This window comes from Callorhinchus milii, unplaced genomic scaffold (assembly GCF_018977255.1).
Source record: "Callorhinchus milii isolate IMCB2004 unplaced genomic scaffold, IMCB_Cmil_1.0 Scaffold9, whole genome shotgun sequence".
NCBI classification, from domain to species: Eukaryota; Metazoa; Chordata; class Chondrichthyes; order Chimaeriformes; family Callorhinchidae; genus Callorhinchus; species Callorhinchus milii.
Genome location: NW_024704750.1, coordinates 946,727 through 1,018,815, shown reverse-complemented (window position 1 = coordinate 1,018,815; position 72,089 = coordinate 946,727). Strand labels below are relative to the sequence as shown.

General features: G+C 46.5%; 1 protein-coding gene across 1 annotated transcript; it reads right to left on the bottom strand.

Annotated features, from left to right (window-relative positions):
• Nucleotides 1-23,740: 23,740 nt before the first annotated feature.
• bcl11ba (BAF chromatin remodeling complex subunit BCL11B a) lies at nucleotides 23,741-59,528 on the bottom strand. Its single transcript, XM_042338269.1, is given in 4 exon segments — nucleotides 23,741-24,606; nucleotides 24,608-24,663; nucleotides 24,750-25,966; nucleotides 59,457-59,528. Coding segments are annotated over 4 exon segments (2,064 nt in total). The 5' UTR covers nucleotides 59,491-59,528; the 3' UTR covers nucleotides 23,741-23,849.
• Between the last annotated feature and the right edge of the window lie 12,561 nt (nucleotides 59,529-72,089).

Here is a 72,089-nt window from a genome sequence, read left to right as displayed (position 1 = left end):
GAGGCAACACTCCAGTGCAGTGCTGGGAGAATCGCTGCATTGTCGGAGGTGCCTTCCTTCTACCTGTGGACGTTAGCGCAGGACATTAAAGATCCCGTTTGCGCTACTCGAAAAGAGAAGGAAGTTTCCCCCCATCAGTATCTTGGTCAACAATCCCCTCGTCACTTCAATTTTTTGTTTGCAGGGATGTTGAGGCTAAAAATTGTGGGCCATATTCACCTACAAGGCACACAGTCACTCGAGGTTACGAGACATGGTTCTGATGTGAAAGGCGCTGTATCAAATGCGAGGATTTAGTATTATTATTTACCAAAAAGTTGCAGAGAGCGTGAGATGTTCTTGCTTGCTTGGGTAGCAAAGGTGTGTTCCTGCGGTGATTCCTATTTAAAAAAATGTGCCTTTGGCAATAAAGGTTCCAGCAAAGTTATTTACAACCCTTGGCTGGTGTCTTGGGCAGTCAGATACTCTCTAAGTTTCCACAGCTCAAAATGTTTGTTTAACTCCCACTCTGAGGAAACGGTGACTCATGTGAAAGGGAGTTGGCGAGAATTCCCTGTCATTCGTGTAATTCCATCCTTAACAAAAACACTTGCTGTCTTCACCTGTAATGGACTGACAGGTCTGGGGGCTAGTGCATGTGTGTGGGAGTGACACTCTGGGTTAAGAACATAAGAATGGAAGAATTCGCTGGGAAAAGGTCAAAGTCCATCATCCTTGACATGTCGGGTCCCAAACTATACGTTGTATTCCTTCCTGACCCCGCCACAGGAAAAAGTCTGTTTGTCCAAATCTCCCCACTTGGTTTGTTCACCCCCACATCCTTGGGTAACAATGATAATTTGAGAGCCAGCACCAGCGAGAGAGCTTCATGTTCCCAGCAGAAACCCTTTACCACAGGGAAGACTGTCCGAAACAGGCTCACAAACATCCCACACAAGAACAACAATAGCAACAACAAAACTTGCATTCAGATTGCAGCATCTCGGAGTGCTTAACAGTGGCAGAGCCTGGCACCGAGCCGGGTGGGGGGGGTGGGGGGCGAGCGGGAGGAGGTGACCATAAGCGCGGTCCAAGAGGAAGGTCTTCAGTCGTGATCTAAATGGGAAGGAGGGAGAGCAGGTCAGAGAGGTAGAGGGCCTCAGGCACGAGGGCGTGAAAGGATTTGTGGCAGGAGAGAGACTGATTGTTTTCAACTTGTTCCTTAGGTTCCAAGCACCGTGCCTTAACCTATGTGCATACAAGACACATGCAAAAAGCACACATGCCACTCAGCACCATGACAACGGCAAGTTATACATGTCTAAGTTTTAATTGTGGGATGTCTCGTTGTAAATTGTCGGAGCAATTAACAGGTGTAAAAGGTTTATTATCCACCGAAAGGCAGCAGAACCACGTTCAAATTTAACAACTTCCAATTTTCCCAATCACCGTGGATGACTAGCCTCACGAATTAGGCGACATTACAGTCTTCAAAGTTATTATAAAGTATAATAATAAGAGAAAAAGCTTTCACAATCCACAACGAACTGTGTTTTCTCTCTCTCTCTCTCTCACTCTCTCTCTACCACCGTTTATTATTTGTGGAGTCCTGTAGCTCAGTGGTTAGAGCACTCGCTTTGCAAGTGAGAGACCTGAGTTCAATCCCCAGGGGGTCAGGGCCAAACCTTGGGCAAGTTTCCTCACTCCACACAGAGCCTAATAATAATCCCTCCTAAAACCAAAAACAATAATAAATTGGTCATTTTCAATCTACGACTGTTTGTGGGACATTGCTGTGCCCAATTGGCTGCCGCGTTCGCCCACAAATATGCAGTCAATTCACTTTACAGTGTGTTCTGTGAAGTGCTTTGGGACGTCCTCCCGACGTGAAAAGCGCTATATCAAATGCAAGGATTATTATTATTATTATTCCTTGCGACTTGAAGAAAAACAAGCGTTGAGGAAAAGGAGAGAAAAAAAAGTCAAACATAGGGTTTCACCGAGAAAATCTTTTTATTTCAAAAGGGTTAGGGCAGACAATTCCATTGTGATGGTTAAATTTTACACTCAAAATAATAATAATAATAATCCAGGCATTTGATACAGCTCCTTATCACGTCGTCGAGACCTCTCAAAGCACGTCACAGGATACACTGTAAAGTGCAGTGACTGTGTGTTTTGTGGGTGAAATATACAAATGGAAAGATGAAATCTAGTGAGCAATTCGCTTTGTTGATGCTTTAGTCAGGGAAGCTTTGGGTAAATGAGCTCACCTACAAGTGCAGAGTGTGAAACACTTGACAATAATTACCTGCGGAGCAGTGTCAGACACTTTGAACGCTGTGTCAAACGTACCATTTTTCTTATTACTAAATAATCATTGCCAAACCCTTCTCCTCCTCCATCTCTGCCTGAGGAAACCTCTACCCTGTGCACAGTCCGTGTTCTGTATCCTGATACTCATTCACTTTAAGGCGTTTAGCTCCCCTTGAACTGGCTGATTAAGTCTTTATAGAGGCTAGTCATTCGCTACCGTGTTATCCACTCACCCGCTCATCTTTGATACTCTGAGGCTATGATGTACACGTACATTTGAGTTAACAGGTAAAATTGGGTGCTCACTCCATGGCTGTTTGTGAGCTATTTGCTGTGCGCAATCTGGCTGCCACGTTTCACCCACCAAATAATACAGTGACTCCACTTTACAGAACATCCTATCAAGCGCTTTGAGACATCTCAATGATGTGATAAGGCGCTGTATCAAACTCAAGGCTTAGTTAATTGATTCCTAGAACAAAATAGTAACTCACTCTTAAATCACCACAATCTTTCAATCCTCTTTGGAACACTGGAGTGCTGCCAGAGGACTTTAAGGTTGCAAATGTTACTCCCCTGTACAAAAAGGGGCAGAAGGATAAACCTGAGAACGACAGGCTGATCAGCCTAACATCAGTGGTAGGGAAACTTCTGGAGGCAGTAATCCGGAACAATATAAATTCTCACTAAGAAAAATATGGTTTAATAAAGGACAGTCAACACGGATTTGTTAAAGGCAGATCGTGTCTGACAAACCTACTAGAATTTTTTGATGAAGTGACTGAGAGGGTGGATGAAGGTAGTGCAGTAGATGTAATTTATCTAGATTTTCAAAAGGCATTTGACAGAGTGCCACATAAGAGACTTATAAACAAAATAGAAGCCCCCGGTATTAAAGGGACTGTGGCAACATGGATCCTGAACTGGCTCGGAGACAGAAAGCAGAGAGTGGTAGTAAACGGTTGCTTTTCTGACTGAAAGGTGTGTAGTGGTGTCCCTCAGGGATCAGTATTGGGACCACTGCTCTTTCTGATCTATATTAATGATCTGGACCTGGATATAGGGAGCACAGTTTCCAAATTTGAAGACGATACTAAGCCAGGAAAAGCAGTTAATGATGAGGAGGATAGCACCAGACTCCAAGAGGACTTAGACAGATTGGTGAAATGGGAGAAACGTGGCAGATGAGGTTTAATGTGGAGAAATGCGAAGTGTTGCATTTTGGTGGGAAGAATGAGGAGAGGCAATATAAGCTGATGGTACAATCTTGCAGACACGATGGGCCAAATGGCCTCTTTCTGTGCTGTATGATTCTATGATTCACCCACCCCCCCCTCCCAAGACCTCAGGGATCCCTCCGCACAACATTTTCAGCGCCTTGGGACGCCCTCCCGACTGAAAGATGCTATACAAATGTAATCTTGTTGTTGTTGAAGTACTTTTTTAAAACAATGAATGAGTCCAGATGGATGCCAGTATATCACCAACTCTTGCTGAGGCTGAGAGAGACCCTCTTGGCAGTGGGTTGCCCTGTTGGGCCGTGCTGCTTCAGACTGTTTGAATGTGGTTCAATATGATTGTGGTTCAATGCTCAAGCTCAGAGGCTTTGAGACGTGTCAAAAAGTTTCACATGATACATTGTAAAGTGGATTGACTGTATATTTTGTGGGTGGAATGGATAAACTGCAGGGGCGCGAAAAAGGGATTTTTTTTACATACGGTGTGTATTAAAAAAAACTTGACGTGCGAGGAATTTTAAACGAAACGAGACTGACCTTTGGATAATGATTAGTCTGCTGGCTCACTCTTAGCCTAATAATTGGCAAAGTGGTGGTCCCTCTCTCCCTCTCTCTCTCTTTTAACAAAAAGTTACTCTCTGATTGTCTCTGCCAACCCTGTTACAGGCCAGCTGCCCACTCCAACACTCAAACCTTTCAAAGGTTTAATTAGAGGGACAGACTGCTAAACCCGAGGGCTCAGTCACTGCTACACAATTAGAGTTTCTCAGACAGCCATCGTCCATCTGTCAGTGCATGGAGGTGAAAGTCAGATGAACCTTACTACCCTCTCCCCCCCCACACACACACCCACACACATGACTCCCCCTCAACTCCCAACCCGCCACCTCCCACCACTCGTGAAACTCTTTGAAACGAGAAGGTGCTGTATCAAACGCAAGGATAATGATAATAATAATCCTTGCATTTGATACAGCGCCTGATCACGTCTTCAAGCCGTTTCAAAGGGCTTCATAGGAAACACTGTAAAGTGAATTGACTGTGTATTTTGTGGGGGAAACATGGCAGCCAATTGCTACCCACCCACCGCTACAACGTCCCCCCCACCCCCACCGCACTCCCCAGAGCAGATTTGGCCCCCGATAGCGGCCGAATAAACTTGTTCCCAAAATGCTCTGTTGACAATGCGGGCAAAGGCATTGGAGGAGCATCGCTGGCCTGGGCTCCTAACAACTAAAGGTCACCTTATCTGACTGACTGCCGCATTTGACTCAGAGACAATGGCATTATCTTAAGTGGCTCAAAGAATGTGGATTCCATCTCAAACAAGGCCACGTGTGGACAGTGAGCATTGCCTAAGGAGGGAGTGAGAGAGAGAGAGAGAGAGAGAGGGCAGGACACATATCACCTGGCAATTGTGAAGATTTGCCACGTTCTTTGTCATTTTCATTCCTCTCTCTCGCTCTTTCTCTCTCTCACTGTCTCTCTCTCTTGTCCCCTGCGCTCGCTCACACACACACAACCAACCAACCTCTATGCCATGTATGAAGGTCTTTTTTTATCATCTAATTTCGCATCGAAAAGGAGAAGTGAATAGTTGGATACCATTAGCCTGATTCAAATTCAAGTGTAGTCAGCTGTTCATCTGCATTGTGAAGGGAGGTGGGTGGGGGGGAAGAGAAAAACACAGCTTCAGCTAAGGTCACATTAAAATGTGTAAGAGCTTTATTCCCCGCGCTGTATTATCTACAGTGGCAGAGAGCGATGTCACTGGCCGCAGGAACAAAAGTGAGAGCAAAGCTGTCTTTGTTTGCAGGTTCCTCTGATTGCTTCCATGGCAAGTCCTCAGGGCAAGTGGGCAACGACTCAGACACTGCACTGGAGCTTGTGAATGTAAAAGATTATGTGTATATAATATATATATATATGTCAACAAAACCCCAACTTCAAGCGCTAACTAAACGTGGTTTTACAACAGTGAGCGAGAGGACCCGGGTTTGATTCCCGGTCAGGGCGAAGCCTTCGGCAAGTTTCCTTACTCCACACACACGCCTCTGTTTACCTGCAGTGAGTAGGAACCCAGTTGTTGGTCGATTGGTGGATCGCTTTTCCGGGGGTAATAATCCCTCAAGAAAAAATGTCATTCAATCCATGACTGCTTGTGGAACCCGCTGGGCGCAATTGGCTGCTGGGTTTCGTCCACAAAATACAGTCAATTCACTTTACACTATATTCTGTGAAGGGCTTTGAGATGTCTCGATGACGTGATCAGGTGCTATATCAAATGCTGGGAATATTATCATTATGAATATCCTGCTGATATCGTGGGAGATGGCTGGGAGATAGTGAGAGATCAGCAACTGAAGGATTCGGTGGATTATAATTCTTAATCCTTACATTTGATACGGTGTCTTTCACTTCAAGGGGATACCTGGAAGCGCTTCACAGGATTTTACAGTGAAGTGGAGCGACTGTGTGTTTTTGTTGGCAAACGCAGCAGCCAACTTGCGCAGAGTAATAACCCCCATAAGAAGGCCATGAAGTGAATGGGTATTTTTATTAATCTGGGAGATTGTCGTCCAGGACACCAAGAGAGAGAGAGCGCCGCGGGATCTTTAACATCCACCTGAATGGGCAGACGGAGACGTGACCTCAGCTCGAACGTCTCAACGGAAGGACAGTACCTCTGACAATGCAGTACACGCGCACACACATGCAAACGCACACGCACTGGAGCGTCAGCCTGAACTATGTAAGTGCTTGCCCCTCGTCTCTTCCATTCCAACATCAGCGGCCGCACTTTCAGCTGCTTCGCCCCCAAACTCTGGAACTCCTCTCTCCCTCCCTCCGCCTTGCCCCTTCCTTCTACGGTCACCTACCCCCCCCCCCACCACCCTCGGTTCGGAGTCATGCTCCACCACTGTCAAAGCACTCTGTTCTGGGACTCTGCCCTGCGTGAGGAACGTTGTGTAAATGCAAGTTGTTGTTCAAAGTGCCACAATCTTCTGCCTCAGAGGAGAGAGTGCTACCCACTGAGCTGGGCTGACTGCTGTCAACGAGTCTTTGCGTAATTGTCCTTAACTCAGTTACTGAGTTTATTTTACAAAGTCTGTTGGGTGCGGAGATGAATGGAGCTCAGCAGTGACCAGAGGCTTAAGCTGCCGAGGTTAAGGGGTGACCTGTTTGAGGTGTTTGAAATAATGAACGGAATGAACAAGCTGGATCGAGACTGACTGCTGGCCAGTGAGTTGGCCTTGTCTGGCAGAAGCAAATAAAAGCTTTAGCTGGTTAGATATCACTCAAGAAGGGAAGGGAATTTCTATCGTGTAGGTGTCCGTGGATGGAAATCCCCAGAGAGAAACGCAATGGCCATTTCACGTCATGGCTGTTTATGTCAGGTCTAAAAGTAGGATTTTCCAGAACGGGCAAAACCTTAGGCAAGTTCACTGACTCCACACCCGTCTCCGAATTAAGACTGAATTGAAGGCATGTTCCACAAAGCTGAGCAAGCGATCTTAAATTTTAAGATGAAACAGACCTGCTAAAGGCTAAGACCCAGTAGAATTTGAGGTGTGTGTGTGGGGGGGGTGGGGCTCAGAGGCCTGAGCTGAAACTCAAAATCTCCTTTAAGCATCACCCTCAGGATCAATATCACCATTTAAGTTGCTCAGGAGTTTAAGTCTGATCTCAGTTCTGCCCATTATTATTGTAAACCTCTGAGATACAGCACAAACCTCTGGTACAAGACAAGGTGCATTATTTATGGCTGCTCAATAGCAGAGCATCAGGTACAGCCCTTACAGCTTCTAACACATCCCACATAGGTAGCACGTCTCGAGAGCTAAGAAAAGGAGACATTTCGGGACCCAAACTCAAGTTGGGAAAAGGAACCAAGAAAAATAGTCAATAAACCTGTGAAATAATAATATATAATGATAATAATCCTTGCATTTGATACTGCGCCTTATCAAAACTTCAAGGCATCTCAAAGCGCTTCACAGGATACCCTGTAAAGTGAATTGACTGTATGTTCGGTGGGGAAACGTCTTGAAGCATTGGAAAGAATGTGGCATTAAACTTCACATTCCCTCCTGTGTTCTCAATTAAAGTCAAGGCTGTTCAGTTCTCCAGAGGGGTATTATGTGGTAGCGGTGGGTGATGCTGCACAAAGGCAGTTTAAGACCTTCTAACGTGATATAGCCCCTCGAGACATCAAGCACATGAGGCTGAATGGAGCTGAATTGGGGAATTAGCCATCTGAAGAGGTAGAGTTTGGGACGTCCTCCCGATGTGGAAGGTGCTATAATAAACGGAATCTGTTGTTGTTGCTGACTCAGCTGCAAACTGAATAGCGATGATCAGCTGTTCTGTAATGTGCTCTTCACCTGAAGCTACACAGAGGTTATTGGAACACAGGAACAGGAGTAGGCCATTCAGCCCCTCGAGCCGGTTCCACCATTGGAGTCCTGTAGCTCAGTGGTTAGAGCACTCGCCTCGCAAGCAAGAGGACCTGGGTTCGATTCCCGGGCGGGACAGGGCGAAACCTTAGGCAAGTTTCCTTACTCCACACACACACACTCTGTTTACCGAGCAGTAAGTAGGATGTCGGTTTATCTACCATCTTATCTACCTGTTTCTCTGATATTTTTTCTTCGGCTTTACTTCTTAAGAGCAATGGCTGAGAGAATTTATTTTGTGTGTGTGTGCGTGTGTCTCACATTAGAGTTGTTTCGAATCGCTTTCCCCTGACGCCGTGGCTGTTAATTGTTGAACTTGTTTGAAAATGTTGAGTGACAGTGGACAGGACAAGTCACCGAAGATCAGGTCATGTCAATGCACTGAGCGCTACAGTGGGGTTGTGCACACGGCTCCAGCATACAGCTGTGTAGTGGAGAGATTGTCCACTGTAGCTGATATAAGTAAGATAGACACCGTAACCATTGTCAGCCTGGTTCAGGTAGCAGCACTCCTGCCTCTGAGCCAAAAGATTGTGGGTTCAAGCCCCGGTGGAACCTATAACTGACCCTCTGAAGCAGAGAAGTGAGGAAACGGCATTGTCGAGGTGCCATCCTTCAGAATGAGATGTTAAGCCGAGGTTGTGTCCGTGTGAACGAGTTCCTGAACAGGCACGGACAGAACCTCGGTGTAACGTCTCATCTGAAGGATGGCACCTCCGACAATGCCGTTTACTCGCTTCTGTTGTATTTGTTGTAACACACCAGAAGCTTGCTGTCGGGCCCACTTTAAAAATCCTCCCCTCCTCCCACTCCCCCCCACCACCGATGGCTGAGCACAGTAACGGCAGCAAATAAACAAATAAACAAAATTTCACCCACAAAACATACAGTCACTGTACTTTACAGTATACCCTGTGAAGCGCTTTGAGCTGTCTCAATCAGGTGATAATGCACCGGATCAGACACAAGGATTATTATTGTTATATTATTATTATTATAAACAAAGAAAAAAAATGAAATCAAATGAAATGAAATTAAATTAAATTAAACTCTCTGATGGCAATAAAGAAAGAAAGAGATGGGAATAAGGAAAAGCGCGGGCGACAAGGCTGGTCACATCACGGCTTTGACGCTAATCTGACAACGCATTTTTAATATTTTGGGTCTTAAAGCCTGGCGTCTAATACCACGCGGCAAACATATGGCAGGCTGATCCAGAAGAAAGTCTCGGCGACCCACATATGCGTGAGGGAGCACTGGGAGGTATTTGCTGTACGATTTAAGCAGTTACTAAGGTTTCAGGTCCACAGAAACAAGATATTGTAATATTCGTCATGTTTTATTTATATGTAGAACTGAAGCATGTACAGTGTTAACAAACACAGATGATTGCTTCGGGGACGCAGGCTTGTCCTGAGGTAATTAAGACAAAGTGACTTCACCAACCTAGGGATTCACACAGTCAGTGAGCTTTCACAACTAAAAAGCTCTGGTGAAAGCAGGCCAAGAGCTCGAATTAGCCACGCGCTCTTAAATTATCTATAGCTTCAAAGTGCAGCTGCATTGTACACCAGGAATTTTCCTCTCTCTCTCTCTCGCTCTCTCTCTCCTTCTCTCTCTATTTTATCTTTCTTCCCATTTATGTTCCTCGCCACAAGCTGCTGGCCTCTCTCTCGTCTCCTCTCATCTCCTCGCCTTGTGTTCGGCACAGAACCTAGGCTCCCCTCTCGTGTCTGGCAGCAACGTTATCCGCTTTGTGATCCAACTGAGAAAGCCAAGTACCCCTCACTCTTTCCTTTCTCCCCCTCCACCCTCCACCTTGCCCCCAAAATTGGAAATTTTGGTGTCCTGTATACCCTCCCCAACACACACACAAACCCGGTTGTGGGTTCAAGCCCTACATCGGGACTTGGAATCACATCTTCTAACCTGATGCTCCAATACAGCGCTGGGGAGGGGGCGGGGGGCGGAGGTGCCATCCTTCAAGTAAGACGTTAAACTGAGGTCCAGTCTGCCTGTCATGTTCAGATCCCACAGGGCTATTCGAAAAGAGAAGTGAGTTTCTCTCTCCCAGTTTCCTGGCCAACAATCCCCCCAAATAAAACTGTCTGGCATTTCATGGCTGTTTGTGTGCAATTCTGCTGCCACGTTTCACCCACAAAACTACACAGTCAATCCATTTCACAATATATTCTGTGGAGCGCATTGAGATGTCCTTCCAACCTGATAAGGCGTTGTACCAAATGCAATGATTATTATTGATTGACACAGCTGGCCGGCCCAGTGCTGTAACAATACAATACAAAATTACATTTGTACAGTGTCTTTCATGTCGAGAGGATGTCCCAAGGCGCTGAGCTGGACAGTCAGGGATTTGCACCTGAGCTGGGGGTTGAAATCAGGAGACAATTCGCTGGAAACCCAACATCCCCACTGCCAGTATGTTACACACTGACTGACTTCCCAATTGGAAAAACATCAGATTTCTGTAAAATCGCCAACGTATTGTTAATAGCAAGTTTAATTTTCCGCTATGGGATTAAAGCCATGATAAACACTTAACCCTTCAGCGGAGTAAAAGCACTGATCGAGCCGCTTATTTTGGAAACGATCCAATTAACTTAAGTAGCTCGGCATTTTCCAGTAATACTAAAAGCCTTCACACCGCCTGCACCATGTCAGACTAGAAGCACTTTATATATATACATATACACACACACATCCCTGATACATGCACACCTCGAGGGGGAATTGGGAGATAGACAATGACATTGCCCCAACATTTCACGGTGATTGTCGGCCAGGACACCCAGAGAAACTCCCTTCTCCTTCACAGTAGCGCCACAGGAATCGTTACCATTCACTTGAACAGGCACAGACCTGACCTCGGTTTAACATATCCAGGACTTCTGTTAACTATATGAGTTCAAAGCCCACCTTCTTCTCTTTGACCGAGCCTTCAGCTCCCCTCTCGACTCTCTTCCCCCTCGCTCCTCCTTCCTCCCCTCACCCTGACATTTCCCCCCTCCTCCCTCCCTTCCCTCCCCTCACCCTGACCATTTCCCCCCTGCTCGGGTCATGACCCAACTGTGCAGCGCCTTGGGACGTCCTCCTGACGTGAAAGGCGCTTTATAAATGGAATCTTGTTGTTGTTGTTGTTGTTCTGACTCACTCATTGAGCCAAGAACCTGAGCACTAAACCGAGGGGATGGGCACGAGATAAAGGCAGGTTATTGCTGTTGTGTCACTTATTGGGTGCTCATGAAACATGATGCAGGAAGAGTCACTGGGGGTGACAGGCCAGAGGAGATGAATAACCAACCTCCCCATCAGGTGGAAGAGGAGACAGGTTTCTGCTTTGACCAGGGACCTGGAGACCAGAGAGATGAGCATCTCTCACACGCCTCACACCAGGATAATTTGTTGCACAGTTTGCTATTTTCTCAACAAACACCTGAACCTCTCCCTAGTACAGTATTTCTACGGATTCTTGCTGGGATTTCAATTATTCTTAGTGGTGTCAGCGCTAAGCACTGGAGTGTGCGAGCTCCCAGTCACAGTGGGGTCCATGCACAGAGCCCGGCATTGGCTCTTTACAGCTTGTTTTACAAAGCTCCCAATTTAGACATGATTAACAACAAGAACAACAATGACTTGCATTTATATCGGCCCCCTTCGTGCAGCACTTTAACTATCTGTACGTGAACCGGAGTCTAAAGTTGTTGTAAAGCGATGCGTGTTTCTCACACACACACAGTGCTGGGGTGATTTGTCACGGAGTTGTGGAGGGAAGAATTTCCCAAAGGTTAAAGGTGTAGGAACTGAAGAGCTTGGGTCAAGTACCTCGAGGGCCTTAGCACTGAGCACTCGGACAATGAAAACATACCTACAAAGTACAATTACCCCTTCTCTCTACCTGTTTTCTCTGTATCTTCTTTGTATCGGAATGCTACATGGGTTGTTCCATGTTGTGACTGAATGAACAAGTGGTGGGGATTAAAAAAAACTGGATCAGAAGGGAATGTTATCCCAGACTATGTAACTGATGAACATTTGCCCTCGTCAATTAAACAAACCAGCATCACTCTCTAGATTACTCTACACATCAAACTGATCCCCATATGCTATTATATGCAAACCTACTAATCCACTAATGGATTGGCCGCTGTAATGGATAAGAATCATGGCCAATAAGGCATCAACTACACTCTAAGCCGTGCCTATAAACTGGCAACTTTTCCATTAGGATGTCTAGTTAGTAAACCTCTGCCGGGGCAAAGTCTCCTTTTGAAACAATCGCTCCCTTTAAGAGACTGTTCATTAAAGGGACACAACGGAGCAGCCAATTGCGCACAGCAGTGTCCCACAAACAGTCATGGATTGAGTGAACAAATTATTATTTTTTAAAATTTATTATTATAATCCCCCGGAAAGCGATCCGCCAATCAACTAACAAGCCACTGTTATAATATAACAATATTATAGATTTTCGTAAAATAACAATATTTTTTTTCAGGGAACATTAATTTCACACCAGCAGAGACTAAGTCTATCAGTGAGAACATCACTATTCAGGTCCCAAGGGAAGACAGAATCTCTCCTCTACTTATCTCTCATGTTGGGATTGTCTGACGTGTGACCTTGTTGATAGTAATGGCTGACGCACTGGATTTTAAAGGGTTAAATTTTCCAAACCTTGCTTTCTCCTTTTTTCATTACCGAGAACCCTTTTTATGCTGCCTCTACCTGGGGCCTGAAGAATTATGCAAATCTCTAAACCTGCCTATAATAACGCACACACACACACACACACACACAAAAAGCTGTGTGAAAATTGCAACCTATTTCATACCATTGTTGTTAGAACTGACAAGACAAGACACTTAATCCCACCAAGGAGGCTGTAGAATGTGCCATAATGCTTTGCGTAGGCAGCAGAAATCTGAATATCAAAAAAAAAGCTTCACTCACGCGCCTCAGAAGTGGCACTTTACTGAAGTGATCTTTACTCTCCGTGCTTCGTAAAGCCATCAGAAGCCTCTTTGTTTCACTCTATTCTTAAACTCAAGTCTAGCTCCCTTACACTGACTCTCAAGACTGGCAACCCGTGAACCAATGTGCTTCTTGTTAGAGACCTTTCTGCGCAACTAACTGCCCTCATTCCTTACCCCCCCACCCCCATTCCTTCCCCCTCCTCTCCACCCCCCACCACCCCACCTCCTCCCTGCCCTCTTCCGCCTTTCTGTAATATTCCTTACATTTAATGTAGCGCCTTACCTGTCTGGGAAACGTCTCAAAGCATTTCACAGGATTGAAGGTAAAGTGTAGTGACTGTGTACATGTTTATAGGCGAACATGGCAGCCAATTTGCATAAAGCCATATCCCCAAAACAGCCGCAAAGTGAATGTCCAATTCCTTGGTTTGACTTCAAACATCTCCTCCAACAATGAAGCACTCCCGTCACCCCCATCCCCATCACCCCCTGCCCCCGCCACCCCCCCAGCACTGCAGTGGAGGGTCAGTCTTGACTGTACAAGTTCAAAGTCCCGACATGGGGCTTGAACCCACAACCTTCTGATTGAAAGTGACGAGCGTTACCAACTGAGTCAGGCTGACACATGATAATGTTACCGTACCCCACGCACAGACACTCTGTCCCTTTAACACCTCAATGTCTGTGCTGGAGTTTTCCTAGTTCTGAGCCAAATAAGTGCGAGCGCTAATCATAATGGCACACGGCGTCGCAACTCATTTGTGGTTTTAATTAAGTTTGTCAGAGTGAATGATCGGGTGTTCTAAGAACTAAAGCTGGTAGACTGACGGCATTATTGTAAATTGGATATTAAGTCTGACAGCTCTTTTCATCTGGTCCCAGTTTGCCCGCCTCCCACCAGTCAATACACAGAGCAGCGTTGGTGGGAGTAGCTGTGGAGGATTGAGCCTCCCACCATTTCAGCGTGTGTACGTTGGCAGTGAGGCCGGTTGGATCGTACGGATGGCATCTTCTTACAGGGGAATGTGGCACTGATGGCAGACGCCTGTCCTCAGTCATTCACAACTGCACTTTGCCTGTCGTAAAGTGCTTAAAGTGGAGTCCTGTACCTCAGTGGTTAAAGCACTCGCCTCGCAAGCGAGAGGACCCGGGAGAGAGGACCTCATCCCGTCTCAAAGACAGTATAAGGCACTATATATCAAATGCAAGGATTGTTATTATTATTTTATCGGGAATTTGAGCATTATGGTATTTAAGAGGAACCTTGCTGCTTAGGTGAGGGAGAAGGGGATATCAGAGGGGGAATTGGAACAGTGAAGACTGGTGTGGAATATAGACACTGGCACAGACTAGTTGGTTTGTTTGTGTGTCGTCTCTATGTACCTCTGTGTAAATTAAACCCTGATGGAGACTAACAACAAGGTTCCTACTTACTGCTGGGTAAACAGGTGTGTGGAGTAAGGAAATTTGCTCAACACCAAGAACTTGTACATATATATCGCCCTCCACGCAGGGTAGTGTCTCAGAGTGCTTAACAGTGGCGGAGCCTGACTCTGAGCCGGGGGTGGGGGGGAGATGACCGTAAGCACAGTCCAAAAGGAAGGTTTTCAGACAGAACTTGAAAAAGAAGAGGGGCCAAAGCGGAGGGATTGAGAGAGTGTGTTCCAGAGTTTTGGGGCGTAGTGGCTGAAAGCGCAACCTCCGATGGCGGAGTGGAGGGCGCAACGGATGAGCAGGAGGCCGGTATCAGGCAAGGGGAGGCGTTGGGTGGTGGATTGGGGAGTGAAGAGGTCGGAGAGGTAGAGAGGTGCCAGGAAGTGAATGGATTTGAACACGAGTGTGAGGAGCCTAAGGTTTCACCCTCTCCAAGAGTCAATCCCAGGTCCTCTCGATTGCGAGGCGAGTGTTTTAACCACTAAGCTACAGGACTCCACGTTATATAGCTGAAACTAACAACCTTGTGACCTAGAACGAGAGTGCTACCAACTGAGCCATGCTGACACATCACACAAAGTTTAAGGAAAATATGTGACATAGTCAGTCCCTGAAGTACCCCGTGCCTTTATGATGATCAGTCACTACTTCGTTTTGCTTTTTCAAGACTCTAAAGGTCTTCACCGGCTCTAAAGTTCTTTGGAGTTGGCCAAATGCCAAAGAAAAGCTTTGTCTGTCTGTCGCACGCGATCATGAGAAAGCATTTATCTTGCTTAATATTTCATCTTTTGGGTAGAAGCCTGGCTCAGCTGGTAGCATTATCTCTTGCATCTCAGTCAGGTTACGGGGTTTGAGACTCCGAACTCACAGTTTAGGCTGAAGCTCCCAATGGGGCAAGGGAGGTTAATTGGAGTTGAGGTACAGATCAGTACAGAAAGGCGGAACAGGCTCGAGGGGCTGAATGACCTCCTCCTGTTTCTATGTAATGTATCTGCATGGTGTTTGAGTAGCTCTCAGTAGGACATTTGCGTCTCGGATCTCCTGCTACATTTCTGATGATAGACATTTGGACATCTGAGCCCACGAGTCTCCTCTCGGTGTTGCTGAGCCTGTCATCAAATGTGAGGGGTTAAGACACGACTGATTTACTTTATCAGTTAGTGCAGTCTGGGTGATGGCGCACGTGACAGGAACAAGGTTACGGCAAATACATAGACAAAAGTACAGTAGTACTGATATGAATGCCTCGACAGAGGAAGAGAGCGTTTTACTTAGAAATCACAGGGTTATTTTTCTTATTGATGTTCACATAGTGCACAGTACACTCTACTCTAAGCTACTATATTCTTTCTGGATCTGCATTCAATTAGGCGAGGAGTGAGGCCGCTACAGAATGGGGTGGGGGGGGTGGAGAGTGCGAGGACTAAGCCACACAATTGCAAGATGGGTTCGGATTAAGAACAAGGGCCCTTCGGCTTATCTGATCTTATCGCTACGGAAATAACTGGCCTGCCCCTCACTCCATCACAGCGTTGAGCTGCTTTTTCTCTTTGATTGAGTCTTGATGTCCTGATCTCAAACAACGTCCTGGTAACCTCTGTCCCAGTGGTTCACTGGTCTCCAGATAAAGAAAAACTTCCTGGTGTCTATTCTGAAAATTGTGCTCTCAATGGCGGGCTATGGGATGCTAGCTAGTTATACTCCAACAGCCCCCCACTCCCACCAACACACGCTCTGGGGTTCCCCCTCCCCCCACCAATGAGAAGGTGTGAAGCACAGACTTTTACCCTCCCCTTTCGTTGCTGCACATGAATTGGTGGCCTCAACTCTGCAAAATAATAATCCTTGCATTTAATACAGGCCTTATCAAGTCTTCGAGACATCTCCAAGCGCTTCACAGGATACGCTGTAAAGTAAATTAACTGTGTATTTTGTGGGTGAAACACGACAGCCAATTGCACACAGCAGTGTCCCACAAACAATTGTGGATTGAGTGGCCAAATTATTATTGTTATTACTTTTTTTTGAAATAATTATTACTCCCAGAAAGCGATCCAATTGACTAACAACTGGGTGCCTCTATACGGTTGGGTAAACAGAGGCGTGTGGAGTAAGAAAACTTGCCCAACGTTTCACCCCACCCAGGAATCAAACCCAGGTCTCTTGCTTGCGAGACAAGTGCTCTAACCACTGAGCTACAGGACTCCAATAATATTATTATTACTGCTAATAATATCAACAACTGCTGAACATTTATAACCACTCGACCCAGTAAAGAAAGACGGTGGGGGGAAATAATAGGCGAAAAGGTAGAATTTGCAGATTTTAAAGAGAACTTTTGATTTCTTTATTTATTTCACTTGAAAATGGCACAAACATTTTTTTGAATGAGTGTATGAATTAAATGGTATAGACACGAGCTGGAAAAAAAATGAAAACCCAATGTGGCTTTAGGAAAAGGGTTTTGATTTTCCTTGTTTTTTTTCATTTATACACACACACGCGCGCACGCACACATGCACGCAAGAGAGAGAAAATAAAACAGAACAATAAATATTTCACAAAGCCAAGCTGATATGACCTCTGGTTAGCACTTCGACATTTTACAAAAAAAAGAAAAAATTTTCTTAACATAAAAATGAGGTGCATCCATTTTTTAAACAGAGCCACCCCCAAGAACACAAGCAATAATAAATAGTTTCTGGAAATAAAAACCTGTAGTAAATAAAGGACTGAGTCTCAGATGACAATATAAAAAAAGCACTCAATACAGAAACAGAAGGAAGCTGATAACAAATTGCTTTTGTCTTTGCCATTACAAACATGGCAACTGAGTTGGGGTTTATTTTTGCTATGCATTTGTTTAAGTAACGGCTCTTAAAAAAACACAACAGCACCAGGTAAAGTGTTTGGCCACATGGACTGTTTCAGCAGAGGCCGCGGATGGAACCTCTACACCTTTGAACTCTCAATGATCCTCTATACCTATAGGGCTAAGCAGGAGGCAAGTCTCGAGTGGCTGGTGGTTGAGAGGGCGAGTGTGTGTGTGTGTGTGTGTGTGTGGAGGGGGCATTGAGGATAAACAATGATTATTGGATCTGGAGAAACTCACCAAGTGGCATAACCCCTTCCCCCACCCCACCCCCCTCTCTCCTGCCCCATTAACTCTCTCAATCCCATTGACTCACCATAGTCCTCAACACAAAAAGACGTTCCTTATGTTGAACATGACCAATCAATAGAGTCCTTCAGACCTTCCTGACAAATCATTACATTCAAAGTTGCCTTAACATCCAGTCCCACATCCGAGCGATCACAATAGTTTTGGGGATGAAGATCTCATGGGGGGGGGCTGGTTCCCAAATACCTTCTTAGGCTTAAGATGGAGCATTGGTGGGAAGTTAATATTTCATATCTGATTAAGGAACCTAACCCCAAATGATGTTCTGTCAATATTTCACATTGATGGCATAACTGTAGGATTACATCTCATCATTTCGCCCAACTAGTCAATGGCTGCCGTGCGTGGCTTATTGATGAGCTCACTCTTTTTAGTGCACATTCTCAGAGAATTCAAAAGATCACAACCGGGTTTCATCCCCACCTCCCGGGCGATCGATCGCGTTACAGACACACAGGAAGCTGCGGAATGTCAAATCAATTGTGTAGAACTTGAGGAACTTAAACCGCAGCTCCAGATCAACGCACATGTTCACCCGCCTCGTCATCAGTTTAACACAGCAGCAAAATATGAGGAGTGGGGGGGGGGGGGGGGGGCAGCAGGGAAATGGAAATACCCCCTCTCTGCTTCCCCCTTCCCCCCACCCACTCCAAAACATGAAATCCCTACAAATACGGCAAATGAAATGGTTGACACATTAAGCAGCGCGGATGCTACAGGGTTAAGTGGGAGGAGGGAGTTGCGGGCGGGTTAAGAGGATGGACTGGAATCCTGACCACCTTCCCCCCTCCCCCCCACCCACAACCCCAAAAAATATCTCAACGTCAGTTAGGAAGTGCTTATGTTGGTCCATTTGTGCCCAATAGCCTCAGGGCTCTATTGTGTGACAATCACTTAAACACATTGAACCTTCCCCTCAACACACAATGGGAAAGGTTTGGGTTTGTTAAGCGATCAACACGAGATAGACCCCCTGATGCCCCCCATCCCCGCCCCATCTGCAGGACAGTGTACACAGTGACTTTCTCACACTCGATGCCGGGGATATTCACACTCCATCCTTACAGCAGTGAGGAGAAGGTCAGCTCATGTGTACCCAGCGCTGAATTTGACCAGAGGTCTGTGTGTGTGTGGACTGGGGAGTATGGTGGGGAATGGGGAGTGGGGGGGGTGGAAGGGGAGAGGTAATGTGTGTGGACTGGGGAGTATGGTGGGGAATGGGGAGTGGGGGGGTGGAAGGGGAGAGGTAATGTGGGAAGGAGAGAAGGTGGCAGAGAGCAGAAGCTACAAAAACACACAACCTCGCAGGGAAAACAACTGTGTGGAACTTCTCCCGAGGGGAAAGAGAACAGATGAAGGGGAAATCAATATATATATATATAGATTAAAAAACTGTACAACTGAAAAACAAACAAATCATCCTGACCCCCAGTGATGCATTTCCCTAATTTTAATTTTTTTCTTTTCTTAATTATTAAATTATTGACAAAAAAGACCGTCACACGATCCCCTTTCTTTTGCTCAACGTCTTCCTGTACAATTGCGTTTAGAACATACAAATTATCTCACGCTATTTATTTTATCCTGCCAAAAAATTTAAAAAATATATCATGGCAGCTTGGTGTCTTTCATTTTTTTGTGTGTTTTTTGTTTAAACCTCTCTCTGATAATAATCCACTACCGAAAAAAAACGGAGGAGGGGAATTAACCTTTTTTTTTTTAACTTTACAAACTTTTGACTTTACAAAGTTTTTGGGACGCACACACACACGCGCACACCTTTTGAAAAGGACAAGCAAAAAAAATATCATTATTATTATTTTAACCAGTTTTTTATATATATATAAAAAAATTTGCAAGCTACTGTATGAACACAGCAAGTGTCTTCTTACATTACTTATCATCAACCGATATGAAGGGATCGTTCCAGAGAAACGGAGGGCAGAGAGAAAAAATATATAAAAGCACCGGTTGGGAAAATATTAAGTTAAGCAAAAAAAAAGCAATTGCATGAAATATGCACCTTTTTTTTCAATTTTCTTTTCAAAATCTTTTTTTGTCTTGTCTACATAAAAGGTAGCGGTTTAAACTTTCTCCCCCCCCCCCCCATCCCCCCCACCCCCATAAAGGTTCTGTACAATTTCAACCCCCCAAAAAAGATAAAACACACCCTCCCCCCCAAACAATGCCTACTAAAACCGATCAGTCGTTTAGGCTTTACAATTACAGTGACAAGTACATTGTTTTTTAAAAGACCCACAAATTATTTTATTTTTTTTACGGCAACAATTTCCATTTCTGAAAAAAAGTTCATAAATTGTTTTTTGCTTTTTTTTCTTTCCTTTGATATTTTTTTTGTAAAATGCCCAGGAATAATTCTGCATTATTACAAATACTGAAACACATGTACAGAGATCAAGAAACTGTATATATATATATAATATATTATATATATTAAACCCCCATCACCATGTTTGTTGGGCCAGAGAAACCGATTTACACATGAGCCACAGTCTGACATCCTTTTTTGTTTTAATTAAAACAAAATAAAAACAAATAAAACCTTCAGAAAAAGCAAAGTTTTGTTCATTCAACAAACACGCACGCAGACGCACAATTTTTTTGTGTTTTTTTTTCCAACCCTTGTGTATATATATATATCTTCAATACTGTAAACTTAGTTTGAGACTTGAGTGCACTAAATTCTTTTCAGGGGAAAAAAAGAGCTACAGAGAGAGAGAGACACACACACACATACACAGAGAGCGAGAAAGATAAGAGATATAGAGATGCCATTGTTCCTGACTTGAATAACTGTCTTTAAACTATTTTTTTGCTGGACTGTACGGAGGTGGCTTTTGTGAGCCTCTCTGCAGTGGGATTCCTACACTTGTTTCACACTCTTACACACATGCACACACTTCCCCTCACCCCAAAAAAACAAGTGCCAATGAGCACAGATTGACTGGCAAATATGTGTGTAAATCTCACTCCCCCCCACCCCCTCCATGTTTAACAGCTGGGAAAAGAGGCAGTTAGGGTAAGGAAGATATCTCTATCTCATCCTCACCAACTTGTAGCTTAAACATCGCTGAATTTACAAATGCTGGACTGTTGATAGATGCAGGAACTCTAACCTAATACGATGTATTTTTTTCCATCTTTTTTTATATATATATATATCCTGTGCGTGTGTGGGTGAATCTGTGCGTGTCTGTGTGTGCGTGTGCCTGTGTTTGTCTTCAAATCAGCACTTTCCCTTCACACACACACCAAAAAATTGGGTTTTGCATTTGTCTCAGAGACTTCATTAGGAAGATCAAATATTCAAGGCACTCATGTCAAATTGAATGGCAGTACAAAAAAAACCGTCAACCCATATTAACATCGGTCTTTATAGTGCCAGTATTGTAAATGCTATGCTAAGCAACACTGACACTTGTAAATCTCAGTTGGTTTCCCCCAAGTTGTTTTGTCTATAAACCCCTCTTGTGGACCATATATATTTTCCCATTACGTCTCTTGCTCAGAAGTCGCGTGTCCCATCTTTTAAGAAAATACGTGTAAGGTGCGGGCTCCAAAAGAGAGAGAGAGAGAGAGAGAGAGAGAGAGAGAGAGAGAAAGACGAAGCAGGTATCTCAGGTGCAAAGTTAGCTGTTCCAAACAGTTGGCCAATGTCCTTATCCTCTGGTTGGTGTGGTGTGACCAGACCTGTGTGTTTCTGCTGTTTATAAAAATGCATAATTCAAGCTTTGAGTGAGCATTCGGATGTCCTGTTACAATAATCCTTCTGTGTGATACAGAGCCTTTCACGTCAGGATGTTGCAAAGCGCTTCTCAGTATAACTTGTGAAATGGACTATGTTTTGTGAACGAACAGTGAAGGCGGTTTCCAATATCATAAATAAATACTAATTCATTCAGCCCCTCGAGCCTGTTCTGCCATTCTCTATAAGATCATGGCTGTTCTGTGCCTCAACTCCAATTACCCGCCTTTGCCCCGTACCCCTCGATCCCCTGACCTGACAGACATCTCCCCTCAGTCTGGACAATGGGAATGAATTGAAAATTAACATTGGAAACCGGCAAACCTTGAAATTGTTCCAACTTTCGGACGTTTAACAAAACAGTTTGTTATTGCCGAGGTGACATTTGTTCGACTTTCTCCTCTGCCCCCCACAAAGCCTCTGCCCTCCCCTCCTCTCCCTTTACCACTGGCACAGCAGACCAGACCAGACCACACCACGCCAGAGAGTAAAAGGCCTTCTTTGTTGTTTCTCTTTGTGTGTGCTCGTGCGAGTGAAGTGAGTGATCAAAAAAAAAGTCAAGAGAGAAACAGACTGAGCGACAGAAAAAGAGAGGAAACAAATATTGTTGTATGTGTTCAGGCAGGTACTGACCCTGGCGACTCCAGGCAATGGGAGGATTGGCAAAATCAGTGCTACATTTCAGGTTAGGACACAGAGCCGTTAATAAGTGCTACAAAACAGGGATTACAATCCACTGTGGCTTTTTGTTACGTTTTGTTTTGTGCAATTCCCAATCCATTCCCCTCGCTCCCTCCCACCCCCTTCTCCATTTGCTTTCCCCCACCCGCACCCCATCAACCCCCCCCCCCCATCACTGTCTCACACACACACCGCAACCACCCCTCCCCACTTTAAAATAAAGACTTAAATAAAAAATACGCTTCTTAATCGAGAAAGATCACTGAGTGGGCGACTATTCAATTCCAATTGAGCAGCGGCACGAGGAGACAAGAAGGGGGGGGGGGGGGGAGGGCGTCAAAGGACAGTGCATTTTCCGTTGCTCGTAATTGCCACGGGAAAAAACACAACAAACAAACCGACAAACAAACAAACAACGACAACAACAGAAAAATGATCTCAGGATTCCTAACTTTTTTTTCTTAAAAAAAAGTCAAATAATAAAATAAAAATAAAAAAAATCACCTCGACCCCGATCGACGACAACACAAAAGAGAGAGAATAAAAAAATAAACAGAACGAACAGGTTTTCGGACAGCCGAGACAGCCACCTTTTTTTTTTCTTTTTTTTTAAAAAAAAAGGTTTTCTTTTTCAAAAACAGACAAAAAAACAAAACAAAAAAAAGTACCTGCACATTTACGCTTGAAAAAATATCAAAAAAAATAAATACAGAAATTATTGCACAGTTGAAAGGCTCAACATTATTTTACTGTCTCTACGTCACCCTCGGGTTCTGATAGAGCTTCTCAGACACAGACCACATGATAGAAATTCCACCCGGATCCACATTGACTTTAATCTATTTTAACGCCACAGCTCAGAGCACCCGGGAATTGTGGCAAATCCGTAAGACTTTAGAAGCCATTCCTTTATTATTATTATTATTATTGTTTCTCTCTCTCTCCCTGTCAAGTTTCTCTTTCCAGAGCCCTGCAAAGAGGGATAGGAGATTGGGGTGGGGGGAGGGTTGGGTAGGTTGGAAGAGGTGCAGTGTGTTTGGTGGGGTGGGTTGGGGTGAGAAAGAACCTGATTTAAATCTGATTTAATTCCAAGTTAAACCAGAATTCAGCAATTTGCCAAAACCCGTCATGCTCGGGGGAAGGTGTGGAGGGCGGGGGGGGGAAGGGGAGAAGAGGGGGAAAGGGGAAAAGTGGGGCCGGGGGTGGGGGAGAAGGGGAAGGAAGAGAGAATAACCGACACATCACGTCGCTGCTAAGAAGAGCGAGTTCCCTTTTTAAACAACGGACCCAGGTGGAACCCAAACCCACACAACATATCAAGAAAAAAAAATCCTCCAAAAATAATAATATTAATAACAATAACAACAATAAAAATAGCACTGGGAGCGTCTGGAGACCAAAAGCTTCCCCTCCCTCTGTCGGCGATTGATCAAGCTTTTTTTTAAAAAAAAAACAATTATTGGGGAAAAAAAACATTTTTTTTTTCTCTCGTTCGTTCGTTCCGAAAACTTGTGTTTTTTTTTTCTCCGTTCATTTCGAAAACCGTTTGTTATTCTTAAAACACACACGAAGAAAAAACAAAAGAGAGTCTAGTTCTCGTACGTGTGGAAAATCTTCCCCCCCTTTTTTGTTTTTTCCCCCTCCACCTCAAAAAAAAGGGCGTGGGGGGGGGGGGGGGGAAGGGGGCGCGCGGGGGGAAATTGGGGAGCGGAGCGGCCATTTTGTATTTTCGTTGGCGTCTTTTGTTGTTGTTGTTGCTGCTGCTGCTGTTGTTGTTGGCGGTGGTGGTTTTTTTGTTGTGTTTTAGCTCCTGTCGGCCTCCTCGATTTTGACGTCGTTCGTTAGTAAGTGTTCCCCGTGCCACTTTTTCATGTGTTTCTCCAGGGTGCTGTACACACTGAAGGGCATCTGGCAGATGTCGCAGCGATACACCTCCTTGCCGATCTGCCCGTGAGTCTTCATGTGGCGCGTCAGCTTGCTGCTCTGGGCGCAGGCGTAGTTACACAGCTCGCACTTGTAAGGCCTCTCCCCCGTGTGGCTGCGACGATGCACCGTCAGGTTGCTGCAGTTCTTGAAGATTTTGCCGCAGAACTCGCACGTGTCGCTCCGCCGGCCGTCCTTCGAGCTGGGCCTCCCCGGCCCGTGACCGTGACCATGTCCATGCCCCGACATCCCCATGTGGGGGGTGCTGCCGCTGCTGGCCGTCCCGCTGCGCCCCGACAGCCCCCCGCCGTCCAGCATGTCTCCCGGGGGCGTGGAGAAGCGCAGGCTGCCGTTCTCTGATGAGTGCTCGGACGAGGTGGCGAAGGGCGATTGGCGGGAGTCGCCGAAGCCCAGGAAGGGGTCTTTCATGAAGTGCCTGGAGGCAGCGTAGCCCACCAGCCACTGCGAGTACACGTTCTCCGAGGGGATGAGGGGGGCCGAGGGCAGGTCCAGCTCCTTCTCCATCTTGATGCGCTTGGCGGAGGCCACGGACAGCGAGGGGCTGGCGATGGGGGTGGGTTTGCGGGGGAACAAGATGGGGAAACCGTCGCCCGGCCCGAAGCCTCTGCCGTTCATCTCCGGCCTGACCAGCTCCGGCCTGACTAGCTCCCCCCTCACCAAGTCCTCGTGGCACCTGGTGTCCAGCCTGTGGTGATGGCTGTCAGGGGGTGGGGGGTGCGGGTGCTGCTGTTGTTGCTGTTTGGGGTGCTGTTTGCTGGCCAGGGCCTCAGCGTAATGGTGCATAGCCCTCAGGCTGACGCTCTCCATCTCCTTGCGCAGGACGCAGTGCTTGTCCAGCGGTTTGGAGCCGTTCTCCCTGTTGCGGCTCAGCTCGGAGTCCATGCTGAAGCTCGACTCGGGCCTGCTCTCGTTCTCCAGCTCCAGCTCTTCCTCCTCCTCCTCTTCCTCCTCCTCCTCCTCCTCTTCCTCCTCGTTAGGCCCCCCGCCTCCGCCGCCTCCCGCCCCGTCATGGCCCCCTCCGCCCCCACCGCCCCGAAAGCCGGGCGCCCCCCCGGGCTTCAGGCCGCAGCCCTCGCCCCCCGCGTGCTCGCTGGTGCCCGGCTCGGGGGAGCTGGCCGCAGACAGGCCGTCATCGGAGCGGCCTGTGACAGAGGACGGCTTGTGCATGTGGGTCTTCATGTGGCGCTTGAGCTTGCTGGCCTGGGAGCACGCGTGGTCACACAGCTGGCACTTGTAGGGCTTCTCCCCCGTGTGGCTGCGACGGTGGACGATCAGGTTACTCTGGAACTTGAAGGTCTTGCCGCAGAACTCGCAGGACTTGGTCTTGAGCTGGGACTGCGGGGGGGTGGCGCTGGCCGGGGGCATGGGGGGCAAGGGCGGAGGGGTGCTGAGAAAGGGAGACTTGGGGCTGGGGTGGAAGGGCTGCAGGAGGCGGTGCATAGGGTTGTGGCGGCTGGGGGAGAGCGGGGGGGTCGAGCTGTTGTTACCCGCCAGCTCCCTGAGCCGCCTGGAGAAATCCATGGATTGCGATTCGATGCCCCCCATGGGGTTCAGGCGCAGCACGCGATCAAAGGCACTGTGGTGCTGGGACACGAGGCCCATCTCGTCGGCACTAAGGCGGTCCAGCCGGTGGGCGTCCAGGTGGGGGTGCCGCGGCGGGGGGTTGAATATGGGCGGAGTGCCGGGCAGCCGCACGTCTCCGAACGGCTGGTGTTCATGGAGGAGGGGGGCCGACATCCGCAGCAGGCTGAAGGGGTTGCCGTCGCCCAGGAAGCCGGCCAGGGGGGACTGGGAGATGGGGTCCGGCCCCAAGGAGGGCGGGATGCTGATGCGGGGGGTCAGGGGGCTGCTGGTCGGGTGGGTCTCCAGGTAGATGCGGAATCCGTGGGTGTTCTGTGCGTGTTGCAGCAGGAACCAAGCGCTGTTGAAGGGCTGTTTGCATGTTGTACAAATGTAGCTGGAAGGTTCGTCCTTACCTGCGAGCAAACGAGAGAGAGAGAGAGAGAGAGAGAAGGCGTTGGGTTAACAGGGGCGATAACAACAACACATTACATTCATACAGCGCCCTCACACAGGGGAGACACTCAGGTCCGTCACAGTCACCAGATAAACACAAACGCAGATAAACACGGCAGCTAATAACAACAACAATAACATAATAATAATCCTGGCATTTGATATAGCGCTTTATCACGACTTTGAGACGTCTCACAATGCTCTTCACGGAATATACCGTAAAGTGTAGTGAAGTGTAGAGACACTGCTGCGCGCAATTGGCTGCCGCCTTTCGCCCACAAAATACACAGTCACTCCGCTTTACAGTATATTCTATGAAGTGCTTTGAGACGTCTCGATGACGTGATATGCTGCTATATCAAATGTAAGGATTATTGTTATTGTGGGGCCTGGCCGACAACCCCCACTGATAAATTCAGTCATCGCGTCTCATGGCTTCGTTGCTCTGTTGCTGGGTTTGCATACACTTCACGGTTTGAGACGTCTGGACGATGTTAATCAGTCATTAATATAAGACGCACCAGCCTTGTATTTGACACCGAACCTTTTGCATCGTGAGGAAGTGTTGAACAGCTTCCTTGGATTTCACTGTAATGTGTAGTGACTTTTTTTTGAGTAGGCAATCGCGTCAAGAAAGAAAAGAGCTCATTCCTATCATCTCGAACAATAATCATCCTGGAGTTTGAACAGAAGAAACTGATTGATGTGCACGGAATCAACTGTACTATCAGGACACCCACACGTCAGGTTTAAATGATGGAAACCACCCAAGCAGGAGCTGAACGACAGAGTTACAGTCACTGGTGGGCGAGTGTATCAACAGCAACGGCAATGTGATCACTGAGATCAGATCAGTGCCTGTACTCGCTCATATTCCTGTTGTTTACTGATGCTGTTGTCCTGTCCCATTGACAAAGTCCTGCTGTCAATGGGAATTTACAACAACAATACAAAGCAAGCAGCAAGGAGACACAGACTGTAGCTCTGTGTAACTCACTTTTATCTTGTACCGAACAGTAGAACCAGAGAACACGGCCTGTGATTGAAACGGGGGGTAAATTCAGAACAAAATCTGCGGAAACCCTACTGCAGCGAGCGAGCAGTAAACTTATGGGAACAGGCACCCGAGGGAGATAGACGGTGGAAGCAGAAAATGTTGTTTGTTTCGAGAACAAACGAGACAGATTTCTGCAGCGAAGCATCAGTCTGGACCGTGTGAGCTCATAGTCCCTGACACGGGACTCGAACCCACAACCTCCGACTGACTCAGAGGCGAGAGCCCAACTGAGAGCCAGGTTGATGGCAATGGAGTTCAATGCATCATTTGCTAGACTCTCCCCCCACCCCTAACACACACACTCCATCAACAAACTCTTGCAGTCGGCCTGTGAGCTGAAACCCCCCCCCCTCCCCCCCAACTCCTATTGCGGGTCACCCTCCCCATCCCAGTCACTGTCAGCTCAATGTTAATGTCTCCCATTCTGGCAGCTTCAGCCCCCCCCCACCCGGAGGGCAGGGAAATCCCCGAATCGCAGTCAGTCTATCCATTTAATGTGCAGCCGCAGCCTTCACCTTGCCTTTACCTGCCTTCCTTCCTTTAAATTAATCAATTAATCAGAGACAGCTGTTCAATTACACTTGTAAAAATTTACTGGCGATCCACACAGCCATTTCCATATGGTTCCTGATGAGAGGAACTTTAATGACCTGCTTCAGTGCTGCAGCGCTGAGTGAAAAATACCATTAATGCTTTTTCATTAAGGTTTTCCTCGTGCATTGTCTTAATATAATGCTCTGATTCTTTCTGCTTACCCCCCTCCCACCCCCCAATCCACCGCCCCCACCTCCCAGCCCCTCCTCTTCCCCCCCAGCTTGCCCCCCACCCCACCCCGCCTGCCCACAGGATCTTATTGTCTGAAGAATTATTGTCTTAAGCTAATCAGATCGGGACACTGGGCGAGCGAGGGGCAAATCCCACCCCCACATTACAGCGTATTGTGTAGCTGTTGGGCTGGAGGGGAGGGAGAGAAATAGACACACACACAGCACGCATACACACAACTAATAGGAAACACTGAGCGCACACAAACCACACACGTGAACACAACATGACCAACATTACACACCAACAGCCAACACTGAACACAGAAGGGGAGAAGGGGATCTCTTAGATCCTTAGACAATTTCAAATGAAAACTTTGGGGGTGGGGAGGGCAGAGCAGAGCGAACACACACACACTCTCACATACACACTCACTCACACACAAACTCACACACACTCTCACATACACACTCACTCACACACACTCACATACACACACTCACTCACACTCACTCGTCACTTGAAAATGCACTTATCCACTTAGCACATTAGCTAGAGGTAGGAACTTGGTGGATCTTATAATCTCATTGAAAGATAAAAGCGTTGACTTCATAAATCCTGTCACTAACCCTGAAATGCGATCACACATCTCCGTCCCCACCTGCTGGCTCTCGCCATCCTCTCCCTTGACGAGCTAAATGCTCTAGGAGACGTCTGAAACCTCCCCCACCTTTCCCCTCTCACCCCCCCCCCCCCCCCACCACACACACACATTCACTCCGAGCCTGAAGGACCTTTGCTTGAAATGTAAGACCTCATGAATATGGAAAAAAACTGTAAATAGCCTGAATTCGGAACCAGATTTACATTGTTTCCATACAAATGACGACTGAATTTACTAATATTCCAAAGAGCGCTTCGAGTCGTCCTCCTGACGCTATCTAAGTGTGAATCAGACTATATTGTATTGCAACAGCCTTAAGCCTGAGACTAGGAGGGGGTGTCTGGCTTCTCGTTTATACAATGACTGGCGTAGAGCACACTGCAAGGTTACAGGTAGGAACGCTGGAGCTCAATGTCTCAGGCACGGTCTTAAGTAATAATTTCTTTCGGGCGCGACCTTAATAATGATTGGGTTTGATACAGTCCCTTATCGTGTCGCCAAAATGCCTCAGAGAGCTTAACAGGATTTTACAGTCAGATGTGGTGACGTTTAAAATCTGCCAAACACCTTCTCTTTCCAAATCGAGCTCAACTTCCCCAACGTGGGGATCGGAAACCAAAAGCGATTCCCACTCAAGAGGCAAGACCCCTGGTGACCAAGCCAGAGCAACAACAACAACAACAACTTGCATTTACAATCAGAGTAAATCTGGAGCCAGGGGCAGAATATCTAATCGTTTCCTTCAGCGGGTGGGTGGGCAGTCAGACAATCAGCTTGCTCACTCCCCCATTTCTGAAACATGGTACCTGTGTACAGTGTGTATCGCAAACTAAAATACATGTCTTGTTTGTGTTATAACAGGATTCCCCATTATAAACAGACAATGGAAAACAGCTACGTGTGGTGATCAGGTTGCGACTGACACATATTTTCTCTGTTCACAGCTTGTGAAATCTCTCTCGCTATAAAATTTATGTCACACAGTCCTGTACAGTACAGAGACTGAGCTAAACCCCAAGCATTGCAGATACTGGAAATCTGAAACAATAACCGAAGTGGCTGTGGACCACTCAGCAGGTCAGGCAGCGTCTATGGAGAGAGGATAGCGAGTTAACGTTTCGGGCCCACGACCCTTCGTCAGAACTGGGGTATGTTCCCTATTTTCCCTCCCAAACATGCCCCAGTTCTGACGAAGGGTCGTGGACCCGAAACGTTGACTCGCTTTCCTTTCTCCATAGATGCCGCCTGACCTGCTGAGTCTTCCCAGAGGCTGAGCTGTCTGTAGACTCTCACCCTTTTTTTTTGTAAAAAACAAAAACAAAATTGTTTCTAAATTTCTGCACTGATATTAAACAAAATCCCTCAAATCATGGTAAATGTTTCCCACTATGTGGGATTTGCGCACACAACCTTCTGACTCCGAGGCCATAACCGGCTCTGAGTTTGGAAGCCAATTTCTTTTGAAGAATTTCGGTAAAACCAGCTCGCCAATTATTATTACTATTGGTGGTAGGAATAATAATAATCCTTGCGATTGTGTCACGTCATCGGAATGCCACACAGCACTTCATAGGATTTACTGTAAAGTGCTGTGAATTATTTTTGTAAGTGACCACAGCAGCCAATTTGCACCCAGCAACTTCCCATAAATAGCCATGTGAATAAACAAAAAATAATAAAAAAGTGAATAAACAATTTTTATTGAGGGGATTGTTGGCCAGGACAATGGGAGAAACTCCCTTCTCTTTTCCAACAGTGTTGTGGGATCTTTAACGTCCACCTGAACAGGCACAGACAGGCCCTCGGTTTAACATCTCATCTGACGGATGGCCCCTCCGACAATGCAGTATAACTCCCCCAGCGCTGCATTGGAGCGTCAGCCCAGATTATACCAGGTCAAAGTCCCGACCTAGGGCTTGAACCCACAACTTTCTGGCTCAGAGAAGTGAGTGCTAATCCCAGTCACACGAGTCGGCCAATTCATCGACTTGATGCCATCAGCTGGTTCCTCGGGGGAAGAGAAAGGTGGGGTGGCTTTGCGATGCACACTGAAGGGGACGCTGTCTGTAGGCTCTCTCGTGTGTGCGGAGGGGTGGGGGAGGGGGGGTATTTGCCCCACACCAATCAGGCAGGGCTATGTAGGCGGTCACAACGCTGAGATAGCGTCAATATTTGCAGCTGAGGACTAGGCTCACCTCAATCAAAAGCCTCTGACACGTGAGAGGAACGGAAATCCTCTTATATCAACCTCACACACGCCCAGGTTCTTGAAACGGCCTATTTAAACTGTGCTTTTTGATCACTTATAATAATAAATCCTCATTTTTGACACAGCCCCTTATCTTGTTGAGACGTTTCCAAGTGCTTCACACGTCACTGCCGTAAAGTACAGCGAATGGGCATGTTGTTGGCAAACACAATCTGCGTGCCAGCAGCACCCCACAGACAACAACAATGATATTTATATATTTCACCCACAAAATATACAGTCACTACACTTTACAATGTGTCCCGCGAAGCCGTTTGAGACGTCTCGAGAACGTGATAAGGCGCTGGGTCAAATGCAGGGATTATTCTGGTTATTATTATTAATAAAGTGAATGACACACGGAGAGAGAAACTCCTTCCTCTTTTCCCAGAGCAGGGCAGGAGCTTTAACATCCACCTGAACAGGCACAGACAGGATCTCGGTTTAACATCTCATAGGAAGCGCGGCACTTCCAATAAACACCACACTCCCCCACCCCACACCCCACCTCACAATTCTGACCGAGTTCACAGTGGGATGAGGGGGGTGGTGGAGGGGAAGAAAGAAACTCCAAACTATGAGATCGGCTGAATTGAGGCAGGACAGGACGAGCGAGGCAAGGAACTCAAAGGAAAAAGAAAAAAGTAATTCTGTGCACGAGGAGAAATGAATCGCTCGGCAGATTTTCAAAGGGAAAATGAAATGGAAGGAAATTCCAAAAATTGGGTGAACACACAGTCACTACACTGTCCAATGAATCCTGTGACGCGCTTTGAGACGTCCTTCTGATGGGGAAGGTGTTGCATCCAATGGAAGGATGATTATTAAAGTGTGGTCACTTCACTGTAAAGTGTAGTGACTGTGTAGTTTGTAGACGAACGGCTATTTCGATTCTCATTTCCATTCATTGGCAAGAAAACGCACAAGTTACGGATCACTCAGCGAAGCTCGTCTATCAGCCCATAAAATTTTCCAAAAATCTATACATTCAAAAAAATCAGAATTTGCTAAACTGAAGGACGACTGTTACCAGTTTTGCTTCCCATTAACTTCCAACTTTGGACTATCTACCCCCCCCCCCCCCCCCAATATGGTGAGCTGATGTACAGAGTATTTGAATTTAATGGAGCCACACAGAGCATATATTTAGCAACTAAGTGGTAATTGACATTATACAGACACAGCCTCCTAGCCACATTATATAGGTTAGCAAATACAGAGGGGAATCATTAATGGGGTAGAGCAAACAAATGATAATCTATGTATGCTGATCTGAATGATGTGACGCTGAGTGTTGGGTCTGGAGGGATTTATAAAACACAAAATGGCAACGCAACTCTAGTAAATTTGCTTAATTTGTCTATTAAAGTAAAGGTCAACCGCCTGACCCGACACACAATAAAAGACTGTAACTTCAGCGGCGGAGGGAGGACTGAAGCCAACCCTCGACTCAAAGCCACTCGCGCCAGACGCCTGATTTCTCCCGACCCACGGTAAAGGGGAGAGATGAGGACAGGAAAAGGTTTGTTCCGTTTGTTCTCTTCCAAGAGACTGAGCGGGTGGGGGGGTGGGGGGGGGGGGTTAACATTAACCTGAAATAAATAATCCTCACGTTTGATGTCGCACCTTAATAATAATCCTCACATTGTGTCCAGCGCCTTTCACGTCGCAAAGACATCCCAAAGCGCTTCACAGGAAGTAGTGTAAAGTGTAGTGACTGTGTATTTAGCCCCCATCAACACCCCACCCCCCACCTTGAAATCCCACCGGAAGACCCTTGTTTTAGACACACTTTCAGGCACCGCTCTGCTTCTCTCCCCCCCCACCAACCCCCACCCCCTCGATGATGATCACCTGTTTAACATGACAGCAAATACCAGACCACACCGACAGTCTGTAGAGTTGATTTACTTCTGTCTCATACCCTCGAGGTGGAGAGTTTCCTGCAGTGGCTGCACTGTCCGGATGTGCGATGTGTGTGTGGTTAAAACGCTACCCAAGTATTGGCTACAAAAACGCATTTCTCTGCAAATGCTGTTGCTTTTCTCTCTCATTTGTATTTATTTTTTCATTTCATGTGGAGGGGGGGAGGTCAGGAGAGGGATGGGGTGGTGGGGGTTACGTATATGGTAATCATTGTCATAATAATCCTTACATTTGACAGAGGACTTTGTCACAAGTTTAAGACGTCTCTCTTCTGATTTCCTACCTTGTTACCTCTCCCTCCAATTCTCTCACACTCATATCCTCCCTCACTCTCTCCTCCCTCACTCTCTCCAACTCCAGCAATGAGTCCGCAGAGATACTGGACAGACGGACATTTAGCCACAGAGGGAAGAGAATCTCTATTTGGTCTCCAGCTTGTTCCTAGTGGTAGAGAGATCAGCCACAGGAGGAACCTACTAACGGGCTGGGAGTTGGCTGGTGCACATCCTTGAACAGATTTCAACTACAACAAATGAAATTTGTGAAGCGCCTTTCACATCGGAATGACGCAAGAGGGAGTGAAAGAGTGGGGTTAATTTCTCACCTCTCCTCACCTCAGCGAGGCTGCCCCCCCTCCTCACCTCAGCGAGGCTGTCCCCCCTCCTCACCTCAGCGAGGCTCCCCCCCTCCTCACCTCAGCGAGGCTGTCCCCCTCCTCACCTCAGCGAGGCTGTCCCCCCCTCCTCACCTCAGCGAGGCTGTCCCCCCTCCTCACCTCAGCGAGGCTGTCCCCCCTCCTCACCTCAGCGAGGCTGTCCCCCCTCCTCACCTCAGCGAGGCTGTCCCCCCTCCTCACCTCAGCGAGGCTGTCCCCCCTCCTCACCTCAGCGAGGCTGCCCCCCCTCCTCACCTCAGCGAGGCTGTCCCCCCTCCTCACCTCAGCGAGGCTGTCCCCCCTCCTCACCTCAGCGAGGCTGTGTAAGAGGATGGGGTCTGGCTATGCTCAGTGGCAATGTCTGATTTTTAATGACAGCAACAGGAAAAATCAGAGTTTACAGCCTTATTGAAGGGGCAGAGAGTGAGCATGTTTGTATGTATGTGTGTACGTGTGTGTGTGTGTGTGTGTGTGTGGTGGGGAGGGGGAATGAGCATTAACATGTGGGGGGGTAGTGCTTGATAGAGGAAGTGCAATGTATCACATAATAATCTATATTCCACACGCCATCTCCTCACGTGTTGAAGGATTGTGTGAAATATTCCGATGGCATTTGTTCCCCAGCATTTCCTGTGCTTGACCACAGCAGCTAACAACTGGTCCCGGGAGATTCCCGTTTACACCGGCAGCCCAGCTCCCTCCTCACTAACTAAATCAACCTTCGCTGATTCTCTCTCTCCCCCCCGCGATCCTCTTCCTGATTGTGATCTCGTCTCCACACCGTGTACAGTGACCACCCCTCCCACTCGCCCCCCACAAGAGACATCACTGTGTACACACACAGCACCACCCCCCCACCCCCTCCCCATATATGTTGTAGGGCCGCTGCAGTTATATAATGATATAAACTCTAACCATAACCATGGAAACCACAAAATCTCACTGAGCTGACATGAAGCTCAAAGGCAAAAGGTGCGTTAGGGTAAAACAAAGAGGATTTGAGGTAACTGGGCCACGTGAAAGGCGCCATATCAAATTGCGAGGATTATCATCATTATAATCCATGTGTCCCTCACCCACGCCACTCACGAACACACAGTCACTACACATGACAACAGCGCCTGTGGGGGGGGTTAATGTTACAAATATTTTGGCAAATGCTAGTATAATTTTTGTTTGTTACTAATAAAGCCAGCGATCAAAATTTTTCTAATTTTTTAATAAATGATGCAACCCCACAGCCCCCCCGCCCCGCCCAGCTTGAAAAAAAAGTTCATGGGTGATAAGTGAAGTTGGACTGGAAGATTAGTAGCTCTTTCACCACTAACCTCCGCCTCGGGTTTGGGGTGAAAGAGCTACTAATTATAATTAATAATAATCCTAGCATTTGATATAGATTCTTATCACATCATCGAGAAGTCTCAAAGCTTCTCATGTGTATAGTGTAGTGACTGTATTTTGTGGGCGAAATGTGGCAGCCAGTGGCGCAGAGCAGTGTCCCACAAACAACCGTGCAATCCAATTCCCCTCCCAGCTCCGACATAAACTAAACCTTCAGCCAGAAAGGTTTGAGCGGAGCAAATACACAGAACCGCACTCGCCAGTGACTTCAAAATGGTCTCAGCTCCACGGCAATGAAGCAAAACCAATGGGATACGTCAGTGAGGGAAAAAAACACTATTTTACTTTCAATGAGGCTTTCCGTTCAATTTAGTGGGAATATTGTAGTTCTCCTCCACCCCCACTCCAACCCCACCACTCCTCCCCCCCGCGACACACACACACCCAAGCCCTCCAGGGGATTGTGCTCAGTCACAGATGGCAAATAAAGTCTTCAGCCTTAGGCTACGTGGTATTATGTTAATTCTAATGTCAGATGTACTTTTATACACAGCTCTATTTAATCACCCTATTATTCCGCATTTCCATAGGAAAAAAAAATGCCACAGAACTTGTGCAGAGTCTTCGCTCTACTGCAAATATCCTCCAACACCCTCCTTCAGCTGATAGAATTCATAGAGCTTCGGTCACTGATATCTCTTCCCACCCAGAGAGAGGGGTTGAGGGGGAGAGAGGGGGTGGAAGGAGGGGGAGAGAGAGGGAGTGGGAAGGAGAGAGCGATAGAGAGTGGCGAGGAGGAGCAGAGAGAGGGAGTGGGAAAGAGGGAAGGGAAAAAAATAACAATAATCAGAAATGCAGCTGGCGGTTCCCACAACGCTGTAAGTAAAACTACAAGTGGTGTATAACTAGCCGGGAAGCCCAAACACTGGACACTAGGCCGGGAGAAACAGAGCACTGACACCAGTCACACTCCAGATCCTGGCATCTTGTGGAGTCCTGTAGCTCAGTGGATAGAGCCCTCGCCTCACAAGCCAGAGGACCCGAGGTTCGATTCCCAGGCAGCGCGAAACCTTAGGCAAGTTTCCTCACTCCACACACACGCCTCTGTTTACCAGCAGTAAGTAGGAACACGGTTGTTAGTCGATCGGCGGATCACTTTTCCGGGTGAAATAATCCCTTCAAAAATAAATAAAATAATAATAATCTGGTCATTCAGCCCGCCCAGAGAGAGGGGTTGAAGACGCTGCTGTGTGCAATTGTCTACTGTGTTTTCCCCACAAAATACACAGTCACAACACTTTACAGTATATTCTGCGAAGCGCTTTGCGAGACGTCTCGGAGACGTGATGAGACGCTATATCAAATGCCAGGATTATTATTATTATACACCCCGAGTACAGAGCGCAGTAACTGAGCAGGCCTGACCCAGCAGTTTGAAGCTATCGGCTGGTGTAGAAATTCAAGAGCATCAGTCTTTGTAGGTCATGTAACGCAGCCCACGTGAAGCCCCTGGCACTCCCACTGAGCAAAGCAGATCCGGGGAAACTTTCTCTGTGTGGGTGGCTTTACATTTGCGGAACGCTCAGTCCGGTTCGGATTCTCTTCAGCACACGCGACGGGTTTCCTCATAGGATTCGGGAAAGAAAATAAATCTCAAGCTGACTTCTCATCACAAGCAATCGCTAAAATTCCCTTTCTCCTTCTCCCTCCTTCCCACTCCTCTCTCTCTCTCTGGGACAGAGCTTGTGTAGGATCCAGACAGCCTACAAGCGGAGGTTAGAGGGGAAGGAATGCTGTGTTGGGTTTGGGCAGTGTTTGCACGCTTTGCTTGTCTTGGCAAACGGCACTTGGAAAAAGAGCGCAGTGAAGCTGCCATTGGAGGAGTTCACACCAGCTCTCTGAACAGCTCTTACCATCCGTTTTCTAGGGGAACACGTGCCAAGGGAAGCGAGATCAAAAAAGCCCCTTCAGCAGAGTCTGGCCAAGTGTTTATTTATTTTTATATTATAATGAAGTAACATGTGTTCACACTCTGTGTGGCTGACACTGCCTTCCCTGCCGTAACCACACAGTGTTTGTTTAAGCACCGGGTTCCTTTGCGTACACAAATAACGGAGCCTTTGGGCGTCTTCAGAACGGCACGAGAGCTGCTGCTGCCTCCGCTGCCGTTCGCTTCCCAAACCTTCCTTATTCCCGACCAGGTTCCGCTGTCACGGGAACGCCATATTAGCCCGTTAACGCTCCTGCGTCTGCTCACGTTTCCCGGGCTTTTCCAGGCAATGTGGACAGGCAACCGCTCGCTCCTACCCTTGAGCGCGGCAGCGGGTCACCACATGTGTCAGACCCCGGCTGCCCCCAACCCAAACGGTCACCATCATTCCCTTTCACCGCACTGCTGAGCGACTCCAGAACACACAGAGCCACAATGATAATGAAGCGTTTTCCAGGGGTCCCAATGTTACTGGATCATTAGATACTGCATTGTGATCAAATGTGAGGGGAGAGTGGGGTTGTGGAGGGAGAAGGTGGGGGGACAGAGAGAGGGTTGGGAGGAGAAGCTGCTACTGGACACCATCAATCCTTGAGAGGGGTTTGATGGGATGTGGGGATAAGGCAGTGAGGGCAGTGAGACTGAAGCCATCTCCTGGCTGTGTGAGCCAGTGCAGACTGGATGACGGGTCGAATGGCCTCCTTCTGCCCTGTCGACTTCTACGTGTCCACCTTCCTTTGGACTTACAATCTGGTTCGCAACCAAAAATGGAACAGAAAAATAAGTCACTTTGGTACGAAATCTGAGCCTCAGAGTCAATTTAGCTGTTAAAAGCAGAGAGAGAGAGAGAGAGAGGGTTTTTTTTGCTTAAAAATGGACGTGCTCCAAAAAAATCTTGGCCTCACTAATAAACTCACATACTACAACACAACTCCTGGGAATAGGTGCAGATCTACCATTTAAAAGTGGCTCTCGAAAAATGTTCATTACTCTGTGACAGATGCTAGAAAAACCATTAGCGACTGCGTTTTCTTTGGAATGGAGGGAAACGCTGGGAGGAGGGAAAGGATGGGGGCGGGAGGAGGGGGAGAGGAGGGATAGAGTTTTGTACTATAAACAATCCTTCGCATTCGACAATGTAATCATTACGCAGAAACATGGCAAAGCTCTTCATGGGGAATTGACGGTGGGCTGTTTGCTAGAGTGTCGTTTGCTGGTACATCCACACACGTGAAGTGAACGTCTGTCGGGCAAAACACGGCAGCCGACTGCGCACACCAGCGTCCCACAAACACTCGTGGATTGAGTGACTACATTATTTTTTTTGAAGGGATTATTACCTCCGGAAAACGATCCACCGAACGATTATAATCCTTGCATTTGATATAGCGCTTTTCACGTCTTCTCGACGTCTCAAAGCGCTTCACAGAATAACTGTAAAATTGAATTGACTGTATATTTGTGGGCGAAACAAGCGGGTTCCTACTTACTGCTCAAAGTGGGGTTTGATCTCACATCCTTGAACTGCAAACTTCATGTTTGCTGGTTTGACGCCGCAGCACTTTGTGAAGAGAACCACAAAGGGCCTAAAATGATCATATTAACAATATAATTAATAATTATTATAATAATATGAATTAATATTATTATAATAACAATATTAATATTGTTAATTCATAATATTATTAATAATAAACCTTATAATCCTCACATTTGTCCACATCGGGAGGACATCTCAAAGCGCTTTACAGGATATGCTGTAAAATGTAGTGACTGTATTTTGTAGGCAAATGCAGCAGCTGATTTGCACACAGCGACTTCCCACCAAACAGCCACAAAGTGAATGATTGATTACTTGGGGGACTGTTGGCCAGGAAAGCGCGACAGAGAAAGTACTTTGTACGCTTTTCAACTAGTGCCGGGAGGGGAGAGTAAGATTAATAAAAATAATCCTTGCATTTGATAAAAGAGCCTCATCACGTCTCAAAGCACTACACAGAATATACTGTAAAGTGAATTGACTGTATATTTTGAGGGTGAAATGTGACAGCCAATTGCGCACAGCAGTGTCCCCACAAACAGCCGTGGATTGAGTGACCACATGTTTTTAATATATATATATTTTAAAGGATTATTTCCCCTAGAAAAGCGATCTGCCAATCGACTAACAGCCAGGTTCCTACTTACTGCTGGGTGAACAGAGGCGTGTGTGTGAAGTAAGGAAACTTGCCTAAGGTTTCGCCCTGACCCGCCCGGCAATCAAAACCAGGTCCTTTCGCTTGCTGCCCAGGATGACAAAGTTGGGGTTGGGGAGGGGGGAAAGAAAGCTTCCAATGTACTTCTGATTCAACCCCCTAGTGTCAGCCTGGCTACCGGGCACACTGCACATGTGCAAACGGCCCCTGGTCTGGTGGTAAACACTAGACATCCCAGCTCGTTTCCTGAAAACCACAACATTTTACACTAAACAAAAATCACAGCACGGTTAATAAACAGGAATAAACTGAAATCCCAGAGTGTAGCAGAGAGAATCCTCCCAATCTGCAACACCTTAGAGTTGGCAAAAGTAAAGCAATATCATTGCCATGTCTTGGGACTTACCATTGAAGCTAGATTGGGTTTGTTTAAACCTCACATACCTTGGACAGGGGATAACACTAATGTCGCACAGACAGACACACACAGACGCACACACACACAGGTGCACACACACACACGCGCACATACAGACGCACATACAGACGCACATACACAGGTGCACACACACACGCACAAACAGACACACCCACACACACAGACGTGCGCACACAGACACACACACACACACACAAGCCAGTAAGAGATCTGAGTCCAATACAAAGAGGCTGGAGACGAGCAGGTCAGACTGTGAGCTACATAGGCTTGTGGCATTGCCAGTGGTTTTCTCTTAACCAGCTGAGAGAAACACAATTATGTCAACAAAGGTTTAATGTTGCGTAACTAGGGTTAAGTGTATGATTTTACAAGCGCGCTCGTGTGTGTCTGTGCGTGTGTATGGGTTGTGTGTATAAGGCTGTGCGTATCAGTGTGTATATGGGTGTGTGTGTATATCAGTGTGTGCGTTCATGTGCCTCAGTATGTGTATGTGCCTAAGTATGTGAGTGTATGTCAGTGTGTGTGTGAATGTGAGTGTGTGTGTATCAGTATGTGTGTGTATGTCAATGTGTGTGTGTGTTACAGTGGGTGTGTTTGTGTTGAAAGGATGGACCTACATGATTGTTTTTCTGATAATGTGGCTCTTTTTAAAAAAGTGAGAAATCACTTGATCTGTGAATTCCCCCAGTAACGACGTCCACATGATCACGAAGATTGAAGTAACTACTGTTTAATATAGTTCTTGTCAGGAAAACTGTCAGATTTCCAAATCTATAGAACTTATTGGATGATGAGACAGAAAGAACATCACAGGATATACTGTAAAGCAAAGTAACTGTGTATTTTGTAGACAAACTCGGTAGCCCATTTGCACACAGCAATGTCCAACAAAGAGTTGTGGAATGAGTGACCAATTTTTGATTATTATAAGCAATCTTGTAGTGAAGGGGAGACCGAGACACTGGGAGAGGGAATCTCCCTTCTCTTCTCAACTAGCGCCACAGGATCTTTAACATCCACCTGAGCCAGGCACAGACAGGACCTCAGCTTAACATCTCATCCGAAGGATGGCACCTCCCTCCGACAATGCAAAACAGCCCCAGCCGTCCATTGGAGAGTCAGCTTAGACAACTCAAATGCAAGTCCCAACACAGGGGCTTGAACCCATAAACTGCTGACACCGAGGTGAGACAGAGAACGACTAAGCCGGACTGACACACCCTGTCTCGTGCAACAGCTTTGAATCAAACCGATGGTTCGAGTGTCTAATCAGCATATTCTGGTTTCATAAGTTGACAAGATAAACAGTCGGGAGGAAGCTGAGAGATCGAGAGATAGATCATTGGTCCATTCTCGCCTCAAGCTGTTCCTGTCTCACTGAGTAACCTTCTACAACCTCCTCCTTATATAAATATATTTTATATACAATACGCAACAGGCCTTGCATTTGATACAGGGTCTTGTCAGGTCGGGACCACATCTCAAAGCACTTTGAAGGATGTTACTGTAAAGTGCAGCCACTGTATTTTGTTGGTGAATATACACAGTCAAACCTGTTAAAGCAACCACTTGTATTGACCAACCACCTGCTGTCAACAACCATCCTGGAACAGTCCCGACCGATTCTCCATAATAAACCACCTCTATTCAGCAACCACCTGTCCAACAGCAGCCAGTTCTAAGTGAAGTTAAGTGTAATTACCACTAATGCATTACCAATGTTCACAGGCCTACGTTAGACTCCTCCCCAGACTCCCTGCAGCAGTTACCAACGCCCGCACTGAGCAGCCCGCCTGCTCACAGCTCCCCCCGCCCCTCACTGTGGGGCCGTGTTGGGAACGGGTTAGGAGGCTAGCGAGAGTCTACATGCAGCTCCGTGGAAATTGGTAACCCATCAACTGCAAATCAGAAATGCAAGTTATTATTGTTTAGCATCATATAGAGGGTGTTTCTCCCTGCGGTTTGGCGGAGAGGAGGGGAGAAATCTGCAACAGAACAAGAGTCGCAGGGGGAAGGGAACCACCTTGGTGGCTTTTTGACGTGAAAACCCCAGAGGTCTAAAATTCCACCTAGCCTTAGCCCGCAGGAGTGCTTTGTGGCTATCAAAGAATTCAGGAATGCTTCTCAAATGATATAATCATTATAAACATATTTTTGATGATAGAATTATTCTGAAATTTATATTATAAATTTATATCACATTTTCTTTCCAAAAACGGTTTCAAACCAAGTTTCCAAACTGAACCCAAACTTGGGGATGTTTTCCACAAATTTCTTAACAAAGGTTGTTTTTAAAAAAACTGTCTTCACTGGTTGATAAAAACAGACTGGGCAAGATATTGACCTTTAGGTTTTTTTTGTTATTAAAAAATGTTATAAAGAAATAGGAAAATAGTCTCCAGTAATCAGCATTCTGAGACACAACCAGTATTTGAAGAGCTATATAAATGCAATGTAATATAACATAATAATCCTTGCATTTGATATAGCGCCTTACCACGTCTTCCAGACGTCTCAAAGCGCTTCACAGAATATACTGTAAAGTGTAGTGACTGTATAGTTTGTGGGTGAAATGCACCAGCCAATTGTGCACAGCAGTGTCCCACAAACAGTCATGGGTTGAGTGACTAAATTATTATTATTTTTGTTGTTATCGCTTCAAACATAAATTGTAGAAGAAGCTTTTCTCTCTCTGTGTCTCTGACAAGTGTTAGATATATATATGGGGGCAGGTATGGGGGGGCCGGGGGGACGTCAAGAATAAAGGGGGGGATCAGGTATAAATGGGCTAAACATACATAGTACATGAGGTGCAACTCAACTCTTCAATCAATAGCTACAACACTCAACGTGCCAACAGTGTGAGCTGCCATTTACTCAAGTGAAGTGAGGGTTAATCACAGTGTAATAATCCACCAGGATTTCTGGGCCAGTGGCCATTATTTTTTTCCTTGTGTAATTTATGATGCTGCGCGATGTCGTGCCGTCCCATTAGACTTCCTGCGTGTGTCCCTCCTTCCTTTCCCCCTCCCTCATTCCTTCCCTCCCTCCCTCATTCCCTCCCTCACTCCTTCCCTCTCTCCCTCCCTGACCTCATTTTCTACGCGTTAAGGAAACACTAATCATAGTCTAATCGAGACTCGTTAATAAGAACAGACGATTAAAAGTTTTGCCCACAAAACACACAGTCACTGCACTTTACAGTACTTTCCTGCGAAGCACTGTGAGACGTTGCGACGAGATGCTAAGGCGCTGTGTGAAATGCCAGGATTATTATTATTAAGACACTGGCTCGATCTTTCATTTTGATCAAAGGTGACAATTCCCTGCCCTACCCTGTCTCCTTCTTCCACCTACACCTCCCCCCACCCTTCAGCCCCAATAGCAACTCACCCCCACCCCCCTCCCATATTGCTCACAGGGTAACACACAGCGGTGAGTTAGGCGGGTGCATAAATACATCAATAAATGCAGCCGGGATATTGACAGCGATGATGACTTATGTGTTAGTGACAAGTTAATCAGGAGTTTAGTGCATCTCGATCACCTCGTGCTGTAAGCGCTCAGACACTGTTAATGCAAGTTGTTGTCGTTGTTGGTGCGGGACTTTGGCTCACATATAATGGCTGCCACGTTTGGCTACAAAATACAGTCACTACACTCAACAGCGACCACAACAATAACAACAACAGCAACAACAATGATAATCCTTGCACATGATCCAGCACCTTTCATGTCCAATAATTATAGGAGGAAGGGAGTGAGGGAGGGAGGTTATGAGGGAGGAGGGAGTGAGGGAGGTTAGGAGGGAGGCAGGGAGTGAGGGAGGTTAGGAGGGAGGCAGGGATGGAGGGAGGAAGGGAGGGAGGTTAGGAGGGAGGCAGGGATGGAGGGAGGAAGGGAGGGAGGTTAGGAGGGAGGCAGGGATGGAGGGAGGAAGGGAGGGAGGTTAGGAGGGAGGCAGGGATGGAGGGAGGAAGGGAGGGAGGTTAGGAGGGAGGCAGGGATGGAGGGAGGAAGGGAGGGAGGTTAGGAGGGAGGCAGGGAGGGAGAGGGATTGCTGGCCAGAGCACAGGGAGAAACTCCCTTCCCTTATTAATTATTATTATTAATAAGATATTAAACGCCAGGACGGAGTGCTGGCTGACAGATTATGGTTGTCTGCTGTGAGGCTGATACCCACTGCTCTATAAAAATGTCACAGTTCCAGTAATTAAGAGACCGAGTGGCCGCTGAGTGATCAGGGATATTTCACTGGACAACAATAAGGGAAACCATCAGGACTCACTCGCTCAGTCCCACCGTGTTATTACACTCTTTATTTAAGAGATATTCTGCCATCCATCCAACAGCTCAGGGAACACACATCACCCAATACAATGGGGGGGGAGACGGAGGTCAGTGTCGGGCTGTCTCAGCGAGAGAAGTGAGCAGCACGTGTTTACTCTTGCTTTCCTCTCTCTTCTCTCTCTTTTAATCTTTCAATCTTTCTCTCCCACTCCTCCTCACCCTCCCCCTCCTTGCCCACCCCCCCCATCCAACCACAAGACGTTTCCGCCTACAAAACACACAGTCACTAACTGCACTTTACAGTAAAATGCAGGGAAGTGCTTTGAGAAAGTGAAAGCAGATGTATCAAATCACAAGGATTATTGTCCAGATTCTTGTGATATTTCTCGGGGAAGGTAATGGTAACGTGGGGGGGAGCGGGGAGCGGAGGGAAATCGAGTGGTCAGTTGGTCAGCAGCGCTTTGTGGAACTGGTTCCTTGTGTCCGGTTCATTGTCAATTGACCGGTGGCGCCTGTCATGCCTCAGCGAGCGGGGATTAACTGGCGCAGGATCAGGAGCAGAACAGGTCTGGCCTCAATTAGTCCTGAATGTGGGGAAGGAAGCCCAGTTTCCAGGCCGGCCGGTCAGGCGGAACTGTAACACACAGTGAGTGACTAGCCCGTCACAGGCAGCTCCTAGTTTAGCGTTTCAGTGTCCTGAGAGAGAGAGAGAGAGAGAGAGAGACACTGCTCCGAGTTCTAGCCCCAGCCCAGACTCTCTCTCTCTGGGATCTCATTCCCCGTCCCAATCCCTCCACCCACTCCATTTTTAAGCTTCTTTTAAAAAGAGAGTGTGTGTATGTCTGTGTGAATGTGTGTGTGTGTCATGTATGTGCGTGTGTGTGTGTCATGCATGTGTATGTGTGTATGAGTGTGTGTATGCGTGTGTGTTGTGTATATGAGTGTGTGTATGCGTGTGTGTATGTATGTATGTATGTATGAGTGTGTGTGTATTTGAGTGTGTGCGTGTGAAAGTTTCTGTATAAACTTGAACAGTTGAGAAGAGTTTGTGGAGGTCTTTATAGGGCATTGAAAGCAACTCCCAAAAATACATCCCCCCTCCCCCCCACCCAGGGCAGCTATGGACAGTGTTTATTGAGTTTATTTTTAAAAACCCATATCAATCTTTAGCAATTCATCTCAATTTAAAAAAACTACTCGCTGGGTCTCACTTCAACGTGTCAAACATGAGCATGCACGCGCACACACATGCCCACACACATATACACACAAGCATACTCTTACACACATACACAAACCTGCATCCACACACACCCACATGCTCACTCTCACACACACCCGTATGCGCGCGCACACACACCCACACATACATATCCCAAATCACCCTCTGACAAACATATACACACTTTCTCTCTCTCTCTCTCTCCCACACACACACACACACACAAAAACATCTTTTGGTTTTTAGTGGTGAATCATCAACTATAATTAGCATGACCAGCCTAATAAAAACCATTGCAAAATGGAGGTCAGCCGGCTGTTAGAACTGTTAATTTTAATTTAAATGTATTCATCATTTACTCTTAATAGCCTCATTTTCCCGAACACGCTTTAATAAATATTGCTGAATTACAGGTTAAATAGCTAAATTAAATTATTGCAATTACAACACGCAGCAATTGGATGCGGGTTTTACCTTCTCACCATTTAAAAGGGAGGGAGGTGATTTCGGGCGGTGACGAGTAACCATTATCTCTCTCTCATGCCGAGAAGAGAGACTGTAACACCAGCTGTGGCCCAGAGACACACAACCCAGCATCACGTCTGTCCGCCCGTCTGTCTCCCACTCACTCCCCACACAAGGCTGACCCCTGACCAGAGCAACAACAACTTGCATTTATAAAGCTCCCCTGCTCTGAGTTACTAAAGGTGACAGGGTTGGAAGGGGATAAACTCCCCCCCCCCCACCCCCCCACACACTCACTCATTCAACTACCACACACACTTCTCACACTTTCTCTCAAACTGACATAGACAATCTCAGGTAGAGTGAGAGTTTCACACACACACAGTCACTTACTCATTCACTCACACACACATTCACTTTCTCTCTCCACCTCCCCACCCCCACACACACACTCACATACAAACACACACCTCTCAGACTTTCTCTGTCTCTCAAAAAAAATGGGTCACTCAATGCACGACCATTTGTGGGACGCTGCTGTGCACAATTGGCTGCCACGTTTCGCTAGTAACATACAGTCATTACACTTTTCAGTATATTCTGTGAAGCGCTTTGAGTCGTCTCGAAGACGTTTATCAAATGCAAGGATTATTATTGTTAACATACATAGACAATCTCACACACACGGTCAATCTCAAACACACTCACTCACTCGTTAAATTCTCTGACACACACCTGTTTTCTCACACACATTCACTTTCTCACACACACACACATACACACACACACATACAAGTGGAGACAGCTGGGGAGAATCATTTGGAAGGAGGGGAGAGAGAGACAGGAGCTGAGACAGGCTCTCTGAACACTGGAACCATCATCAGTCTGGACCGATCCACCAGACAATACAGGTTTTTTTTTACGGATTTGTCAAGTTTCTCCGAGTCTCTTCCAGCTGTTCCCCCGTCTCACCCCCAAAAACCCTCGGGTAATTCCCACCCACCACGGCATTCACTCCGCAGGATATTTTCTTTTGCCGGCTCTGTGCTAGGGACACGCAGGAAGTGTCATTATCTTGAGATTAACAAGGGAAGCGTTTTGGGTAAAAAAGCATTATCACAGCTTTGTGGCATCTCAAAGTGCTTCACTGTAACATGAAGTGACTGTGTGTTTTGTAGGTGAGCGCAGCAGTAGCCAAATACTGCGCACAGAAGAGTCCTTAAATAGCCAGGAAATGATCATTAACTTCCACCTGTTTAGCACCTCCGAAAATGCAGGACTTCATCACCTCACCCCCACATCCCCTCAGCACCGCACTGGAGCATCAGCCTATACTCAAGGTCACTGATATTGCAGTCTTTCGGATGAGACATTAAACCGAGATCCCGTCTGTACCTGTTCAGGTGGACGTTAAAGATCCCGCAACACTATTCAAAAAGAGAAGGGAGTTTCTCTCTCTCTCTCTCCTGATGTCCTGGCTGACAATCCCCCAAATAAAATTGGTCACTCGTTTCATGGCTGTTTAGGGGATATTACTGTGGGCAATTGTGCTTCCGAGTTTGCCTACAAAATACACCGTTATTTTATTTTGTTTCACAGTAAATCCTGTGAAGCGCTTTGAGACTTCCTCCTGACGTGATAAGGTGCTGTTCCAAATGCAAGGATTATCATTATGTATTATTATATATAATAACAGTAATCCTTGAATTTATTAATAGCGAGATACCAAGTGTGCCAGACTCAAGCAAACATATCTCTATAATCCTTAGCATCACTTCCTCCCCCACCCCCATCACCACAACACTGTAACCTGCACGGCATCTAAAAACACTCACTTTCTCTACTCACCCACCCCAAACACATACACACACAGACACACACTTACACAAATGCACACACAAATACACACACTCACAGACACACACACACTTACACAAATGCACACACAAATACACACACACACATGGTGTAAATTAAATAACCATGTCAGCAAAGTGCGAGACTAACTGCATCATGGGGAAGGGGAGGGGGGCAGGCGAGTGGGTGGGAGGGAGGTGTGGGAGAGAATTCTCGATTGAATTATCCTTAAATGATATCCATTTTATTGTTGTCATGTGACAGCATTCGAGTCCGAGTTAACATGTTCTGTGTGAGTGAGGTTGGTGACTCAAGCTGTGTTAAATTGACCTGACAATTCTGTGAGATAGCTCTGTTATTTAGCCTGCAGTTCATTAGCTTAAATCTGCCACTTGCTGGTGGCAGGTTCTAATTTCACACCTCGGTTTATTCACATCGCCCTCATTGCTGCAATAATTGAACAATTCTCTCTCTCTCGCGCTCTCCCACCCCAACTCAACTTCTCAGATTGACATCCGAACAGAAAGAGGAAAGCACTCGTGGGTGGGGGGGGACCTGTCATTGCTGGCCTCTTTAGAAACGAGGTGAAAATTTTCCTGGGATTTGACACATTACAGAAAAACATATTCTCCATCATCCAGAACCGAAGCGCGGAAAACAAGCCCCAACCCCCCCCCCCTCTCCCCCTCCCAAAACAAACAAATTGGGAGCTAATTCCAATCTCCCACCAACTTCCCCCCCCATCACACACACACACACACACACAAACCACCCCCCCACCCTCCGAACCTCAGGCAGAGGGAGGCACAGCCAGGCCAGGGAGTATTTGATTGTGTCAGAATGCAGACAAATGGTACTTGGTATCGGGTTCATCTGCAATATTTACTGAGTGATTTATATAGTGATCAGGCAGAGGGATTGGGGGAAACAGCTGCTTTCTATCGGTGTGCTCAATGTACCAGGGCCGTCCCCTTATCAAAAGCACATTCCTAATCAACAAGCATCTGTTTCTCATTTTCATTTACAGACTCTCTGTTATTCCTGCATTAATCTTCACCTCCAGCAGTGAAGTGTAACACGGCAACGGCAGCAGCGCCCACAGGACAAAGGGAGGGAATGTCATCTCACAGCACCTCGTGGCAACAACTGGGTGCGAACAGCATTTAATATAATAATAGTAATCCTTGTATTTGATACAACGCCTTATCATATTACTTGGTTGAGACGTCTCAAAGCGCTTCACAGGATATACTGTAAAGTGAAATGACTGTGTATTTTGGCTTCTTACTTACTGCTTGGTAAACTGAGGCGTGTGAGGCAGGGAAACTGGCCCAAGGTTTCGCCCCAAAACTTGCTCTAGATTTCGCCCCGACCAGGAATCGAACCAGGGTCCTCTCGCTAACCACTACACTACAGAACTCTACAGAGCAGTGCTTACGCAGGATTTGTTATTATTGTTGTTGTTGTTGTGGGGGAGGAAGGAAAGGAGGGGGATTTCATTTAGGACGTACGCTTTCTACGCACCGCACAATCGCACCTTTAAACAGTAGATTAATGACCCGCTCTCACCTTTACAAATGCTAATCCTTTCAGTGTTCCTTCTAAATGCCTGACTGTTTAATGCCTCAACAGTTCACTAAACACTGGAGTCTAACCAGCATAAATGTCACAGGTTTGAGGCTCTCCCTCAGCTCCCCTATATCAGGGGCAGAACCCACAGGTCCTCAGTACAAGCAGAACCAGCGGGCTAATCACTTATACCTTTAACCGGGGGAGGGGATAGGTGTCAGCGGTGAAGGTGATGGTATTGGACGCTGAAGGCCTTTTGGCCCCATCCAACCTCAATCATCACCCAGTCTGCTGTGCCCTCCCTCGTGTGTCAGACACAGACACATTAACCACACACGCACACAAGCGAGGGGTCCCTGAGCTGTGAAGTACAAGCCATGTTGGCCCCAGTCTGAGAGCCAGGAGATTTGACAGTACAACACTGACTAGATAGATAACATTTTGTAATTGGGAATCGCCCCCCCACCCCCCCCTTTGTCTTCTGTGCACCTCTGTGTGCTCCCTCTGTTCCCCCCCCCCCCCCACTACCACACACCTCTTCCAAAAAACCACCATCAACCCCTCCTCTCTGTACCAAGCAGCAATAATGGACTTTGTGTGTAGTTGTCACCCCAGATAGAGGCCGCAGCACAGGATTGACAGATCGACCTCCTGTCTCCCCCTCAATCAGCCCGGCTCTGTGCGATGTGATACGACAGTACACACTCGCGGCCATTACTCACTCCCTAAATATTTTACCAGCGCGGTTTTCACTAAAGAGGCCGAGCGAGAACCTGGGCCAGGGGTGGAATCCGTACTGAGTAGCCATTAAACCAGAAACAAACACAATTCCAGAGCTTCACACACACACAAACATAGCACCAGCCCCCCCACGCACAGGACTCCCCCAACCCGGTACCACACCCCCCCACCCAAGCCCCCCTTCAAATCCCATCTAAAGACCTTCCTTTTTGATCGTGCTTACAGTCACCTCTCCCACTCCCTCCCTCTCTCCCCCCTGGCTTGGCATCAGACTCCGCTACTCTCAATCGCTCCGGGAAACTACCCCCGTGTGAGGGGCGCTGTGTAAATGCAAGTCGTCGTTGTTGTTGCGTTCGCCCCAAAATACACTGCACTTTACAGCGACTCCATGAAGCGCTTTGAGACATCCTCCCCATGCGGAAGGTTGTGTCAAATGTAAGGATTATTATTATTGCCAATACTCTCTCTCTCTTCTCTCTCTCTCTCTCTCTCCACTGTATAGAACCTTGGGGCCAATCTTTAAGTCATAAAGACCTGAAGTTTCATGTGGCTTTAATTCTGATGAGGATCCTCCTTCCTCAAACAGGTATCAGATTCAGCAAGATACACTCTCCCACCCTTTATACCACTCCCAACAAACTTCCACCCTTTCAGCCCCTACCCCCACACATACGCACACACACACATGCAGATGCACACACATACACATGCGCAGATACACACACTCACAGATATGCGCACACACACAGCAGCAAAGAATACGAGGAGCTGTCAAACACAAATGCATTTGCACTTTCAGATTCTGACAGCGATTTTTAGCAGACAACTGCTCCTTGTCGGTGAATCCAGGCCACTGGGAGTTGTCTAGTTTTGATGTGGTACAAGGAACATACTTGGCCTTACCTCTCTCTCTCTCTCCTTACCCCTTTTTCACATTCTCTCTCTCTCTCTCTCTGTCAAGTACTTTCTCTGTATTGTGCACACTCTCTCTCTGTCTCTCTATCACACTCTATCCGTCTGTCACAGGCTGTCTCATTCACCTCTGTCTTGCCCTTTTTCCTCTCTCTATCACGTGCTCTCTCTCTCTCTCTCTAAAGCCTTGGACCTATCCAGTCACAACTTTCACAAACTCACAATTACTTTCTCTCCTTTTCTATATACGCAAAAGGGTTTTTATACAAAGCTGCGATCAACTGACTAATCAATAATAATCCTCGCATTCAGCGCAGCCCATTTCATGTCAGGAAGAACGTCTCAAAGTGCTTCACAGAGTTTACTGCAAATTGTAGTGACTGTGTGTTTTTGTAGGGGAATGCTGGTCGAGTTACAGCAATCAATACCTTTTGACTTTCCACTCAGTCTGCAATCTCCCCGCCCTCCCCCAACACACACACTCACTCTCACACACTCGCACACACCCTTGCGCACACACTCACTCTCACACTTGTACACTCACTCTCACACACTCGCACGCAGACACACACACTCTCACACACACACGTTGGCCCAGACTGAATGTTCTTATATAACGTAGTGTGTGTACCAGGCAGGGAGCAGCAAATGGCTGCAGGAATGTTACAAGGCTGTAGACCACAGGAGCCAGCCCTCCGACACACAGACAGACAGACTGACTGACTGTCTAAACTACAGAGCTCAAGTCAACTGAGCCCAAAGGCTTCCACACCCTCCAATACCTCCCCACCTCCCTCACCCCCCACCCCACCCCAACACTGGTGTCAGTGAGTTCATTCCAACAATGCCCTGAGCTTCTTGCCTTAAATCTGCTATTTGTATATACACACACACATACACAAAGACACACAGACACAGCACACACACACACAACATACGCACACACACAGTGTACAATCTGTATGTTACTTGTCTATGAAGTTATCATAAACTCTTCCCACCCACTTCCTGAGACAAAGAGATAGAAATAGTTTTGAGCTCCAAGTTCAGGCAAATCTGTGCTAAATAAAGGTAAATAAAGACATGGAGCAAATAATACAGGAATCTTCTGTGGGAACTGAGTTCCAGGTGTGCATTTAGCTGATCCTAGAGTATGAACAGCCCCTTATTATTATTAATAATAAACAATAATATGAATCCCTGCAGTTGATAGAGCACCTCATCACATTAAAATATCTCAAATTACTATCAACTGTCGTGACTTGCAATAAAGTCACTTTGAGGCGCTTTATCGTGGCATCGAAATGTCTCAAAGTGCTTCACAGAATTTCACTGTAAAGTGCAGCGACTGTGAATTTTGTGGGCGAAACGTGGCAATCGTCCCCCCACACACACACGCACACACACAAAGATAAACAACCGATTATGATTATGATAATAATAATAAACATTGTGGCCCAAAGCATTTCACAGGATTTCGTGTAAAGTGCAAAAGGCTATTGTAAAGTTATATTGGGGGGGGTGTGGGGGGGGGTGTGGGGGGATTGTAAGCAGAAAAACAATAAGCAACATGGTTGTTTTGTGGAGGGGGGAGGAGGAAGGAGGTAATTCCCATTCACTAGAAGCAAGTAATTGGTTTGTGTTTAAAGGGAAGCCCCAGCAACACACGGGGTGCACGAGCTGATTTCCAACGGCTACAGCGATTTCCACTGGAGTTTTAAAACCGGATGAAATCCAGATAAACACTGAGCACTCACTGACTTGTACCATCTCTCTGACTGTGTGTCATACACAGCCCCAGTCACACAAGACTCTCAGTGATCTCTCTCTCTGAGGTGCGATGCTCCCCCCGCTCTCCAGACAGACACACAGGTACTGTACACAGACGAGAGACATCCATCTGTTTCCATCAGCAACACACTGACACGGACAGTAATGTCAACTTTCCACAACCCCCCCCCCCCCAACATGTACACAAACGACACCCTCGCTCCCTCTCTCTTCCATTTTCTCTTCCCCTCTCTTTCTCTCTCTCTCTCTATCCTTTTTGCTCATTTCTCTCTCTTGGCCAACAAAACACACAGTCACTACACCTCACAGTAAATCCCCTGTGAAGAGCTGTGAGTAGCGGTGAGGCACTCGATGTAGCAAATGCAGGGCTTAGTATCATTATACCTTGTGAAGCTGTGTGTATGTGTCACTCGCTTCTGTCATCACACAACAGGGGGCCAAGTCCTGGAATAAATCTCCTTCACCAAATACCGTTATCAAAAGGAAAAATCCTGCTCTGAGCCTTCAGACTATTCAGGTTGAAATTCCACCTGGGTCGAGATTGACTCTATTTACGTAGCATTTCGGAGCATCCAGAATTTTTGGCAAATTTTTAATTGCCATCTCAGTTTTGAAGCCGTTTCTCCCCCCCCCCCCCCCCGCCCTCTGTAAGATTCCTTTAAGATCTAAAGAAAAAGCGGCTTCAAAGTTAGGACTGAATTTAACAATCTGTCAACTCGTGGATTCTCTGAAGTTGCTACATAGAAAGTGTTGATGAAGACCAGGGTGGGATTTCTTCCCCCCCCCCCCCCATTGTCCTGAATCTCTGGCTGATTCCTAAATTAAATTCTTGCTTTTTTTTTCTTCCCATCCGTAGTTTTTAAACGAAGCACAAGCCAAATTTTCTCTCTCTCCCTTTCTCTCTCTCTTTCCTTCTCTTCTTCCCGCACTCCTTCCTTCTCTCTCACTCCTTCCATCTCCTTCTCTCCCTCTCTGACTCTCAACTTCAGGCCTAAATGCAAGAATTTGCCCCCAAAAGAAAACTCTGCACAGTTTGAATTAATGTTAACGGCCAAACCCAGAGTCATTTGGGATCTCAGTCAAGCTGTCCCCCCGGCTCAGTACGTAACCTCTCTCCAGGCAGAAGGTTGCGGGTTACCGACTGAGCCAGACTGGCACACAGAGGCTTTGGCTAGACCCCTTTTGGTGAAACAACAACAGCAATAATCCTTAATTTACATAGCGCCCTTCACCGGTAGAGTCCTGTAGCTCAGTGGTTAAAGCACTCGCCTTGCAACCGAGCTCGGTTTCCAGGTGGGTCAGGGCGGAACGTTAGGTAAGTTTCCTTACTCCACACACGCCTCTGTTTACCAGCAGTAAGTAGGAACCTGTTTGTTACTCAATTGGCGAATCATTTTTCTGAGGGTAATCATCCCTGAAAAAAAATGTGGTCACTCAATCCATGATTGTTTGTGGGACATCACTGTGTGCAATTGGTTGCCGCGTTTCGCCCATAAGATAGACCGTCAATTCACTTTACAGTATCTTGTGTGAAGCGTTTTCAAACGTCTCAACAACATGATACGGTTCTGTATCACTTGTAAGTATTGTTATTATGATTATTATTCACAGGGCTCGCACCTCGGAGTGTAGAAAGCACATGGTGGAGTTCATTCAGCACATGGTGTGGTTTCACCACCAGCTCCTGGGAGCTTCCCTTCCCCCCAGGAGAGAGTCATGAGGAATGTCGGAGCCACATTCCTGTAATCAGGGACAAACTGCTGCAGATCCCGACTGCCAAACAAAGGGCCCTGTAAATCCAGATTAAACCTCAACGCTTGTCAAACACGCTCCAGCGAAACATAGAACACGCGCAGCAAAATCAAAGCGACGATGGAAGAACTCGCTGAGAGTAATTATCAACTGCTTATAACCCAGAGTGCCTGCCCGACACTGATTGTCACACTCACATGCGAACACACATACACACACACTCTCATGTACACACAAATACATAAACGCACACTAAACACACACACACACACAAACACGCACATTCTCACATACACACACACACATTCTCATATACAAACACACACATTCTCATGTACACACCGCACACATTCTCGTGTACACACAAATCCACGGGCACACACACACACATTCATACAAACTCACACACAAACACAGAAGACGCACGCACACAGACACACAAATACATAGACGCATGCACACACACACACTCAAACAAACACATAGATGCACGCAAGGTGCCAGCCAAAATTTTTTTGAAGCAGTCTCGTCTCTGTGTCAGAAGGTTGTGGGTTCAAGCCCCACGTCGGGACTTTGAGCTTCTATATTCTAAGCCGACACTGCAGTGCTGTGCAGGAGTTGTTGGCAAAACCACACCATGTGCTGAACTCCACCTGTTCGGGTCAACATTAAAGATCCCGAGAAGAGAAGTGAGTGGTTTCCCCCACTTCAGTCATGGCTGTTTGTGGGACATTGCGATGCGCACACGAGCTGCCACTTTTGCCTGGAAGTAGTCACTACACTTGACAACGTTGACCTGTGAACCACTTTGAAGCATTTGGACTGTGTGAGCGCTGTAGTAACACGTAATAATGTGATAACATGTAAGGATATTATTTATTAATGTTATTAATAATAATAATAATCCTGGGACGTGGCTGGTCTCTGCGGACACACAGATGCCGGCACTCGGAGAGTTAAGGCCGGGATGGAGCTGCCCGTGTGCTGTGGGGCATTGTTCCTCTACATTCCTGACTGCCTTCTGATTGTTATGACTGAATTACACAGCATGTCTTTGCACTCTCAGAGAGAGAGAGAGAGAGGAGGTCAGAGAGTGAGAGCCAGAGAAAGAGCTCAGAGAGGGAGAGAGAGGGAAAGTCAGCTACAGAAAGATAGAGCGCACAGCGAGAGAGAGAGAGAGAGAAAGAGAGAGCACAGCAAGAGAGAGAGAGAGACTAAACCCATCGGGTTGCTCAACATGACCTGCTTTTCAGACAGTGACACCAACTCTCTGACACTTAACATTAATGAAAGGTCAGGTTAGCTGATATAATCACTGTCATCTCTCTTCACCGGTCATCAAAAAACTCAATTAGCCGCCTGCTCTAATCTCCCCCAAACAAACAAACAAACAAACAAACAAACAAACAAACAAACAAACAGGCCGCAGTATCTGACGGAAGCTTTTGCTGAAATACCGTCCAAGACGGGACGACAACAACAAAAACACATTTGTAAAATGTCTTTCACGTCGGGAGGACGTCCCAGGCTCGGGACAGACAGAGTTTCGGACCCGAGCTGAGGGAGATCGAAAGGACAGTCGAAGAGGAGGGTCTTGAAGGAGGCGAGGGAGGGGGCGAGGCGGAGGGTCTGCGGGATGGAGATCAAAGGGTGAGTGCAGAGTGGCAGAAGGCCTGCACACCAATAGTGGGGCGAGCGAGGCGGGGGACGTGAAGCAGGCAGGAACCCGCTGAGTGGAGGGAGCGAACAGAATGGTAGGGGGTTAGGAGGTCGCAGAGGTGGGGGGAGCAAGATCATGGAGGGCTTTGAAGATGAGGACCAGGATGGGTCACGAGAACACAACAGCAACGCATGTTATAGAACTCCCTTCACATTGGATCATGTCTCCCTGCGATGAGGGGTTCAGGTGAAAGAGGCCCCTTCGACCCTTTCCTGCACTCCTTGCTTGTCCGGGGAGGTGGGAGGAGGTGAGAGCGGGGGGCAAAGACCACTCGTTACGACTGCCCCCCACCTGAGATCGGGATTCGGGTCAGACCCAGCCTGGGATCTCTTTTCTCACACCTGCCAACAACCTGGTTGTGAATGGATTCTCCTGGTCTCTCTCTCTTTCTCTCTCTCTCTCTCTCTCTGTTACTTTACAGAATAACTCAAACACCACAGGATTTCAAAATAAACACAGTGAAGCTTAAAATCCTTCTGGAAAGTATCGGAGGCAACTGAATGGCAGACAACTAGGTGACAAGCCTTTCCTCCTCCTCCCCTTCAATTCGCTGCAGTTCAGGAGGAGCTGAAAGCATTTTCTTGTCTCCGCAAACAAACATGCGTAGAGTTCACTTAAAACTTTTTTTTGAGTGAGAGAACTGGATCGAATCAAGCACCAGTGGAACAACAACAACAACTTGTATTTGGTTGAAAATGTAGGCAAGTTTCCTCTGTTTGCCCCGCAGTTAGCAGGAACCCCTATCGTCACTCAATCCACGACTATTTGTGGGACGCTGTTGTGCGGAAATTAGCTCCTGCGTTTCGCCAACAAATATTCACAGTCGCACTCACTTTATAATAAAAGTTTTGACCATGTGAAAGACGCTGTGTAAACGCAAGGAATACCGGGTATCGTTTAGTGTGCGTTGGGGACAGGTAAAACCACACAGCTTGCCAGTGAGAGCGCTGCTGGCAAGCTGTCCCACTGCTTGTCCAGCTGGACCACCTGCCCTGCTAGAGCTTTTGAGTGCAGGAGGCTAATGACGTGTGGCCTCTCTCTATCTCTCTCGCTCTCCCTCCCTCCCCTGAGGGACACACCCTACTCATCTAAACCACAGAGAGAGGTTAGGTGCAGGTTGATGAGAGCCGAGGCTCGGGCAAAGCGGAGGTAGAGCAGGGGGAGGGCCCGGAGGAGGGGGGAGAGGATCTAAAATTAGGTATTTTTTGGCAGGTCAACAGTTGTCATCACTGTGCCCCACCCCACTGCGTTCTTTGCCAATGTCTGCACACAATAACAATAATAATGCTTGTATTTGATATTGCTCCTGATCACGTCTTCGAGACGTTTCAAAGCGCTTCACAGGATACACTATAAAGTGGAGTGACCTTATATTTTGTGGGCGAAACGTGGCAGCCGATTGCGCACAGCAGCGTCCCCACAAACAGTCGTGGATTGAATGACCAGATTATTATTATTTTTTTATTTACATTTTTTTTTTGAGGGATTATTAGCCCGGGAAAAGCGATCCGCCAATCGACTAACAACTTGGTTCCTAGTTACTGCTAGGGGAACAGAGGAGTGTGGAGTAAGGAAACTAAGGTTCCACCCTGCCCGGGAATCAAACCCAGGTTCTCTCGCTTGCAGGGCATGCGTTCTAACCATTACGTGACAGGACTCCATGGGGCCTAACCCCTGACCCTGTCCGCCCATCCCCTTTGTCTCCCCCCTGCCCGACGGACCTCCTATTTTAACCAGCTGATATAATCACTGTCATCTCTCTTCACTGGTCATCAAAAAACTCCCCCTGTTCTGGAAGGCTTTAAAGTGCTACTTACAATACTGCATTAAAAATTAATTACACATGCTATTTTATTGATAGTGCATATCTTAATGAGCACCAGCTGTGCGAGGCAACCAAACTCCATTTAAAGACAACGATAAAAAAATACTACAGGCTTCCAACTCGCTTCCTTTCATAGTTAAAATGGGAACATCTTGCCTGGATTTAAACCAGAGAGCTTTGATTTAACACTAAATATAGACCCTCAGAACAGGCTTGACTCTCCCCACACTAACACGGCAGCTCTGGGAGCTTAATGTGTGTGAATCTGCATTTAAAACAGTTCTGCTATGGTCTCGGGGGGGGTGGGGGGGGGGGGGGGGATGGGGGGGCGGGCCGTGGGGGAGAGAGAGAAAAAAATCTCTTAAAATAACAATAATATTCCTTGCATTTGACACAGCGCCTCATCACGTCTTCAAGACGTCTCAAAGCGTCTCACAAGATACACTGTAAAGTGAACTGATTGTGTATTTTGTGGGCAAAAAGTTTACTAATGGAAACAAAAAGCAAGTTCGCAAATAAAGTGCAATCGCCAAATAAATACTAGAAGCAAATGCAGAAAAGATCAAGTTACTGTCATTCTTTCTCCCCTCCCCCCGGTTTGATTCCACACAGACCGGTCGTGTGTCGATTAAACAGGAGAAGCAGAAACTAAACATAGTTAGAGACATCAGCGACCTAATAAACCTAATAAACCCTGCCCATGTCTCCCTCTCACACCCCCGCCTTTACATTCTCCGCTAAATACTCAAGAGTTAGTTAACCTGCCCCCCACCCCCCCACCTCCGGCACACACACACACACCCCCAGCCCGGAAGAGGTTTGAGAAGCAGAAGCAGAAGAGATAAACAGCCAACCCTGTTCTGTTGCAAAAAAAACCGCTGGCGTCATCAAAGTGTGGATTATTCTCAGCACCTGAGCAAGTGCAAACCCGCCTCGCACGGCCGTCCTGTCGAGCATAGCTGCTGCACATCACAGGCTTCAAACCAGCCAAGAGCCCACAGAAGCCCCTGGCCACCAGACTAGCAACGTGGGGACAGGGGCGTGAGGGCACGCCTGAGAGGGGGAGAGCAATGCCAAGGTCAATCCGGGAGAAACTCCCTCCTGTAAATTTTTGTTCTTTCCCCCTCCCCTCGCACCCCCCCACCCCCACCCCCTCCCCCCACAAAACCCCCAAAAGACATTGCCAAGCAAAACTTCAAACCGAAAATTTAGAAAAGAAAACATTTTTTTTTACCATCCACAGTCTGTCGTCAAGTTTACTTCAAAAACAATAATAATGATGGTCCTTACGTTTGATACTGCGCCTTTCACGTCGGGAGGACGTCACAAAGTGCTTCAACAACAACAACCTGCATTTATATAGCTTCACAAGAGTTTACTGTAGTGTAGTGACTGTGTGTTTTGTGGACAAACGCAGCAACCCCTTTTCGCTTGCAGCAACATACCCACAAACAGACATGGAGTGAGCGTCTGATTTTATTTGGGGGGATTGTTGGGGAACACATATATATATAATATATATAAACATTTGGTCGTTCAATCCACGACTGTTTGTGGGACGCTGCTATGCGCAATTGGCTGCCACGTTTCACCCGCAAAATATACAGTCAATTCACTTTACAGTGTATCCTGTGTAGCATTTTGAGACGTCTCACAGATGTGATGAGGCGCTATATCAAATGCAAGGATTATTATTATTATAACTGATGTGAAGGTATGAAGATGTGAAACGCACGGTGTGTCACTCTCGCTCTCCAAAAGCCCCTTCTCCTCGCTCCTTCTCTCTCGCTTTCAAAACCTCGACTCCAAAATAAACTCTCTCTGAAACATGCCGTCAGACCTGTTTCTCCCCCTCTGTGTCTCTCTCTCTCGCTCTCTCACCGCCCACCCGCCCGCCCGCCCATGGCCACTCTGTCTCTGTGAGCCAGACCGAGCTGTTTGTTGGCCTATGTGAAAGGTTGCCGCGGAGTTCAGTGTTGGAACAATAAATCGGCAGCAAAGCCGGCAGTAAACAGCGGCAACTTACATTTCCACGGCTCCCTTTCACCTGGCACACACATCTCGAAACGTTTCACTGATAATCTGCCCCAGCAACGCCCTACAGAGAGGAGTAATAATCACATTACAGTAAATATCTGATAACTCGTCACTCCAGGGGGCAAAGGGCTCAGTGATGGGTTATCGGGAGCAGCGAGTTAGACATACGTATAAATACATCAATCAATGTGGCCGAGATATTGACAAGAACGATGACTTATGTGGTAGTGACAAGTTAGGCCAGGGTCAAGTTGTGAAGAGTTTACTCTCTCTCTATCACACAAATAATAAAGATAAATCAACATTAATATTATCCTCTCCCTCTCCCCACCCCCCTGTGAAATTAATTAACTAACAAATAACGCTGGAACTCCCAATCAATATTGACGCTTCGATTCCCCCCCACCCCCCCGCACCCCGACCACGGGCCGCCCACTCTACAAATTCCCCCCCACCACCACCAATGCACCCCTTCCCTTCCCAAACAACAGTCCTCCTCCTGTTCCTCTGCCATCCTACAAACCACACACGTGTGTTTAAGCCCAGCAGGGAGTGAGGGAGGGGGGGAGGGAGGGGGGGAGGGGGTGTGAATGTGAGCTATATTTAGCGTGTGATGGAAATGATTGTTTCTCCGGCTTTCTTTCTGTTTTTTAATTCCATTACAGTCGGGAGGTTCTGTCAGCGCAATTCACCCCACACACAGGGAGGGGGTGGGGGGAGTCCATACAAAACATCTCAGCTCACAATAACTTCCCCCCCCCCCACTGATCCTCTCCTCTCTCCCACCCCAGATCCTTTTATTTCCATGGGATTTTAAACGTCTCTCTGCCTTATGCCTTGTGTTGCTGCACACGCACATCCCCCTTAATGATAAACAGCGTTAAATCGGAGGAACACGAAAATATACCCGGGGAATATTCAGGAACGCCTCAGCCCAATTTTGCACAAATACAGTAAAAAATCTTGTGAAACCCTTTGAGATGTTTCGACGTGGGTAAGGCGCTGTGTAAAATGCAAGGATTATAATTTATTATTATTATAACATGACCAGACTCTCTCACACACACACACACACACAAATACACGGGGAGAGCGAGCGAGTACGGTCTCGACAGAAACAATCTGCTGTGAAGGAGCCACTTCGAGGAGGTAGTGAAGCACGTGTGTCAAAATGCGAGGATTATTGTAATAATCTCTCTCGGAGCTCAAACAACTGTGGAAAGATCTTGCTCTCTCTCTTTCTCTCTCTCTCTCTCTCATTAACAACAGCAAAATACAAAGTGGAGTTTGGAGATTCTCGCCCTGTCTTACAGTGTAGGAAAACACAACACAGTACAGGCAGCTCATTCCAATCCCCAACTCAGAGATCTCCACTGAGAGACTGAGGCCAAGGACCGAGAATGAATTGTCAGCTTTTCTTTTAAGATTCTCTCTCTCTCTCCACCCCACCCCGGGAGCAGGGAGCTGGTGAACACGAGTGACAAATCCAAGGACTTTTATCATTCTTTTAGCAAATCTCCTTCCTCGTCGGGAGGGTGGACGCCTCAAACTGCTGCATAGCGTTTTATCATTAAGTGTGGTGATAAAAGCACAGTCACTTCACGTTACACCGTAGCCTGTGAAGCACTTTGAGACGTCTCAACGACGTGATGAGGCACTGGGTCAAACACAACGATTATTATTAATTTTTGTCAGCACAATTAAACTGGATTCGGGGTAATGGATCTAAACAACTAGCACACAACCGAAAACCACCCGCCCCAAACCCCCACATACACACACATTCCCTTTACCTCCTCGCTCGCGCTCTCCCCTCCCCTCCCTCCTAATAGAAAGAAAATTCAACAAAAATATAAAAGCTCATTTTTTTGTGAGGGGGGGAGGGAGGGAGGAATTCTAAATCACACACAGCTGAAAGCAGAGCAAATGAGAGCCGATTATTCTGTTCTATCCCATGAGCAGCAGTGAAGCCTAACGCACACTGGAGACAGGAGGCTGTGAGCCAGTGTATAAACTGCTCTGCACAGTCCATGTCACGAGCAATTGTCCCAGGCTTGTTAATTAAACAAAAGAGAGAGGGAGCGCGCGCGAGAGAGAGAGAGAGAGAGAGAGAGAAGGGGGGAATTCATTAAAAATCTGAATGAAATCTCCAGGTCGTCCAAAAATCTCTCTATATTTTTATTGTTAATATTTAGCAATAATAGTTTTGTTTAAGCTTCTCAGAGTCGACTGGCAGAAAGGTGTAGGAAATAGGAATTGATACTCAAAGTTCTACAACAGTAGAGTGGGATCATCTCTCTCTCTCTCTCTCTCTCGCTCCTTCCCCCCTCCCCTCCCCTCCACACGCGCACACCAAGACATTAATTCTCAAAAGTCATGAAAATTACCATGCATGAATGCAAAAAGCATGATCAAAAGTAATTAACAGAGCTTCATATGCAAATTTTATTAATGCAGAAGTACAAAGTCATTATGCAAATTAAACTTGCGTCAACTCTCTTGACAAATATTCAGGACCAAAATCAATTTCTGGGAGTTTTTTTTGTCGTGAGGGGAGGGGAGGAGGGGGGAGGGGGTGGCGGGCCGGGATGGAATTTCGGAGGGAGAGAGGGAAGGAGGAAAGAGAGAGAGCGAGGAGAAAGGGGGGCACGAGAAAGAGAGAGAGAGAGCGCGGGCGCAAGTGGGGAAAAGGAGAAAAAGAAAACAAGGTAATAAACGGAAAGGTTTTGTGTAAGTTTGCGAGCTGTGTTCTCGCGCTGCTAAGTTTCTGGGGGAGGTGGGGGGTTTCGGGGCGGGGGGCGAGGATGGTGGGGGGGGGGGTGGGTGGGGGGGAGATGGAAATGGTAGCGTTTCTCATCAAGAATCGATCAAGACCAGGGAGGCAGCCAATCACACTGCCAGCGGGGCATAGTGAAGGGGATTGATGAGTGTTTGGGTTTTACTGCAGGGTGTGTGTGTGTGTAATGAACTAGAATCCAGTCGCAATATGAATATTCATGAGAGCTGCTCCTGCCTCTGATGATTAAAAGAAATTTTTTAATATTCAAATGAGCCCTCGCCGAATTATTAACAAAGCCCGAGCCAGCAAGAGACACAAGAATATCGGGAAATTGAAACTACGGATTGAGGAGGGATACGTGTACAGGGGGGTTGCACTGTGCAAGCTGAACTTGATATTTTTTATTGGGGTTGGGTGGGGGAGAGAGGGATAATGAGAGATAGAGAGAGACAGAGAAGACAGAGATAGAGAGAGAGAACAGGAAGAAACAGAAAAAATGGAGTGTGACAGAGAGATACAGAGATAATAATAATAATCCTTGTGTTTGATACGGCGCCTTATCACGTCTTCGAGACATCTCAAAGCGATTCACAGGATACACCATAAAGTGAATTGACTGTATATTTTGTGGGCGAAAAAATAGAGATAAAAGAAATGAGAAAGAGAGAGAGAGAGCGAGAGAGAGAGAGAGAGAGGCAGTAAACCGAGAGAAAAGAATGGGAGGGTTTTTCTTGTTTAATATGTCTTTTTGTATTTTTTAAAAAAGCAGGGAGAGAGAGAGAGAGAGAGAGAGAGAAATACAAACAGGCAAAATGATTCTAATATAAAAAATTGTAACTTGTATTACAAATGTTTAAAAATAGCTAAAGAGGAACGTTTGCCGACATTCAGCGCCTTTTTTGTTTCGTTTCCGGTTGTTAGAATTTGCCTCTTTTCTTATTTTTTCTCTCTTGTTTTTCATTCTGCAGAAAAAAAAGCCCCGAAACGGCCACTCGCGATCACCATTCATTTCGTTTATTTTGTGATTTCGTTTTTGTTTTGGGGGGAGTTCAGTTTCATTATTTGCACAGGAAGAAGTTTTTTTTTAAATTAATAAAAATTAGGATATTTTGCAACAGCAAAAAAAAACATTTTTTTAAAATCAGGAAATAACGAAATGGATGTCATGTTTTTTTACACACACACACGGAGATCAGCTGGTGCTAATAATAATCCTTGCAATTGATATGGCGCCTTATCACGTCTTCAAGACGTCTCAAAGCGTTTCATGGGATATACAGTGTAGTGACTGTATTTTTCTGAGTGAAACGCGACAGCCAATTGTGCACAACAGTGTCCCACAAACAGTCGTGGATTAAGTGACCAAATTATTCAATAGGAGCCGATACAAAAATAGTGCACAGAGTCTCTGCGTATTCGAAGCAGAGCAGTGCAGAGGGAGGGGAGAGTGTGTGTGTGTGTGTGTGGAGTGAGATCGACTCTTAATTCTTTGAGGTTCAGGCTTCTTAAAGCCCATTACTACTTCTGCTGGGAGGGAGGGAGGGAGGGAGGGAGGTGGAAGTCTCAGCTACGTTTACATCTGAAGCTGATTGTAGTTCGGGGGTGAAAAGAGGGAGGAAGTTAGAATAAAAGAGAGATCAAAGTGTGGGGATGACTTGGCCAAGTGCTAAGATTTTTCAAATTGCTTTAGGGTGAAAGAGAAGCACTTTGTGCTCTCCCCTTTCTCAAAACATCTTATGAAACACCAACCCAAATACCAACCCTAACCCCAACCCTAACCCCAACCCCAACCCACACTTCATCTCAACAGACTCAGGGTGTCAAACCTACCTGAGTTATAGTCAAGACTGATGCCATCTTATAACACACAACAACCCTGTAACTCGACACACAACAACCCTGTAACTCAGCATAATACCATCTAATAAAATGTCATACACACACTGTATAAGGGGATTGGTTCCGAGAGATCCAAAGCCTACAGTTTGCCCTTTGGATCAGGCACAATAGGAGCCAGGGTCCCAAACCCACACGGCAACAACACAAGGCACCACAGCCCGGCCCACCCACCAGCAACAAATTAGCCCCTTTATTGTTCCACGGAAAAGCTTGAAGTAATTGGCTGCGCGTTTCACCCACAATATACAGTCACTCCACTTTACGCTATAATCTGTGAAGCGCTTTGAGACGTCTCAATGACACGGTAAGGCACTATATTAAATGCAAGCATTATTATTATCATATAACAATATTACTATTAATAATAATCCTTGCATTTGACATAGCGCCTTATCACGCCTTCAAAACATCCCAGGCTGATCCCCACCTGCTCTAAAGCACTGCTCGGGCTGTGCAGAGCACACGGCAACACTGCAGTGTGAACCCAGAAGAGACACTAGATGTTAAAGCCTTTTATTTTATAACTTAGGACCCAACATGTGGAAGCAAGACAAGAAACACCTGCTTCTCCATCTATATAGAAAAAACAGACCCACACCAATATAGACAGACACACACATATACACAGTTGCGCACATCTCAACATCCCTCGTGTGTATGTACACACACACACACACACATAGTGCCTGGCACTGCTATATCCCCTGAGGAAAGGTGTGAACACTTTGGGGAGAGTTGAACCTATTTTTTCTCACATACAGTCTGCCGGCTGTTTATAATAATAATAATCCTTGCATTTGATATAGCGCTTTTCACGTCGGGAGGACGTCCCAAAGCGCTTCACAGAACACACTGTAAAGTGAATTGACTGTATATTTGTGGGCGAACGCGGCAGCCAATTGCGCACAGCAATGTCCCACAAACAGTCGTAGATTGAAAATGACCAATTTATTATTGTTTGTGGTTTTGGAGGGATTATTATTAGGCTCTGTGTGGAGTAAGGAAACTTGCCCGAGGTTTGGCCCTGACCCCCTGGGGATTGAACTCAGGTCTCTCACTTGTGAGGCGAGTGCTCTAACCACTGAGTTACAGGACTCCACAGAGAGTTTACAGAGCGATGTTGGCAGAGACCCGGGAGAGGTTTGGCCAGGGTTTGGCAGAGAGAGAGAGAGAGAGAAAATAGAGCACGACTCGGAGAGAGATAGAGAAACAGACAGAGAGAGGCAGAGCGAGAGAGAGAGAGAAACACAGGAAGAGAATGAGAGGGAAAGAAAGTGGGGGAAAAACACAGAGCAGGGGAGAAAGAAAATAAAAATTAGAGAGAGAGAAAAACACAGAGAAAGAGGAAAGAGAGAAGAGAAAGAGAAAAGGAGAGGGAAAAAAAACCCTGAATATAGACTAAAATATATAGTGAAGATAAGGAAAAGGAGAATGGAAGGGAGAGAGGGAGAGAGGAAGATTAAGCAACTTTAAGAGGAAAATATCATTGAGTTGCTAATGAGAGGCTGAATACAGTGATATAGTTTTGTAGTTCAGGAGGTCGAGAGCATGATCTGACTGAAACGTTCAATAACAATAATAATAATCCTGGCCTTTGACGCAGCGCCTTATCATGGCTTCGAGACGTCTCAAAGCGCTTCACAGAATACACTGTAAAGGGAATTGACTGTATATTTTGTGGATGAAACGCACACACATCACATCAAAGTACACATATTCAGCATACACAAACATAGCACACAGTTATATCTACACACATGCAGTGCACAAGTACACACAGTGCACACACAAACACACACAGAGCGACTTGTTAATTTTGTTTCTTCCTCCTGTCCCCCCACACCTTCCCACTTTCTCCCACCTCCTCGCATTGTATGCAGACTGTCCATTGAACTCCACACTCCCCCCTCCACACTAAAACACCAAGCACCCCTCCAGCCACTGACTGATAGACAAACAGCGCTGATGCCTGAGGTCAGCTGTAGCACAGATAGGCAAACCAATTTTCCACCCCTTGACAATAGCTTCCAAAGGGAAAACACAAAGGAACAGAACCACTCGTCGCCTGACACTAATACAAATAAGATTCAACTGATATAACTCCAGCCCACCAGAACCTCACAACTGTCCAGCCATTTTATACAGCGATTATATACAGGAATGCAGAAGCCTCGATGTTAACCTATCGAGATTGTATTACAAAACTATCAGATAAGCAATTCCTCCACAATGCCTTTTAACGCTCTCTGTTGTGAAGCCGTCAGTGTGTCTTTGCCGAGATTTCACCACAAAACATTATGAAGCAATTGTGTTTTTTTTTCTTTCAACTTCCTCTGGCTCACTTACCGTGTGTGAGGCTGTGGAATCCCACACTGCGAGAGCGATCTCGTCCCCGCGTTACACACTCACTACAGTTTACAGTTAAATCCCGTGAAGCGCTTTGAGACGTCACTTCCCTCCTAACGTGAAAGGCGCCATTATCAAATGCAACGATAATTATTACGACGGGATTCAATCCCTCAATCCCTCCGCCTTGCCCCATCCCTCCCCCCCACCCCCCCCCACTTTCAAATCCCACCTAAAGATCTTCCTTTTCGATGGTGCTTACAGTCCCCCCTCACCCCTCCCTGCCTCTCCCCCTGGCTCGGGGTCAGACCCCACCACTGTCAATCGCTCCAGAACCCTATCCCGCGTGAAGGGAGCTGTATAAATACATGCTGTTGTATTAAATCATCAAACACACAGACACTATATATATATATATTTACTGTATATACAGCGTGAATCAAAAGTCCTTACTCATAGCTCTGTGTGAGATGTTTGAGCAGCATAGCCACGGAGACATTTACACACATCAACTCAGTGACAAAAATGTTCACACACACGATGAATGACAGACATCTCCTGTAATAGCTACACACTCTCCAGGAATGTTGTCTTTAAAATAATAATAATAATCATAATAATGATCCTTGCATTTAATATAGCACCTCGTCATGTCTTCGAGACGTCTTAAAAAGCGTTTCACAGAATATACTTTTTAAGGCGCAATTGACTGAAAATAAAGAACATAATTAATAATTAAAAACTCCATGAGTCAGAGTAAGGACTTCTGATTCAGGCTGTCTGTATATACAGGGAGACCAAAAAGTCATGATACCATTCCAATGTTCTAATAAGTCTTTAAAAAAGAATATTTTTTTTAGATGATATGGTAAATATCACAACCTTCTGGTCCCCCGGTACGTATATAGATATATATATATATAAATAAAACCTGTGACACTAAAGAAAAACCTGTGCTGCAGTCAAATGAGTTTAAAAGCCCGAAGAATTGCGAGGATAAAATAAGGTGATAAATAATCTCAGGGCCTGCTCCAGTGCCTTGGAACATCACAGAGTTTCAAAGTGCTTTGTGGGCGAACGGCATAAGGATCCGGTGTAAAATGTTACAGATGCTGTGGGTCTGACTCGCAAAACAGAAGTGAGTTACTCCCGTTGTGTCCTCGCCGAAGGGGGGAGAGAGAGAGAGAGAGAGAGAGAGAGAGAGATGGGGAGGGAGGGAAAGGGGGCGAAATAGAGAGAGGGATGAGAGAGGAGAAAGAAAAGGCGCAGAGAGAGAGAAAGAGGGAGAGGAGATGAAAAGAGGAGAAGGAGTGGGAGGGAGGGGAGGGAGAGAAAGAACGAGAGAGGGAGGGAGGGTGAGAAAGAGAGGAGAGAAAAAGAGAGAAGATAAAAAGAGACGAGAAAGAAAAGCCAGCGAGTGAGAGAAGAGGGAGATAGAAAGAGAGAAACAGAATGACACCAAAAGACATTTTTCTAAAAGATTGTGATTAAGGTAAAGGAAAACAGCAGTAATTTTGTGAGGGAGGGAGGGAGAGAGAGAGAGAGAGAGGGAGAGAGAGAGAGTGAGGTGAGGAAGGAGGGAGCGAGAGGGAGTGAGAGAGAGAGAGATCAGCAGTCGTGTAGTGGGAGTCACTGTTTGTTAGCAGTTTATTGAAAACTGAACCAGATTGAGAGATTAACGTGAGCGTAAGGGTGAGAGAGTGTCTTTCATCTCACTCCAGGATCTGCGTGGAATGAAATGCTCTCTCTCTCTCGCTCTCTCTGCCTCTTTAGTATCTATGAATTATGAATACAGCTGTCTTATCCCGAAGTATATTTACAGATTTTCAGAAGTAGATACCATCTTATTAGATTATAATAAATGGGGCCCCGGAGAGAGACTACTGTGGGCTTCCAACAATGGCTCCTTCCTCCATCCTCATCCCCGGCTTCACCAACTCCAACTCCAATAATAAATGATATAAAAAATAATAATCATTTGGTCACTTAATCCATGACTGTGTGTGGGACGCTGCTGTGCACAATTGCCCACAAACTACACAGTCAATTCAGTTAACCGTATATTGTGTGAAGCGCTTTGAGACGTCTCAATGATGTGATAAGGCGCTATATCAAATGCAAGGATTATTATTATTATATGGACATGTTTGCACAGAGAGGCAAGGCAATATATACACATACACACACAGACAGGTATGTATAAAGATGCACACATACACACACAGGCTCACACATACAGGTACCCAGGCACATGTACCATCAGTCCTGTGGGTTTGCGCTGAGCTGTGGGTGAATGCTGGCAGTGTATTTTCGCACTGGCTAGACACCAATAGATGCTGATTAATGAGCTGTTAAACTGACCCCTTTTGATGAACAATTCAGAGATTAGCATTTGCAAGGGCGAGAAGAAGGAACATTAATTTGTTGATTAAACGCTCGTTCTATCGCGTAGCTTTTTTAAAGATTAAAAAAAGAACTTTTTTGCTCAATAAGAGCCACAAACTTAGCCCATGACTGTGTCCAGCAAAGACAAGAGCCCAGACAAGCAATCTCGCTCAGGGACACAGGGGAGGGAGGGAAAGGGGTCGAACGAGAGAGAGAGAGAGGCCCAGAAGGTTATAGAATACTGTATAATAATCGTTGCATTCGTCACAGTGCCTTATATGCTCCCAAAGCACTACACAGTGATTTTGCGGGCGAAACGTGGCAGCCAATTTGTGCACAACGATGTCCCGCACAGCCGTGAAGTGAATGACCGATTGTATACACACACTCTCTCTCTCTTTGCCTGCCCCCAGCCCCACTCACCCCCCCACCCTCTCACCACACCCACCTGCCCCAGTTACTGAAGTTCTCGCGTGTGGACAAACTGGGCCCCAGTGACCCGCTCGCGGGCTGTAAATGCTATGTAAACGTTGATGGTTTTGCTGAACGGGGTCTGACAGACTTGCTTTCCCGGCTCGTTGCAACATGAAGCCAGACGCTCACAAGGGCACAGCCTTTCGCGGCATCTGCCCTGGGCTTGTACCTGGGGTGGGTGGGCAGTCTGACATGTCCCAGGCTCAGACACCAGCAGGGCCTGGTGATAGATGGCATCACACGTGCTGGGACGGGGGCTGAGTTAATCAGTGATGTGTTGGTAAAAGGTTGTCCACAGGCTGGGTCTCGCTCACTGTGCACTGCCACCCCCAACCAACCCCCCCCACCCCAAACACTGCCCTGGCCCTCCTGTAAAGGGAGGTGGGGAGGGGGGGGTGGGGCCCAGGGGGCTACGCACTGATTTATACAGGAAGCTTCACATCAATGTTACTGCATCTTTATAGGCCTCGTAAATCCCACCACCGCATACCTTCAAACACACACACACACACACACACACGAGACGTACAAAGAAGAGGGGGGAGGACAAGAGGTAAAAAAAAAGGGAGAAAGTGGTAGAGAGAGAGAGAGAAGAGAGAAAGGGAGAGAGGGAGGGAGAAGGAGAGAGAAAGGGAGAGGTAAGAGAGAAAGAAAGAGAGCGAACAAAAGTAAAAGAAATTTCACCCACATCCAAACCTGACCATCAGAAAGCAAAGCAGCATTTGTGTTATTTACTCAGTAGGTAAAAGCTCGTCTCAACCCCATTCAATTACAACCCCAGCCTTGGCCTCAGATAGTCTGCCTGTATATACATAATATATATATACACATACAGACACACACACATGTACACACACATATATATACACACATATACACAACACACACATATAAAATAAAATAATTCTACAACATTAAAACTTTCGGCAAGTTTCCTTACTCCACACGTCTCTGTTTACCTAGCAGTAAGTAGGAACCCACTTGTTAGTCTATTGGCGGATCGCTTTCCGACAGTAATAATCCATCCCTCCGAAAAAAATCTGGTCACTCAATCTACGACTGTTTGTGGGACACTGCTGTGCGCAATTGGCTGCCACGTTTCGTCCACAAAATATACAGTGAATTCACTTTACAATATATCTTGAAGACGTAATAAGGCGCTATAACAAATGCAAGGATTATTATTATATCTCAGAGCGCGACTCAAGAGTTCGAAACAGGTGGCTGAAAAACGGACCTCTCAACGATAAATAATAATAATTCTTACATTTGGTTTAACCTTTGACATTGGAAGGACAGACGTCTCATAGCGGGTCACAAGGTACACACTGGAAAGTGTAGCAATTGTGGATTTTATGGGCGAACGCAGCAGCCAATTTGCGCACAGCAGTGTCCCACAAACAGCCGTGGAGTGAGCGACCAATGTTATTTAAGGGATTATTGGCCAGGACACTGGGAGAGAGACTGAGAGAGAGAGAGAGAGAGAGAAACTCCCTTCTCTTTTCAATTAGTGCCATCTGATAAATTATTGCTTCCGGTGCCCGAAATCCATCCAGTTTTAGCCTGCGGAACTGTACAAATCACTTCAATCCATCCCTGTGTGCACAAACACACACACACACCACAACAAACACACACCACAAACACACACACACACACAGTGAACCAAGTGCCCTCCTGTCCTGTGTTATTCTGACTTGACTTCCTACATTCCTATGTACAGTCTTACATAAGAACATAGGAACAGGAGCTGACATGCAGCCGGCGAGACTGCCTGCCCCACTGCACTATTCTATTAGACCACAGCTGGTCACGGCTGCAACTTAATCCCATTTCTCTGCTTTTCCCCCAGAAAAACATTTCAGCGCTCCGAGACGCTACCCCACTACGTGAATATATAACAAAGACATTTATATATCGCGCCCTTGACACCGAGCGCTCAACTGCGGGGTAGCCTGAGGCTGAGCCAGAGAGAGCGCGAGAGAGGTGACTGTAGTCACACGGTCAAAGAGGAAGGTCTTCAATGGAAATATAAAAGCACATTGTTGCTGCTGTTAAATATTTTTCAGAGGTAATAATCCCATCAAAAAATTAAAAAATAAAATAAATCAAAAATATTAATAATCTGGTCACTCAATCCACGACTGTTTGTGGGACGCTGCTGTGCGCAATTGGCTGCTGTGTTTTGCCCACAAAATATACAGTCAATTCACTTTACAGTGTATCCTGTGAAGAGCTTTGAGACGTCTCGAAGACACGATGAAGTGTTGTGTCAAATGCAAGGATTATTATTATTTCAACTGACCCGGTGTGTACAGTTTATTGGGGGAGGAGGGGGGGGAGAAGATTGAATTCCACATTTCTATAATCCTTTGTGTTAAACATTACATTACCTCTGTAAAGTTCACTAAAATAATTAATGATAATAATAATAATTCTTGCATTTGATACAGTACATTTCATGCCGGGAGGATGCCTCAAAGCACTTGGTGGGATTTTACAGTAAAAGGGGAGGGCTTCACACTGTCTAATGGGGATTCTTCCTGCAACTAATTCACCAATTATAATAATAATCCTTTCATTTGATATAGCGCATTATCACATCTTAGAGACGTCTCATTGACAATATCCAATGCTAACACTCAGGGTTAATCTTAGGAGGTGCTGGAAACTGATCTCAATATATTCCAATGACAATAATAATAATAATCCTTGTATTTGATACCGAGCCTTATCACA